A 72,089-nucleotide genomic window follows, 5' to 3' on the forward strand; every position below is an offset into this window, starting at 1 on the left:
AAACACTACCAATAAGCTTGAAGCACATGATTATCAAACTTGAAAGTGTAAAAGATAATCTATTATGTAGTTGATAATTTTCATGTTTCTCTTGTAGTCACTGGCAGAACATCTGGCAAAATATTAAATTGTACTTAGTCTTCATATTACTTTCAATAAGTTTGCTCTAACTGACATTCATGGAAGATGATACCCAACAACAACACAAATGATTGGGCTCACATTAAACATTTAGCAAGACTGACCAGATTCAGGCACACTAAGAAAGCCTTACCTAATCTAAAAGTAGAGACACCATTCAATAATGTCCTAGGTCTCAACAGTACTATAACAGAAATGAGACAGGAAGATAGCTAATTCCACATATTTGAAATTAGACAACCTACTTTTAAACAGCATTTGGATCACAACGGCTATCTCAAAAGAGGTTTAAGTACATGAATTAAATGAAAATGTAAATTCAACATATCAAAACCCATACAATGTAGTAAAACTGGGGCTGTGGAAAATGTACTGCATGAATACATGCATAAAATGAAATGTCTGAAACCACCTGCCGCAGCTTCAATTTAGGAAATGAAGTATTCTTAAATTATATCTATTTGCAATAGCATTGTAAAGTTGACATAGTTCGTCTATTTTTGTAGATTCTTTTAAATACTGTATGTGTGATTATAAATGCAATCAATCAAGACAAAGAGTCATACATTCTCTTAATGGTTCATCATTATGGATAGAAGATATAGATATAGATATAGATATAGATATAGATATAGATATAGATATAGATATAGATATTCATGTGGCTATGGTTAAGGGGAGATTTGCAGAAATTTCTTCTATCTTTCAAGTGGTATCATGGTTAAAACTCCATTGACTAGACAATAAGACATCATGCTTCATAACAAAGTACTATTCAGTGCAATGAATTTTCCCTTTGTGCTATCACGTTCACCTCAGATTCACCATCCTTCGGCCTCTACCTCCTAAGTCCTGGGATTGTATGAGTGCATTGCCACATCTAGAAGTTACCATGTACTTTGACTAAGAGCCTTTATACTCATGGCAAGTTTTCAGGTTTTACATGCTTGCTTACTTTGATGGTTGTGCATACCATTGTTGAATATCTGTATAGCTTTTGTGCCTGATATCAGAGACAACCTGTTGAAAGGTCTGGAGTTTGCCTCTCTTTAGCTTGGATTTGAAGACACCAAGAATGACGAGGACATTTTCACAACAACAGAAAGTACTGTGAAAGTTTGGTTCCATGTTTTCTACATGACAGCAAAAGGAGTTCTACCTGTGGATGTCACCAGCCAGTATCAAATTCTGTCTTCAGTATGATGACAGTTCTCCAGATGCTAGAAGTTTTACCTTAAAGTTTTCACAGCTTTATCCCTTCGATGAAGAGAGTTCCCTTGAGCAAGACACTAATCCTTTCCTCAGAGTGACTTACACATTGTCAGGTTGATGGGGCACCAAGGGTAAGTTTCTCTTCTACGTTCAAGTCACCCCTAAATATCTCTGAACTTCAAAGTTTCCTCACTTCTGCTGGGGCTCAGTGATGTCAATGGAATATGTATCTTCTGATATCATTTTCCTTGCTCCATAAGAAACGCTATTTCTAAACTTTCCCCGGGTGACCTCCTATCAGATAGTATTATCCCAGAGCCTGCTTCGTTGTGAACCCACCATCAATGATTCTACACCCACTTAAGAGTCCAAAGTATCAAGAAAAATATGAGACTAGAGATTCTCAGAATGGAACATTGTACAAACTGAGGAACTCTTCTAGGGAAGCATTATATGTTGGACACATTCAACAGTGTTTAAAATAACTTCACTTTGTAGGGTCCCTCTGATCAATCATCTGGAAATACAGAGAGAGTATAGGACAGAGGGTGCAGGGTTCCTTTAGCCTTCAAATTGACATAGCTGTGAATTCCTTATGCCATTGAAAACAGTTTTGCCTGACCACCCAAGTGTAAAGAATGATGCTTGATGTGAGGCAAACAATTTAAGGTATTCCAAATGAAGTTCTTCCATGTGTCTACATGCCTAAAACTTTATGAGTTAAGTATGATCTTGGAACTTGGTCTTAGAAACTGTGAGTTAGATGCAATTATGGTAATTATGTACTTTTTATTTTTATTGGTTATTTTGATAATTTACATTTCAAATGTTTTCCTCCTTCCCAGTTTCCCCTCAGCAAACACCCTATCCCATCCCATCTCTCCTCTCCTTCTATGAGGGTGCTCCTCCACCCACCCACTCCTGCCTCACCATCCTAACATTCCCTTATGTTGGGCCATCAAGCCTTCATAGGACCAAGGGCCTTCCTCCCATTGATGCCAGATTAGGCCATTCTCTGCTACATATGCGGCTGGAGCCATGGGTCACTCCGTGTGTACTCCTTGGTTGGTGGTTTTGTCCTTGAGAACTCTGGGGGTTGGTTCATATTATTGTTCTTCCTATGGAGTTGCAAACTCCTTCAGCTCCTTCAGTCCTTCCCTTAACTCCTCCATTGGGGTTCCCTGTGCTCAGTCCAATGGTTGGTTATGAGCATCCGTCTCTGTGTTGGTCAGGCTCTGGTACAGCCTCTCAAGAGGCAGCTATATCAGGATCCTGGCAGCAAGCACTTCCTGGCATCTGGGATAGCGTCTGGTTTTGATGTCTCCATATGGGATGGATTCCCAGGTGAGGAAGTCTCTGGATGGCCTTTTCTTCAGTCTCTGCTCCACTCTTTGTCCCTGTATTTCCTTTAGACAGGAGCAATTCCTGGTTAATATTTTTGAGTTGGGTGGCTGGCCCTATCTCAAAAAAAAAAAAAAACTGCATGGCAGGAAATATAACTTCCACAAAATGACATTTTAGATTTTTTTGTTTAAAATTACTAAGTAAAGAGGATGAGATATATGCTAAAGCCGGTAATAAATAAGCTAAACTTTAAAGACGTATTTTATTTTATTTTTAATTATTTGAATGTGAGTCTGTGAGGAGGTATGTGCATTTATAGGCAGGTATGGAGTCAGTGTGGAGTCTTGAAGACATTTCTTCCCTTTGAGCTGGGACTACAGATGGATCTGAACTGCCAGATGTGGATTCTGAGAACCAAGCAAGAATTCTCATAACTGCTGACTCTTATTTCCTGCCTCATTGAATTCTTGGCAAAATGGCAGTGGTGATAGAGAAGATGCAGGTTGGATATAGAGAGGTGGAAAGGAAGAACGGACAGAGATGTTTTACAGCATAGCTGACTGGGTCATTTAAGGGTCGTTCTGAGCAGTTGTGGATGCTGAAGACTCCGCTCTGGAATGTGACAGGAAAACCAGAGCTGAGATGTCCAAAATTAACACTCCAAAGCAACATTCAGCTTGGATCAAAGTTGAACTTGATGGTATGCCAATGGACCAGGCAGCTGCCTGTGAATACAGTCATTTAGAGGCTTGAAGGATAAAACATGGAAAACTCAAACGCCTTACTTTGGGTTTGCAAAAACTTAGGTCATACAGGGTAATAGGCAAGAAACATTTAATTTACTCAGTTCACTAGATGCCAATGCCTGGTAGAAAGGAAAGATACCATAAGCATCAAAAAGACAGTAGTCCACCTTTACAGAGAATGAATTCTCAGATGACCAGCCATAGCTAAGTTTGGGGTGAACTAACTTATGATTCTGAAAATGAGACTAATGAAGCTTTAAAGACGGATCACCAGTTAAGGGCACTTTCTGTCTTGGAGAGGACTAGAGTTAAGCTTCTAGCGTTTGCCTTGGATGGATCAAATCTTTTTCTGTATTCATTTAGAGAGGCTCCAAAGCCCTCTGCAGGAATCTGTGGGCACCTGGTATACATAACAAAACAGGCACACACAGATAAAAATAAAAAGTAAATGTTTACAATGAAACGAAAAGTAATTTGTTTTCTCCCAAAGCAATTTTGTCTGGCACTGGCTTTTATTCTAAGAAAGTTTATAAACTATATAAATTATTTCTTATTTAGAATTAAACATTTATGTGTTCTGTTTATGATTTCAATGTATTAAAAATTTTAAAGCCTTAACAGATGTTATTTTTTTTTTTAGGAAGACATAAGTCTGTATTGTTTTCATAAAATGGCTAATTTGTGAAAAAAAATTTCTAGTGAGGCTAAGATTAAAGCTTTTACTTTGTAATGTTTAGCTGTTCTGCATAGTCGTAAAAATACACTCTTACCCTCTTTAGCAGATCTGTTGAAACAAAACAGGTGTATTACTTAAGCTACCCATGTATCTCTGAAGTTCTGCTACCAGTATGGAAAGAACCCAGAGAGATTCAACCTGGAAGTGGAGTCAGAATGTCCACTGTATGCAGCAGCTGTCCCGTGATAGGCATTTTATAAACACATATTTGATGTCATTAAGTCTTTATTGAGGGGTTGTTTTCTACAGGAAATCTATGCATTGGGATTATTGCATTCGTTTTGGTATTTATTTTCATAAAGACTGATAAGCACTTCCAAATTCCATCTTTGGTGCGAGGACAGGAAGATCCGAGGTTTTCTGGTCCTTTGGGGTTTACTGGCTGACTTCAGGAATATTTTTTGAAAGCCCTGCACCGGAAACAGTAGAATGTGAACTCATTTCTTTTAGGACAGCATGTTCACGTTCCATCTTCTTCCTGTTAAATTTTGAGAAGAAAATCTAGCGTCTCCTTTAGAAAATTAAAAATGTCTATCCCCAGATTAAAATTTTTATCCCCAGATTAAAATTTGACTAGAATCTTGTTGCTTGCCCTTAAATAGGTGAATTCACCCAAACAGAAGTAGAATGGAGATTTCAAACATCTGGGAGAAGGAAATATGTTGGTGTGGTTCCCATTGGCAGAGGAGAGAGACCCGAAAACGTGTCTAGATACATAATGATAAATGATGCTGAAAATGTTTTTATCCTGCTGGTACAACCTCTTTAAGAGTAAAATGGGGGATATTTATGCTGTTCATCTTCTGCCACCATAAAAGGAACTCAACCAAAATGGAAAAGACAGCATAGTTTCAAAGGCACCGGATCTTCAATAATATCACTAAATGCTTGTGGACATACATAAGCCTATTTTAATCGGTAGCTGGTAACAGTAAAGATGTGAGATGACACAGAATGAAATTAAAGACAAAGTGATCTCAACGCCATTTCCTAAACTCTCTTAGCAGCATTCACTATGCGGCGAATAACATTCTTCTCTTCCAGACAATAAAAAAGTCACCGACTTGGAGAGTGTTTTGAGAGCACTTTGGGTTTTGGCCTGTGGGAAGAATTAAGCACTCTCTTTCTAGTCGGATTTTGTATTATCTAAGACCATTAGTGAAGCTAGAGAAGTGACTGAAACTGGCCTCCAGGAAGAAAGATGTTTCATGTGGAGCCAATCTTTTGATGAAGGAAGCACCAAAGAGATTTAGCACCGAAAAGCCACGCCAAATGTGATCATACTCCAAGTGTCTTTTGTTGTCCCCGTAGGCTCCTAATTGTAAAAGTAAGCTTGCTTGTTGGAGATTTAGTGCCTTTATAAATGATAAGTTCATACAGCCTTCTAAAAAATGGGCACGTCATTTCAAAGAGGTGATATTTGCTCAGGTATCTGGAACAGATGCAGAATTGTCACCAGACTAAAAACTCATATTGAATTCAAATGAAAAATTGTTTGGTGTTGTCGTGTTACTATCCATCTGTATCAAAATCTCATCTCATAAATTACTAAAACAAGCCTCTTGATAAAGCAAAGGAGTACATTATTGCCATTGACAGCACAAATTGATTCCAAGGGATAGCTCTCTCAAGGGGTTTCAGAGAAAGCTTCCAAATAAAATCATTATTTTACAGTACTGACTTTAGAATAAAAATTTTCATTCATTTGCTTTTGTAAACTCTGGAAGGCTGCTCTGACAGTGGGGCATTTACTTTTCCTAGGCTACATTGTGAAGTAAATGGAGAAGATTTACAGACCAAATAGGTGCCCTGAATGAAACACACACTGCAGACGCAACCTGCATCTGAATACTCCAATTCAACAGGATGTTAGCTTTCAGGGGAGGGTATGAAAGACTGGCTGGGAGCAGACAGCAAGTCCTTAAATCCTTGGTCCAATCAAAAACCAGTTATTTGACATGACTTTGCAGACTTGTCAACTCTTAAAGGGTTGTTTAGACCCGTTTAAAACTATTGACTCATTTTTATCCATACACGAAAGTGTGCATCTCAGTCATGGAGAAGATGCCTACAGTCAACCTGGCCCCAGAGTCTGAGTCATTACCCCCTACATGCTGCTAACTTTCTATAGCATAATTCAAAGAAGAAATATTTGTTAAAGGCATGTCCAAACACAATACGTTTGTTGATTTCCATAATTATATATTATAATTAAAAAAATTCAGTGATTAGGTTGGGCTTTGAACCCATGTTGTCTTGTATATACTAGGGAAGTACTCTGGCCCTGAGCACTGTCCCCAGGCCAGGTTTTATAGAGTCTTCTATTGCATATTTCCCATCCTTAGCCTCAAGATTAGTCTTTACATTAGACTAATCAATTTCTTTGAATGCTATCAAAGGAGCAGACCTTTGGAGGTAGGTCTTATTTCCAGAGCCCAGGTCAGTTCATCTATGAATAAGTATGATAGGGGCCCAGGATATTATCTTCTAGAGAATATCTGGCTTTTACCTCTTTCTGTTAAAGTTCATACTGATTTCTAATACTTGTAGTCACAAAAGCAGTTTCGTCTGTGAAATGTCTGCTTGTCCAAAAATCAGTAAGAGAAATCTTCATTCAAGTAAAGCCCCTTTCCAGAGATAGATTTAGTGGAGGGATGAAGATTCTATGTTAATCCTTTCTTCATCTTTCCTTCTGTTCTGTATCTCAGGCTAAATGATTGCCCCAATACTGCCTAACCAGTACCACTATTGAGACTACACATTATTTTTACTGCTCTATGAACTGAATTCATATAGATTGGTTAATTTCTTAGGATTTTTGCATGCATCAAGAGCTTTAGCCGACACACTCATTCTTTTCTGTTATTGTGGTTCTCCATCTAATGTTCCCATTCAAGACAACACAAGTACGGCAGTCACTCTTTGCAATCAACAGAATGGCGCAAACACTAGGAAAGATAAAGCACCTGAAGAATATGGACTCCTTACACATTTTACACATTAGCTTTTTACCTTTAAAACTCATCAACACAAGCTTCCATTGGGATTATTTTTATTATTATTATTTTCTATATTTAAAATCCAGCTGTTGCCTCCCCTCCTGGTCCTCTCCCTTAGTTCCTCATCCCATATCTCCTCCCTCTCGACACCCAGAGATGATCCTCTCCCTCTCCCCTCAACATCAGGCCTCCCTCCTCCTTGGGGCCTTCAGTCTCTTGAGGATTTAGTGCATTTTCTCCCACTGAGGACAGACCAAACAGTCCTCTGTTATATATGTGTCAGGGCCTCAGACTGGTCCACTTATACTGCCTGATCTCTCATTGTGTGAGAGATTTCAGGAGTCTGGGTTAGTTAAAGCTGCTGGTTTTCCTATGGGGTTGCCCTGCTCCTATAGAGATACTTTTTAAAATATGACTAGCATTTACAATCAGTTAATGTCAAGAAAAACAAGTCTCTGCAATGTGAGGGAAGTTTATCCAATAGGTGAAGAAATCAAAGCAAGGACAGACTTCTGAGACTAAGAATTTTGTCACTAGACTGTGATATCTCTGGAATATCCCAGGAATACAGGTTAGTTGAGACTGCTGGTCTTCCTATGGGGTCGCCCTTCTTCTCTGCTTCCTCCATCTTTCCCCTAACTCAACAATAGGGTTCCCCACTTCAGTCCTATGATTGGATACAAGTATTTAAAAAAACAAAACAAAACAAAAAAACATGCTAGCAAGGTCTGACAATGATAGTCCCTGCAAATACTCATCTTTACTATATAGTATCAGCTTCCTGAGAAGCAGCCTCATGTCTGGCCTGCTTATAATATTGCTAAGGTATTGCCAAGACTAAAAGCAAGGGCCTGCTATTGTAGTTCAAACTCAGCACTGTTTTCCTACACAGGACAATCTGGGTAGCTATGACCTGCTGAGATAGCTGGTCTTGTGGTATTACGTCCTTCATGTGCCTTTGACAAAAATCTAGCTTCTACACAGTAGCTGGAGGATGTTAATCGCTAACCGAATATTTGCTGAAGAAATGAATGACTACTTGGACAAGTGCGTCATGGGAGACTTTCAAGGTCCTTCTGGAGTGTGGCTCTGCCCTCACTTATCTCTTTAAGATTGTAAGCATTGAACATGCATGACAACTCTTGAGCATTCAAGGGATCATAAAAGAGCGCCAGCTTTTTAAAGAAAGCCTCTATTAAACTGCCATTCAATCACATATCATCTTTTGCTTTTCTGCATTTAAGGTTCAATTAGTGCTGCTCTGCCTGCCTCAATAAACCCCCTTCCTTTTCAGGATTCAGCTCAAATCTTACCCTTTCCTCCATAAACAGGTGTCTAACAACCCAAGTGTAAAATAATCTTTACTTTCTCCCCCCTCTGGCTTGCAAAGACGGTTATTGTTAACTGCATCATATTTTTACTTTTTTCCAGGAACTGTGCTTTATCTATAGGTCTTCTGGTTTGATATTACTAAGATGCTGTTATGTAAATAAGTAGTTGTCTCTTACTTCTTTATGCAGTATAAATCCTTTGATGCCATGACCATTGGGTTGTTCTTTGTATGTCTTGTGCCCCTCATGGGACTGAAATTGAAACCTTTTTCCTATGTCTGTCCCTTAGTCAATATTTACTCAATGATTGATAGATAGGTTACTAGACATTTCCTTCCCTATATTTCTATATATTGCCTAGATTTCTCCAGCTATTCAATAAATGTTGATTTGTTGTCCAAGTACAGACTGATTGATTAGTAGTGTAGAAAGAAAACTAAATATTTTGACAGAACCTGACAAAGGAGATGTTCTTAAACACTGATGAGTCATCCAGTTAAGTGATAGCATAAGGCACACTGAAAGGCTGTGTGTGTCTTTTTACCTTTTCTTATGCACTATTTACATTAGTCCCAGGCCACTCTGTATTGGTGTCATGGCTCAAAGAAAAGATTCTTTTTCTTTTTTTTTTAATTGGATATTTTATTTATTTACATTTCAAATGTTACCCCATTTTCCAGTTTCTAGTCCGGAAACCCTCTATCCCATCTCCCCTTCTCCTGATTCTATGAGGGTGCTGTCCTATCCATCACTCACTCAGTTCCACCTCTCTGCCCTGGCTCTTAACCAGCAGCATGTGAAGGTTTATAACATCGGTAAATGTATCTTAGCGTCTCCAAAAATCAAATCTAAGGCTTAAAGACAGCTATGTGATTAATAAAGCAAAGTAGAATATTCTATTCAACCCAGGCTTACCTAGCTGAAATCCTAAAGCAGAAATTCTTCCATCTGGAACATGATGTCAGTGCTGAGAGTTGTTAGTCCTGAAAGTTGTTGGGCTACAGAGTTACACAGTTTTCACTTTTGAACTTGAATATCTAAAGCAAAGCTTATAAGACAATGTCCAGAGGGCCACAAAAACAGAAGAAAGACCAAATATATATGTGCTGTTAGGGGAATGGTCAGACAGGGATCTTAGTACCTTATATTTGCCTTCACCCAGGAAGCAGCACAATGGCTTCCCGCATCTTAAATGTCGGATGTCTGTGGAACAAAGAGTGAAGCTAATCTTGTGTCAGGTGTGTCAGGAAGGCAATGCTTGTGGGTTGGAGACATAAAGGAAGAGATCTAAGTGACAAATCCCTGCACACATTGTTTTGTCTGTCACCTATCTCAAGCTTCCCTGGATCCTACTCTACCCATGATCCTTTGCTGAGAAATAATTCTGTCTTTGTTGCTGAGGTCTACAGCGACACAATCCCCTCAAATCTGACTTCCTTTTGGAGAATCAGTCTCAAAGTAAAATAGTCTCATCAGGTTTCTGAAGAGAATCACCTGCTTCCAAACCTCTTAGAAATTAAAGCACGTCTGGAGGCGTTTCTGGGCTCTGACACTTTTCACATCTGTAACGTTCAGAGTGTGACTTAACATACTTGTCTATGATTTTGGTGAGAAAAACTGAATAGACTTTGACAGCAGTGGGATTGTAGTTGTACTTGCTGGTGGGCTGTCAGTGGAGATCACAATGTGAGTGGCTTTTGCAACATCTGTGGTATTCACTCTGAACCGGAATACTTCACATATCTATATTCCCAGGGTTTCAAGAAATCCAACCCTCAAACATTGCAGGTGGGGGTGGGGGTAGGGGGTGAAGGGCTTAAGCTATCTCTACAAAGCACTGTCTCCAGCCTCTGAATCCCTCTTTATGTTACAATGCAGTCATATGAGACCCTTTGGTGGGGTCTTGATCTTGCTTTTACTTAGTGGCATATGTATGGTGATCTAGGTTCTTGCACCTAAAAAAAAAGAAAAGAAAAAGAAAAGAAAGGAAAAGAAGAAGAAAGAATAATATGTATGATATAACACTTATACCACAGCTGTTAGTAAATAAGATGGAGTTTGATAAATGTGTAGAAATTTAAAAGTTGTCACTAAATTTAAAAAAGCATGACATAATGAAAGCATTTGTTTCTACATATCTAAAAACAAGTTAATGAACTATTACAACTTTTTAAAACTTAAAAAAAATTTGGATGATGATAATGATGATTGAACTGTGTATGTGTGTGTGTGTGTGTGTGTGTATGCATGTGTGATGTGTATGTGTATGTGAGTGTGTGATGTGTAGTTGGGGCATTGACTCTTTGCTTCCGCCTTTACCTCGCTTCCAGAGGTTCAACAGAGATTGACAGGCTAGGAGGCGTAAGTACCTTTGTCTTCTAAGCTGTCTCTCGGGTCCCAGTATTGAACTTCAGCACAGTTTTGAAGGTGAGAAGGCATATTATCTTAGAGATTCAATAGTAACTCTCTGTGTGTTTATGTTTACCCTCCTTACGATGTAGCGCAGCTATGTAACCTGGATTCACAATGAGAATCCCTGGGGATGGCTTTTTGCTTTGCTTCTTACTAGCTGCATGGGCATGGACAGGTCACTGGTCCTCAATTTTTATATTTTCAAAATGGGAAGTGCAACTGTTCTCCTTGGCTGGCTCAATAGTAAACTATGTAACACACCAGGAAATGACAGAAAGTAATGTTTATAGAGAGCTTATACTGAAGGTAAGTTGAAATAATTTTTTTTTCTATGCATTGTCTTCTTTTGTGCTCCATCTAAGGCTAACCAGTGAGTTATGTTTTCTATGTATTCCACTGGTGCAGAAACTGAAGTTCAGGGAGGTTAGGGGAGTTGCTTCCATTCCTAAAACTGTCATCAAAGGGAGGAACCTGGATATGAACCTTAAACCTAATAGTCCCACTAGTAAAAATTCAAACGAATTTATAAATGTCTTTCTTTACCTCTTGCCAACTTTACTCTACTTTTCTTTCCAATCCTTTTCTTTCTTCTCCTGTCTTAGTGCATCAGGCAATGACTGCTGCCATAATTTGTCCTGATTTGCTAGAGCAAAGTTCATTGTTGCTAAGAAACAAATCAGCGATTAAGAAAGACAATGACCTTAGTGCAGTCCATTGTAACTATGCTAGAGGAACTCTGTACGTTCTTTGGGAATAAGACAAAATTACTGTAATATGAGCAAAGAGTCAGCACATGTCAGAAGAAACATATAAATACAAGAAACATTCAGGGGAGAAAGTAGATTTATGCCAGAAAAAGGGCATGCATGGTCTTTACACCAATGTCAAGGACACTTGGACTTGCCTCTTTCTAAACCACCAGAATAACCCAGTATGTTGTTACTGAGTGCAAGAAGGGGTTGTGTGGAATGAGGAGTTAAAAGACAGGCAGTTAGACTTGGAAAAGAAGTCAAAATAAGTTTAGCTACATCCTCCCCCTCCTTCAGATTTCCTCTCAAGTATTTAATTCCTTCCAGCTTCATAAAGCTAAAAAAAAAAAAAAAAATTTCCTGTCAAAGCACGCACTTAGATGGGTAGAGGAAGGATAAGAAGGATCTTCTCCTTTTCACAGATGGTAATTTCAAGTCCCCACCTGAGAAGAGCCTAGAGGCCTGAGCCTAAAAATGCAAGTCAGAACCTGGGAAGGCAAACAGAACAACCCACAGCATCCAGAGATGGAATTATAAAATCTCCAACAACTTTCTTCATTGCTTGAATAAACATCTCTTACTCTATTTGCACTTTCTTCTCCTTCTCTCTCTTTTTTTTCCTATTTACTGAAATTTAAAAAGAGCCACAGAAAGTCCTGATTACATAAAGGACCCATCTATAAAAATCATTTTTTTTAACCTACAAACTAAATTATATTGTAATCATCTTAAGCCGTGGGTAATGGTGGGTAATGAAAGTAATAAACAACATATTTTCCAGGTTAAATTCTGGCTTTGTCCCAGAATACCGGAGAAATGCATTCAAAATGCAGAGAACTGAACAGTGCGTGAGTTTCAGATGTCTACTCAGTCTTCTCTGCAGACCACATTGAAAACAGCTATAGGATTAATGTCACTCCATTTTCCAGACCCACACATCTCCAACCCAAGGGGGAAAAATGTCATTTCAGAAGGATAATAAATACTACTTACAAACAAGGCTGGAGAGAGTGGAAACTGGATTGGGCTTGGGGGTGGGGAGACAAACTCTTCAGTTACAGTCTTTTAGAAAAAAAAAAAAAAGACAAATTTCAAATCAAGTGGCTCCACTAGGCTACAAAAGCAGTTTGGAATGCTGGGCGGATGCAAAAGGGATAAAGCAAACGTGGAGGGGGAGAGAGAAAGGGGCCGATAAAGTTTCTGGCTACAATACAAGAGACGTATCATTACCATATGATCTAATGTGGGTGTCAGCTGGGTGTGCTCACTCGGTGAAACCTTAGTTCTTAACTGTGCTATGGAGTAGAAGCAGGAGGTTTTCAACCTAGTGACACTCACAGAGCAGCACCACCCCCCTCCTCCTTTCCACACCTGCAAACTCTTTTGCTTGGGCTGCATAGTTAGTGCTAATTACATCGCAGCTTTGAGGGCTCCTGTGGCAAATACCCGGATTAAAAGGTATGGCTTTCAATAATTGTCCTGAACTCTGCTACAGGCTAATAAAGTTTCTGTCAAGTGGAGGACAGAAGCAAATATCTGGTGAGGAAAAGGAAAGAGAAAGAAGTTGTGCTAAACTTTTAGTAATCTTTATACAACATTAGAAACGAACTGCTTGAAAGCAGAAGTTAAGTACTCGTTTAAAAAACAAACCGGTTGAAATGCATTGTTTTTGTGCTCTCTTCTTTTCTTGCAAATATGCTTATTAAAAACCTGTAACCTAACACCATGACTGTCTATATTGATATTTTTGCACTTGTACTGATGAAATGCTTTGCTCTTTATAAACTGTTAGCAGGAAAGCATTCGTAGCTAGCATATTGCCTGTGCCTAAATTAGGTATTTAAGGATTTCTTCTCAAGCTGGATTTCTGCATACTTCACAAATCTTTAAAACCTCAGCAGGTCAAGTCTCTGGTTATAGAAATACAATGTCTACTTCTGCAACATCAGAAGTGAATAGGAATTATTACCAGAAAGGTGAAAAGGAACACTGGAAATATTTCTTATGTTAAAGATCTAAGATAATACAGCTGCATACCTCTTTAGCTATAAATGTTCCTGTCAATATTTTCAATGCAAATTAACCTTTCTTAAGAGGTGCATTCACTATGAGGTGAGGGTGGGGGTTGATTCTCATTTTAACTTAAAGCAGAGTAAGCAGAGGACCACTGGTTAAGTGTGCCCCTGTGATCTCTGTGCCTGTGGCTTTTTCTTCCTGTAACTGTTTATTTTAGCAGACTTCCCAAAAGAAACATGGGTTTTATTGTAGCTCTTGTTTATGGAAAATGCATTTTTATTGCTTATATTTTAATTATTTCTGATGTTATTGAAGTTTTGAATTCACCTGATAATGAAGATTTAAATTTTGCTCTGTATTTACAGATTCTCTTGATACATACGTGTTAAGTTTTAACTCTGAAACACCTAACAATGATATAAATATGTGTATACAAAAGTTAACCTGGATGAAATAACTAATTAAATAAAGGAAGATTGTTTAGGGACCAGACGGATTAGTTTTAATGAGACATTTCTGAGCTAAAACAACTATTATTAATGTAAGAGTGGTTTTACAAATATTTGAGAGAAACAGTCTCCACGAGATATAAAAACTGTAACTTCAGTTATAGCCTCTTTTCTTAGTAAATCGTTTTTTGTTGTCCTGGTTGTTATTTATCACAAAACGAGAAAAAAAAAACAACACTGAAAAAATCTTGAGGATCATTGGCACTTAAGAGAATTCTTAAGTTAATTGTTCTAAATGTGCTGGGTCTTTGAGTATTATAAAAAAATGTTTTAATAGGAATTTCATGGGAGATTTGGAACAAAATTTCTAAGCATGATTTTTTAGGATGATAGAGTTCAAAAACATGCGTGCATACATGCACACACACACACATATGAGAGAGAGAGAGAGAGAGAGAGAGAGAGAGAGAGAGAGAGAGAGAGAATGTGTTACTGAAGTGGTATGCAGTCTGGCTGTATCAGGCTTTAATCTAAAGGTAGATTGAGCAGAGACTCTGTCCTATCTTAACAAGGTAAACAAATAGAAATAATGACGGTGTTCTTTGGAGCCTGTGCTCAACATTTCCTTTTCAGGGCTGATAGGGAAGCCACCAGGGACGTCTGCTCTGGAGAGTGGATTAAGAAGAGACATCTGCAGAAAAGCTCCTTATTCTTTATTAAATCTGAGATTACTTTGCTTCATTTTTTTCTTCTTCTAAAATTACAAGGCATTAAATATGCAAGGCCAGCAAACTTGTGGCGAGCCATAAACATTGTATTTTAATGTGAAACAGAGAGAAGGCTTCTCCTTTACTGCAATCCAAATAAACATCCCTAAACAATAACCTCCCTTTAAGAAAAACACAGTAACTGAGTGGGACTGAGTTTCTGGTGGACACTTGTCCTTGAACTTGGGGAAGTTGTGTGAATCACAATCTTTATGATCTTTTTAATTGAAAATCATAATTCTGTATGGAGTGTTCAGTTTTAAACATACTCCAGTATTAAATGTAAATTAAAAATGAAAAGGGAATTTGTTTTTTTTAAATCTCAAAGCATTTGTTTATTTCCTAGTGGATCAGGAAAAAACTTCAAGGATATACATTCGGTTATATGTTCAAAAATGTCATTTTCTTTTCTTTGTTTACTAGCTACTATGGAGAAATAGTAGCTAGTAAATCCAAATAGCATTGTATTGGCAGCGACACAGCTCTTCTTGAGGTCATGAGTCTGAATGTAATGCCTGCAATGTTTGAGGACTACTTCAAGAGCTTCAGAGGGATCTTAAGCCATGTCAGTTCAGAAATAGGTTGCTTGATCTCTCTTTAGACTGTTCATGTTGTGTTATTTAATTCATATCCAAATAACTAGAAATTTGCTGTGAATATACAATTTGGGCTTTAAGACATCAGACTTGTTTGGTTTCTTGGAGCAAACAGGATGCACCATGTTATTAATAAACTGATGGTAGCTGAGTCACTTGTGTTCAAAATATTGTGCAAGGCATGGGTGCAGAACAAGGAATAATAAGGCACGCCCTGAGGGAGAACATCCACTAATATTGGGGCAGAGTCAACACAAAAGACACATTAAAACATGTGATAAATTCATTAAAAGAGGTCAGGATATCGTGCTTCAGATCACAGAAGAGGCAACGGGCAGCATCCTGCTCGGAGGAGTGAGGAGATACAGGGGTGGAAACCCAGAATCTCACGTAATCTTTAAACTTCTTCAGAAGGTGGGTATTCAAAATGACAAAGATGTCTAAGTGTCGGGGTTGAAGGGAAGTCTTAGGAGAGAGAGAGAGAGAAAATGCAGAGAATTGTAGCTCTAAGTACCAATTGGTACCAAGTAATGACTGGCTTCTTATCCAACTCCGGAAACATGGTTATCATCAACAGGTCATAAGACGTCAACAAACGGTGTCAGTAGACCTGTACAAGACGAATCTTAAATTTTAGACAATGATTTGGGAAGCAAAATGGGAGATGATTTGGAATAGTAGAAATGTTCAGAGCAGAAAGAAACTGGAGTCTTTCACAATAGTTTATAGGGTGATGGATGAGACCAAACAGAACACAGGAGGATCTGGAGATGAACAGGGCTTGAGGAGGTGTTCCTGGTAGAAGTTTGGAGATTTCTTAGTACATAGGCATAGTTTTATTTGACTCTCATATAGTAGCTCCGAGTCAGAATGGTAAGTACAACCATGGTTTCTTATTCAAGGGCACCCGGCCAGTGTTCTGGTATATCATCTTAATCCAGATCCCAAGATGAAACACGCTATTTAATACTGTTTGAATTGCTACAAGGACATGGTTTGCTTATATCTGTAATCACCTTTACCGCCTTTCACAGAGGTTGTTTGAATGCCAGAGTCCTTCATAACAAATGGTATTTTCTATGCCTTTTCTCTGTACTTGTTGTGCTATGAGATATTATGTAACACAACACACATGAATTAAGTGGCATCCTTCAGAAACCCTTCTCTTTGTTTCCCTGGTTCCCAGGTGGTGAAAATACATGAGACAATCATGAAGGCAACTCTCATCTTCTTCCTTCTGGCACAAGTCTCTTGGGCTGGACCATTTGAACAGAGAGGCTTATTTGATTTCATGTTAGAAGACGAGGCTTCTGGCATAATCCCTTATGACACTGATCCTACCCTGATATCTATGTGCCCCTACCGATGCCAATGTCATCTTCGAGTGGTGCAGTGTTCTGATCTAGGTAAGTGAGTCTGGCAAAACTTATCCCTCTTCTTCATGAAACTGAGTTCTCTTAAGTTCTTGGCCTTTCAGGCCTCACTTCTGCAAATCCAGAAGTGAGAGAAGCACCCCCTAATGAGGAATAGGGGAAACTGTCAAGGAGAAAAAGACCAGGACACTTTAGGCTTTCCACACTACACTGCTCTACCTCCAATTCTTTTCAATCAACTCTACAAAGGTTTGGAGTGAGTCACTAAAAAAAAAAATCTTAATGACTTGAATAGACCCCCTTTTTGTAAAGTAAAATGTCTACCAATGCATCATCTATATTGTGTTTCCAGAGGGATGTGTTTTCTTTCTCATTTTCTTTTCTTTGTTTTAAATTATTGATTTGTTTTCCTAAGATGTTAGACACTATGAATACTAGGAAAGTCCCTTTATTCTTTACAGGGTCCAGGCAGCAGAGATTAAACATTACAAACTTGCAATATACATAGTTATCAGAAGCAAAATGAGTTGAATTGTGCAACAGAAAATTATCTTCAAGATGTATAAGCCTGCCCTTCCTTCTTTGGTCTGGGTTCCCACATAGCTTCAGCAGCTGATTCTGGTCTTTAGAACTTTTCAAAAGAAATATTTATAACTAAAGCACAATGTAAAATATCCGATATAATCCCCAACTCTGAAACTTCAGCCTGATACACTAAAGACAGCTGGCTTATCCTTTTGAAAGTAAAAATTGGCCTGGAATTCCAAGAGCCACATGATTAGAAGATAAATCTTCAGAAAGTTTGGAGGCCCAGCCTTTGAGCCAAAGATTAATGCATTTGGCTCTCATGGCCACTGCTTTCCCTCTTTCTCTTTTCTTGTATATTTTCTTACAGTAAAGGAAAACATGATCACAGGGCTAGTATTTTGCTGTGGGTCTTGCTTATAGAAGAAATACCATAACATAAGAAGATACTTCTCGGAGAAGCCCCATAGTTATGCAGGGCATTTGCTAGTCACAGTTTGCAGAGAAATGGTCAGTAATATTAACAAGGGAAATATGCTATACAGAGCAGCACAGACAAACATAGCAATAAACTGTTCAACATCAACAACCAAGAAACACTTATCTCAGTCTTCAATGCTGACACGTTAAAACTCCAGCAAGGGTATACATGGATGCTTTTAGGAGGCTGCAAGTAGTTTCTCTGATTGTTCTTTGATCCGGTAAATGTATTCTGCCCTGTGATGACCAGTAGCATTCTGGGCATGGGAATATACATAATTATTAGTTTCCTTAGAACTATCACTGTCAGAGGTTTTAATGAGACAAAAGAGATATGATGTTCAAACTTTTGTCAATACTGACTATATAGTATTCAATATAAGTAGAGATTTTCTATTTAAATGCTCGACTGTGTATTTTCCTCTAAGGCAGGAGTTCTCAACCTTCCAAATTCTGTGACCCTTTATTGTCGTTCCTCATGTTGTGGTGACCCCCGATGATAAAATTATTTCTTGGTGCCAATTCATAACTGTAATTTTGCTACTGTTATGAATTGTAACGTAAATACCTTTGGAGATAGAAGTGTGTCAAGAGGTCGGGACTCACAGGTTGAGAGCCACTGCTTTAAGGGTTATTTGTGCCATGTTAAACATTGATCCTTAAACTGTCTTTTCAAAGAGAATAAATGAAAACTGAGAACTGAAAGCTCTGTCATTTGTGAAATGTGAAAGCTTCTGGAAGATACATGGGATGTTTGACTCTAGTTATCTTCAGTGTAGCATCATTACCTACTTATCTAGAGCATGGAGGACTGAGGAAGTACACATCAATTTGCCATAGATCATGGCCAGCCAAATACTTCTGCATATTTTGTTAAAATTTGTGATTTAAACCAGAATTCAGTATGAGACCTGTAGTTTCTCTTCTATCTTTATCAGATAAAGAATTTTTTTTTGTTTGAAAAAACTTGATTCGCTTAACATAATTCTCTCATGTTGCAAAAGACAGGATTTAACAGTGTTAATGAACAGTAGTCACTTGCACATGTGTACTACAATTTCTCTAACCCTTCGTCAGTTAGCACACACTAGAACGTAGTATTGCATCAAATTACAAAATTTTCATCTAGAAAATGGAACAATAGAGGTGAGAGACAGACTATACGATGGGAGAACATACTTTTAACTATACAACTATGAGCATTTTCTTTTGTTCAGAACATATAAAAAACTCCAAAAATCCACTAGCAAAAAATAAACACAAACCAGGAAAAAAATATATATGTATGAATATGAGATAGAGACAGAGACAGAGAGACAAACACACAAAGAGACTGAGGCTGTGCCTAGAAAGGCAATCTCAGTTACTCCAGACAACTCTAGCTTAGAGGCCATAGCAGCGCAGAATGCTATTCACAAAAGTAAGTCTTGGGAGATCCAGCTCAGACTAGACTTCCATGACCTTTGGTCCTGATAATATTTGGCTACAAATGCATGAGAGACCCTAATTGAGAGCAAACTTTCCGATCCCTTACCAGACTCCTTGTTTTAGGTCATAAAATAAATGAAAATGTTTAAAAGCTCCCTTCTTCGACAGGCAGTCATTAATGGTAAGTTACATTTTTGAAATGAACAATAGACCTAAATGCACATTTCTCAGAACTGACCCATCAATGCACGAAAAAATTACACTAAAGATCACTAATCAGTTGGGAAATGCTTATTGAAACTATTTCACTACATAGCAGTAAAAATGACTTTATCAGGAATACTAAAGTAGCCAATTCTTAGAAGGGCGTGAAAAAATGGAGCCCTTGAACTCTGTGGGAAAGAATTACAATAACAATAGCCCTCATAGAAAATGGTATGGAGGGTCCTCAGAGTATTAAAAGTAGCACATTACCATCCAGATGTTTTTCTATTCCTGGGTGTATGACAGGGAGGTACCTTCATACCCATAGGGGTGAATATAGCTCATTCCTTTCCAGATGTTGTAAGTTGTGCTCAATTTTGATCAGATGTTCTGTTCTGTGTGCTTGGTATCTTGGAGGAAGATAATTTCTCTTGCTTATAGAGCTTGGCTCAGTTATTGGTGTTGGGATCATGGGTCACCAAGGAACATGGTTTGGTAATAACTTTTATCTTACTGCTAAAGTATATATGAGCCCTGAAAAGTCAAATACACACAATCATTGTCTTATGTCTAATTTTTAAAATTAAGCACATAATGACTGATGTTTGAAAGGTATCTCAATGCCTTTAAAGTAATTTAAAGGTGGTAAGAGCTTTGTCTATATAGATAAATACCCTAGAACAAAACCTACTTTGCCCTCTCCTATATGGAACCTGATATTTCAAGAAGCTTCTTTTCTCATTTAATGAATGGATATGTATTTTATATTGCTAGACAAGAACTAAAAATATACAGTAACATTGTTACAAGAGTAACTTTTATATTCAGGGTACTATTTCATAGATAAGCATTTAAATCCCAAGGCAATTAATGACATGTTCTTTCTTGAAAATGATTGTCTTATATGTATATGGCTCATGAACAATACAAAGCCAGGTATGGAGGCAAAATCTGATATTCTCAGCTACTCAGGAGACTGATGACAGAGAGTTGCAAGTTCAAGGCCTGTTTGGGTAAGAGAGAGAGAGAGAGAGACAGAGAGAGAGAGACAGAGAGAGAGAGACAGAGAGAGAGAAAGAGAGAGACAGAGAAAGAGAAAGACAGAGACACACAGAGAGGTAGAGAGATAGATGAAAAGGACAGAAGCAGAGTTCAAAGGTCATCCTAGGCAAATGAGATATTATCAAAATAAAAGGTCAAGACATGTTGCTGCCATAATCTATTACCTCCTTTTATAAACATTGACCATTAGCTTTAGTTTGAACTGACGATGTTTAGCCATCAAAATGATTCTTAGCTCTAAGGTATCAAGTGTTTTCAAATGAGAACAGAGAGTATCAAGTGTTTGAACTTGGCATTCTATCATCTCTAATTCATAGCTGGATTAATTTTAATCCAAGTCACTCTGAAGCTAAAAATGGTCTTAACATATCTGATATTTTATTGATTTACAACCCCCCCCCAAACTGGAGTCTCTGTCCTAATTAAATAGAATTAAGTTGATTGGGGCAGATTTGAGTATAATCATTTGTTGGCAAGCATCTGGTAACTGAATGAAGGCTTTCAATCCACAGATGGACCTTTGTAGATAAACTCTTGGGAAGTCCTGAACTTCATGGAACCAAGATGCACACAACACTAGACATTACACACAAGAAGAACCAACTCAAGAATAAGATGTTTACTTTAAAAAAAATCTGTGCTTGAGATACATCCAAAATAGATTTTAGTTTCCAGGGTAAGCTTAATTAATAATTGTAATGTAGAGAAGATGAAAACAAAGAGATGTAGGCTGTAATCATCAGCAAAAAAGTAGCTTAATTTTTCTCTATTGATACAAATCATAATAAGAATTGAGACCAGCTCTACCTGTGATAGACAATTCATTTGTAATACTATTTACTGAGTTCTCATCAAGGGCATCTTCTGAAAGGTACCATTTAAATGTGCTTTCAGGGACACTTAAGCTTTGTGACCATAATGAAAAAGACAAAAATTTATTATTAAAATTAAAATAATAAGAGAGAAATTATGTAAATATCCCAAACATGCACACAGTAGTTCACCACCGTCAGTAATTCTAGGTCTAAGAGATATTCAGTATTCACTGGATGAACCTTCATCATCACTAGGGAAACATGTGGCACAAAACCATACATGCAGGCAAAAATCCACATGCATACAAATAAAATCATTCTTAAAGTTACTTAGTAAGATGAATTTTTTAATTGACTGAAGAACTTCAACTAGTTTTATTGAACTACATTAATTACTATATTCCTCTGCTCTCAAATAGCTTTGAGATAAATTCCAGATATTTCATATAATGTAAAATATATAATGAAATCAATAATAAAAATTAAATTAAATATTCCTAATGAGTAAACATCTAAAAAGCAATAGCTCGATGTATATATTAATGATTCTGTAAATATTGAAGCTCATTTCATATCTAATTAATGTTTATTTTAATCCATGTAGTACATACATTGCACAGTTCCAGGGAGAGGATAGTATCACCACTGATTAAAGTTGGGGTCTTGCATGTTCACACTCTTGCAGTGAGCTGTGAACAGGGGCCACTCTCCAGTTTTAAGAATCTCTTCAGTCTTCTTTAAACTGCATTTTCACAAATTTCCCTTTGTGTTCCTTCCAAGTATTTTTTGAAAAAGTTGAGGTTCCAGCTCTATTATAATCTTGACTCATTTCAAGTGAAAGCATAGATCCATTAATCAAATTCAAGATTGTGTGTAGGTTTTGGTAAATATCTCTCCATAAATGTGCATCCGTTTGTTCACCTAGCAACTTATAGTTTATGCTTCTCCAAGATAAGTACATGCCATGAAAAGAAGTTATCAGCCCAGACCCCAGGACCATGTGAAACAGAACAAACTTTTTCAGTCACATGTATGATTAACAATGCCTTAAAAATATATCACAGTCAAAGTGGGAACAATTCACAGGTGAAGACAATGGACAGGACATAATTGATAGATTCATTTGATAACTGAAACTTAGGACTAAAATGAAGACACTTTTGTCATAATAATCGGAGGAAAAAGAAAACCTTAGTTAAAAAAATAGGATGCAGAGAGATTTTTATAACACAACATAGCAGAAAAAATATTTCAAGAGCGTGCTCATGAACTCTTCAGTGTAGGATTAGAAGGCAGCTTGATTTTTTTTAAAATGTAATTTATTTATTTTTCATTCACTTTACATTCCACTCACTGCCCCCTTCCTGTCACCCCTCTCCACGGTACTTCCTTCATCACCTTTCCTCTTCTCCTCTGAGGAGGTAGGGATCCCCCCTCCCCTCCCCACCCCTCACCCCCCCAACCCCCCTGTATCCCCTGATCCTGGCACTTCAAGTGTAGGCATTTCCTCTCCCACTGAGGCCAGACAAGGGAGCCCAGCTAGAAGAACATATCTCACAGACAGGCGAAAGCTTTTGGTATAGATTCCCCCACCACCACCAATTCCACTTGTTCAGGACCCATATGAAGACCAAGCAGTACATCTGCTACATATGTGTATGGAGGCCTCAGTCCACTCTGTGTATTTTCTTTGGTGGTTCAGAATCTGAGAGCCCCAAGGGTCCAGGTTAGTTGACTCTTCCTGTAGAGTTCCTATTCCCTTGGGGTTTGCAATCCATCCTCCTATTCTTCCTTAATAGTCTCCAAGCTCCGACCACTATTTGGCTCTGACTGTCTGCATCTATCTGAGTCAGCTGCTGGGTGGAGCACTTGCTCCTGACTGTAAGCATAACAGAGTATTATTAATAGTGTTAGAGACTGGTGCTTGTCCATGGGATGGGTCTCAAGCTGGGCTGGTTATTGGTTGTCCATTCCCTTAGCAGTCTCTGCTCCCTTGCCTGTACATGCATTTCTTGTAGACAGAGATAAAGTTGAGGTTGAAAGTTAGGCAGCTTAATGTTTTAACACTGATGTGCCAGAAAGAAACCTGTGCATGAAGCATCCCAAAAACCTTCACAATGGAAAGCAAAACAACAACACAAACCACGTTCCTGTTTATCCTGCCTTTGCAGGTGAACAAGCAAAGACTCTACAAAGATGACAATGCACATCATAAGCCTGTGGTCTCTAAGAAGTGTGGGCTTAAGGCACCACTTTTCCATGTAGGGTAGATGAATATTTAGAGGAAGAACCTTGAGTGAGCTCTAAAGGGTATTAGAGAGTAAGGTCAATGAGTAGATGTATTTTCTCACAAAACATCCATAGTATGAACCAAAATGGATCTCTAGGAATGAGCATGTATGTGCAAGATGAAGTGATGATAACATGCATATATAGAATACCCATATTTCTGAAGTGAGGACTCATACCATGTTGGTTATTGGTCTAGTTTAGCTAAAATCTATTATGGAAATTTTACTTCTCTTATCTTGTTTAGTCAGGGAAAAAAAAGACGATTGACTTAGATTACAAGTTACCTCCCTCCCCTCCTTCTTTATTTCTAGAACACATTTTCTTTTAGACAAGGACTCAGTATACAGCACTGGCTGAAAACAAATCCATCACAAGTACAGTCAAAATGAAGCTTAACAAAATAAGACAATCTTCCAGCAGCTATCAAGTCAGTTTTAAAAGAAGTTATATTTAAAAGTATATAAATAAATAAATAAATAAATGAATAAATAAAAGCAGAGAATGTGTGTGTGTGTGTGTGTGTGTGTGTGTGAGAGAGAGAGAGAGAGAGAGAGAGAGAGATCTTAATACATCAAAAGTATTCAGATTAATTTATCTACTTTTCTTATTTTAATTTAGTCTGCTAAACAACCTCATTATAGAGTTCACAGGAAACAACAGACTAGCTGACATTTAAAGGTCTTTTCCTTTGTGATGTTCTAAGAATTCATATTATGGATAATTTACCCATTATACTTTACCTAGATCTTTGAATTTGCTAATTTATAGTGGGACACTTTATCTAGACAAAATGCATAGAATTTTGGGGGAGGGGTCTGGTATGAGAACATATTTTTGTTGGGAGGCATACAGATAAACTTGACACACAAAATATCATGTTGGAAGTCTAGAGCTTTACCTTATAGCCATGTTCATTATTCTTAATGAGGATTTTGTTTATGTCATTAAAAGTCACCAGGTATAGGAAGTTACCACACTGCCTTAGATTTCTGCCTCAGTCAAGAGCTTTTACAGCAAGGTTTTATAAGTTATCATAGGACTGTTATGAAGAGAATGGCATAACATAACTTTAACTGAAAATAATCTCTGTAGCTATGTAGTTCAAAGTAGTCACGATGAACTTCAGTATATGAGGTTCGCCAAATGAGTATGAATCCATTAGTAATTCAGAGCAGATACATAAGCATTATAATTTTAGCATTCAAATGGACCTCCAAAGAGCTAATTTGCAAAAATCACAAGTCTGAGGGGGTATTTTTCTTTTATGCTACATCTCCAGATATAAAGCATGTAAGTTAGCTTAAGGAGTTTCTGTCATAAAGTCCAAGGGTTACAACATGAAGGGAAGGGTCAGCCTTCCAGAGACAGAGTACTTTCCTTACGCTTGTGAGACTTTACATCATCTTGTCATTGTTGGAATGTTAAGACAGCATCTAGAGTTTTATCTCATAATTATACAAAAGTAAGCATAAAATCTCTGAGAGAAACCAGAAAACAAGTACTAATGAGACACAGGACTACACGCCAGAGGGAAGGAAATCATGTCTTTTCCTGGTTGGATCACACTAATTATCACAGATTTGGCAAAAGGCTGCATCCTCTAATTGCATGCAATTAGCAAATTGACATTTTTGAAGATGACTGTGATTATGATTGTGGAGTACCGTCACGAACTCTCCCACAAGGTAGCTGTTCTATAGTCTACCTTCCAGTGCTGAACACATGTCAGTTTTTCATTTCTATGGTAACCTTGTCCGAAATGAATTCTGTGTTTATAGAGCATATGATGTCAGTTGAGTATCACCTGCGTTTGATACTGAACTTAACGATGACACTGATCATAGCTATGAACAATATTGCCGACTTCTACAGCTGGAGTGGCAGTCTCTGGACAAGACCAACAACTGTAGCAACAAAAATGAAATAAATGACTTTTAAACTTATGTAATTATCATGCAAGAAATGAAGAGATTTGAAATTTGATTGCCATGTGGTTTCTGAGCACATGCTCATTAAAGGCTGAGACCTGGAAAGCTATCTTCCCAACATAGTTGTTATTATACTTTGTTGGGATTTTAGTTTTAACGAAAAACTACAGTGAATTATATTTTTCATGAGTTATACTCCCAACTGGGTAAAGTCTGTTGGCTCCAATTGCACGTACAGCCTCTAGTCAATGAAACAAAGCAATTTCAAATGAGTCAGAACTCTTTAGTATTTCAAGATTTATAATGATGGAAAACTTGTTTCTATCCAAAATGTAAAAATTTAAATTCTTGTGATGATATATGAAAATATAGAGATTGACACACTATGTGAGAATTTTCAAGTCGTTTTTTTAAATGTGTGTGTGTGTGAGTGTATGTGTGTGTGTGTGTGTGTGTAAGCACAGGGTGTATATGTGCACACCTATCTATATACATCTGCATTGTGTGGATAGAAGTGCCCATGAAGCCAAAGAGGAACTTGGAGTCCCTGCAGCTGGATCTACAGAAAGACAACTGGATATTGTTGTAGGTCGTAGAAATCAAAGGCAGATTGCCTGCAGAAACAGCCCACACTTGTAAACACTGAACCACGTCTCTGAACTCAAAAATCCAGTTTTTATTTTACCTCCTACATTCCCCAAAATAAAAATGAAAATATGTAACATAATTGGTTAAATGAGTAGTGAAACATACTTTTGATGACCAAGGACCACTTGGTTGTTATACATCTATATTAATATACTGAAAATTTACATTCCAAAATTAAGGCTTCATAAAGTTAATTTCACAGAACTTATACCACCAAATTTATCCTACTCAACTGTGGACCTCCTGGTTATAAAATGGCCATTAAAACTGATATTGTCATGGCACTCTAAGGCAAATGAAAATAATTACTCCCTGAAAAGCTTAAACTTTCAATGTACAAACAAGAACCTGGTTACAAGTTCAAATAATTAAGCTTTAATGTAAATCCATGTTTGTGTTAGATTTATACTAGTTGATTAAAACCGGTTAGAGTCCTTTTATTTGTAAGGTACTTATAAGAGTAGTATAGCTTTATAATTCTAGCAAATATTTGCAAAATATTTGTTAAGATTCACTGTGTGGCAAATGATTAGAACCTCATCCTAAAAGGAACACAGATTTCCTCAGTGAGGACAAACAATTGTATAGGAAACATTTTCAGTTATAACTAAGGAAAAAATCCTTGACTTGGATGGGAAAGATGAAACAAACAATTTCAACTACACTTGATGTAAATCTTGGGGGAAAACATGTTTCAGACAAACTAAAACTTAATTTCCTTGTAAACACACACTTTTTATATGTTGGACATGGTTATAATCCCAGTAATTCGTAAACTTAGGCAGAAGGATTACAAATGGGAGGGTAGCCTATAAAGTTAAATATTGTCTTGAAAATTAAAAACTCAATCTTTTACGATGCTGTCGTTGGGAATTTATTTCAGAGACTATGCATTCTTGTTTCTCTTTTGGTAGGTTTGGACAAAGTGCCCCTTGACTTTCCACCTGACACAACATTGCTAGACCTGCAGAACAACAAAATAACAGAGATCAAGGAAGGGGCCTTCAAGAACCTGAAGGACCTGCATGTAAGAATCATTTTATCTTATTATTTGTTATAAGATCAGACTCTAAGGGTATTTTCAAAAAAAACATACAGTGAGATCAAAATGGGCTGTGGTAATAAAACAGCACATGGCTGTGTGCTTATCAGATTCTCTTCCTGGCAACAACATGTAAGGTAAGCAGAGCAACATATCAAGTTACCACTAACAAAGAAGCATCATCAATATTTCTACATTCAATCTATGTGTCTTCACTATTTGCTTAAAACATCTTTCTACCTTAATTTTTGTCAGTGTTTTCCTGAGTAAATATATGCACTGTGACAAATAGATGGCATTTCGATTATAGAATAAACACAGAACTACTTAATTCTAGTGTTATGTTATGCTTTTGTTTCTTTTGTTGTCATTTATTCTCTAAGAGAGGTGTGCGAATGGCCTTGGAAAATCTCTTGGTATCAACAGAACAAGGAATAGCCATCCACATGTTGTTTAGTAAATATAATTCTACACAAACATATATTTATTACTTTGCGCTTTAGATTATTCGTGTGCGTGTGTGTATGTGTGTTTTTCATTTATGTCTACTTTCTAACTTTATGTTCAATATGATGTTCAAGAGTCCATCAATAAAGGGAAGATACTTTCATATGGGTTTCATGAGTGTTTCATAAAGGCCCTGATCATAAAGCACCACTGCGAGATATTCAAATCCAAAGGTAGTGGGAGGTGGGAGAACTATGGAGCACAACACTAGTAGGTCTTACTCCCATTGTTGATATTGCTGAATCTTCAAAGAGGATTGTAAAGGCACTGGGTTGAGGTAGAGTTCAGCTTATTCAAACATAGAATATTAAGTACCCCAAACAGCAAGGAATGAACATCATTGTCTTGGGAAGTGTGTCATAACCAAGTCAAATCGTGTCAAGCTTTCTGAGACAAATCTTTGAAATCTGACTACAGAGTGCACTGGAATCTCGATGAAGTGTATTGTTTTTTCAGCTTGATTCCTATGGCAGAAATATGATACCTCTCAGAATATCAGCAAACATTTAATATAGGCAAGTCAGGCATCAATCTCTAAAGTACATTACACTATGAAAATCTCAAACTCTGTACTCTACTGCGGGACCACTCTTGAAGTATTGGGTATAATCACTGACAAAGCCTTTCGAGATGGCCTTAAAGAACACTCAGAGTGAAAAGGTCATGGGGAATAAGGAACTGAGTGTCATGTGTTCTGGACATAATCAATAGAGATATCAAAGCCTACACTGAATGAAAGGTGACATCTTAGAAAGGCCACAATGAGGAAGAATGACTAATTCTTTCAACAATGGGACAACACAATTCTCCTAGTGGGGAGAAACACCAGGGAAGCACATCTGCATTCCATATTAAAACCCAATTTAAAGAGAATTTCCAGAAAATTAAACTTCTAGTGATATGGGCCCAACTGTGGTGATAATGGTTCATAAACATTTTATTTTAATGATGAGTGTCATAGTAATATAATTCTGAGGCCTAGGGCATTTAAGTCTCATTTATTTATTATACTCATTGTTGAAATAATTGAGGAAATGCATAATAAAACCAGCAATATATGATAAAATACATCTATAAAATGTACCAGCCTGCTGCTATATATTAAATTAGAAAATGTAGATATAAAAGCAATAATGAAATGCAAAATGGAATAAGCTGGTCTGAAACCATTATAAAGTTAATATAGTCAAGATCAAGATGAGATTTCGTAGTGAATTTCTTGACAGCTGAGATGACAGTAGTGATGCATACCCATGAGACAGTATACTGGATTTGTACAAGAAATCAACTGTTTTCTTTAATCTATAGATTCTATATTGATGATGCTAACTAACGTGTAACTTGAAAGACTTAAAAAATAACATTGCAAGCATTCAAAAAAAATCCACTCTGTATCAGTCAGTTAAAGTAGAAGTATATATGAAAAAGGTGAGGTCAATTTGTCAATATGTCCCAACATAAACAACACGTAAGTTGTGAGTGTTGAGAGAAAAATCGGATGCCAGTGTATACTCAGTTAACAGGTAGGGGTTTTTTTTGTGGAAAAGCATGACAAAGCACTTTAAAGGATTAGCACAGTATTGAAAGGTAAAAAGGAAAGGGGTTTCACTGTAAGAGAAAAGAAATTCAGTAAAGAAAATGAAAATAAAATGTTACAAAGACTGAGTGAAAGTTACAGGTTTGGCTGAATGAAGAAATGACCTGAGCTGGATCCAGGAGCTCTTTGGAGTGCTCTGCACTGCTTCTCCTAAGGTGCCTGAGTCCCACACCCTCTGCAGAGCTTCCCCTAGGATGTCTGAGTCCCACACCCTCTGCAGAGCTTCCCCTAGGATGTCTGAGTCCCACACCCACCCAGCTCATGGCTTTCATCTTAAGGCTTCGTGGCAGACTTGATGGCAAAATCAGCAATATTTGTCTCTGACTGCCTAACTCGCTGCTAAAACAATTTTAGAAAAGTGAAAATAAAAGAACGAGCATCATTTAAAAGAACAGCTTAGAATCTGAAATTACTTTTCCTACGTTTTATTCCAAATCTGCCGTTTTAGGGAAGGAACGTTCCATTGCAACAAGTTATAAGTTTTAGACATACAAGTGTAATCTGAGTCTGTTTTGAAAGATCCTCATAGAAAGACATCCAGTTTCTGCAAAAGCTCTCCTTAAATCTGCCATAGATGACAGGCATTCTCTCCATAAGTAAATTTCCTTCTGGAAGGTTTGTGAAGCCTTCTTCATCTTGGCAAGCCTATGTTTCTACTTCAAAGTATCCTTCAGAAGAAGAGGAAAGTTCATTAGAACCTGTGATCATGCAGGGGACACCAAACAGCTATTTATCTCTCAGTCTTTCATTCCTATTCCTTCCTTCCTTGTTATTATGCAAAAAGACATTATAATTTTGGTTAGGAAAACTGTGCTGGAATGACAAGGGAGGAAAGAAACAAAAATTTCGTGAGGATTAAAATAGAAAAGGTTTAAGTGGGGAGAAATTCCTTATGCCCCAATTGTTATCTTCACTTACAACTCTGTGGGTTATTTCTTGAGTAGTTTTACAGACCATATATACATTTAGATATATATGTATTGATAACTTTTATGTAATAATAGAGCCATGTTTGATATGCTGGTTTTAAACTATGGCATTGTAAATATAGCAAGGAATGGGTTTTAATATAAAAGTCAAAAAAATAGTCAGCCACTGAAAACTAATAAATATCTGTGTGGCTCTCAAATTTTTCCAGGTGTAGGTTTCCATCCCAGGAGACATTGACTTAATTCTCCTGGCTATTGTTATTTTACTGTCCCTCTCTATGGATAAAGAAACCCAGGCAGAGATAGATGGGTTGCTGTTTCATGGCCACACAACACAGAAGAGCCAGACCGTGAGTATAGAAGGGCAAGATCATAGATATGAGATGAAGTCCAATTAGACTCTTAGACTCTTACTATTTGGGATAGTAGAAGCCATACATAGAAGTCTTTTGAGAAAAACATATACAATGTTAAAAGTCATATTTCAACATTCAATAGAGTAAACCAGGTCTTTTAAACTGGCTTTCAGACATTAAACAATGTCATGATCTCATTACTATCTTCTGTGGCTGGCACTTAAGGCTGCAGAAACTGGATGTCTAAATTTAAGGGTTTCATCTAAAATTAAGGTTCTACAATCTCTAGTATCAGAAGATATCACAGTTTGCATTTCTGTGCTCTTCTGGCTCATTTAAAATAATTTTCAATTAAAAATATACGATATTTTGTGATAATCTCTCTCTCTCTCTCTCTCTCTCTCTCTCTCTCTATCTATCTATCTCTCTATCTCTCTCTCTCCCTCTTCTCATGAAAATAAAAACAATCAGATATCAAAATATATAAATAGCAAAAGTAGCAATATGACAAATAGTTCCAAAGTAAAATAAAAGATAGAAAATCCAACCCCCTCCCCATCCCCAAAAAACCAAAAAAACCAAAGAACAAAAAAGACCCCAAAAGATAGGGAATCTGTTTTGTGGTAGCCAGGTACTCATGGGTATGAGACCTCTCTGGAGTATAATTGTTATACCTAGTGACCCTCCATTGGAGGAAACTGACTTTCCCTCTCCCATCAGGTATCAATATCCCTCTCCCATCAGGTATCAATAACTTCTTAGTCAGGGTGCAAGATTTCTTCACCCCATTTTCTCAGTGCTGTTTCTTTGTCTGATTTGAATGTGTGCACCCATTGTGAGTACCATCACAGTCTCTCTGAGTTCATTTGTCTATCAGTCCTGCTGTGTCTAGAAGATGCTGTTCCTTAGAGTCATTCACCACCTCTGGCTCTTGCAATTTCTCCCTCCTTTTTTAAAACATAGATCCCTGAGTACTGAGGAGGGCTGTGGTTGATAAAGACATCCCAATTAGGGCTGAATGCTTCAAAATCTCTTCCTCCCTACACATTATTTAGTTGTTGGTAACTCTGTTAATCACCATCTAGTGCAAATGGAAGTTTCTCTGGATAAGGTTGAACAATGCTCTGGTCTTTGGGTATAGCAATACACCATTAAGTCTCATTTTATTCCTATTATATTTTAGCAGATAAATAGTAGTTGATTTTCGCATAGGTTCATGACTTCTCTAGTCTCATGTTCTTAGAGATGTTAATGAAGTCAGGAATGGATTCTATCTTATGGAAGGGGACTTAAATACAATTAAAATATGACTGGCTAGTCTCATATCATATATGATTATAGCACCAACAGCTCTTTTAGGCAGGCCCTTGGAGGTCACAGGTTTGGTGACACTGATGATTACATTTCTCTTCAGTCTAGACATTAGAGGAAAAACATCTAGTTGGGCACCAGTACTTATCCATGTTTGATGGCATAGTAAGTGGTGTCTTCAGGAATAAGGACTTACCATTGTGGAAGGTGTCCAATGACCTTGGCGATACTCTTTGACAGATATTTGATGTGTGTGGGGGCAGCTATAAGACCCCTTTGGCCAATTATTCCATACAATCCCTGACACAGAGTGTTTTACCTAGTAACATAAGATACTTAGTTAGGACATTCTCTCCAAGATTACATGGTGAGTTGACTTAAATTCCTTTCTTATTAGTATGTGTTTTAGGAAGCTTCTCCTGTAGTAGGTTTCCACAAAGCTGTTCAAAAAGTCTTTTTTATTATTGACTTATTGTTATATTTATTTACATCCCAAGTGGTGCCCTCCTTCCAGTTACACCTTGCAGAGTCTCTTCTCCCATCAACACTACCCTTAGCCTGTAAGAGGGTAGCAACCCCCCGGAGTAACTTCCCATTCCCCAGGCATCAAGTCTCTGTAGAATTATGTGCATCCTCTCCCACTGAGGCCAGACAAGGCAGCCCTCTGCTACGTATGTGCCTGGGGCCTTGGATCAGCTTGTGTATGCTCTTTGGTTGTTAGCTCAGTCTCTGAGTGCTCTGCGACACTGTTGGTCTTCCTGTGAGTTTGCCATCTCCTTCAGGGCCTTCAATCTTTCCCCTAACTCTTCTATATGGGTCCCTGCCCTGCATTCAATGTGTGGCAGTGGGTATCTGAATCTATCTCAGTCAGCTGCTGGGTAGAGCTTCTTAGAGTGCAGCTATGCTAGGCTTCTCTGTCTGCAAGCACAACATAGCATCACTAATAGTTCCTGGGATTGGTGCCTGCCTGTGGGATGGGTCTCAAGTTAGGCTGGTCATTGGTCAGCCATTCCTTCAGAAACTTTTCCGTGTGTGTGTGTGTGTGTGTGTTTGTGTGTGTGTGGTGTGTATAAGCTTACTCTAAAATTATATATATATTGTGAAAGGTATTGTTTCCATGATTTCTTTCTTAGTATGTTTGTCATTTGTACACAGAAAGGCTATTGATGTTTTGAGTTAATGTTATGCTCTGCTAAAACTGCTTTTGCTGAAAGTATTTATCAGGTGTAGAAGTTTTTTGGTGGTTTTTTTTTAATCGATAAAACCTTATCTGCTGCTCATAAAGGTCCTTCTCTTTCTATTTGAAGCCTCTAAATCTTCTTCCATTGTATTATTGTTATAGCTAAGACTTCAAGTTCTGTGTTTCATAGATATGGGGAGAGTGGATATCTTTGTTTTGTTCCTGATTTTAGTAAAAATGTTTTAGATTTCTTTCTATGTATAAAGATGTTGGTTAGCTATGAGCTTACTCTAAATTGACTTTATTTCTTTGAATACAGGTCAATTCTAAAATGATTTTTAATTTTTTTACATTATGATTTTGTCTAGCAAAAGCAGTTCATGTTTTTATGAACACCTAATAATCTTAACTATCTTTACTTTCCTAAATTTTGTCTTCATATTTTTTCTTAACTAGTTTCAATAATTAATATATGAAATCACAAGACTCTCAAGTCATTTTAAAGATAAACTTAAAATTAATATTTCAATAAGCCTGTCAAGGATAGTCTTGGGTCAGGTTTATTTTTTTCTTTAAATAATATGAATCACTGGACAAAGAAGTGAATGCTCTTATGTAGTCTAACATGTCCCTAAACACATATGTACACACAAGCGTGTATATATGTTTCTGAAAGGGACACCTTTCGTGATTAATGACACGCAGCCAGTTTAAAACAGAAAAGTAAAACTGAGGTGTCCAGTTCTCTCTTAGAGAATCCAAAAGTAAGCTGGTTTTGCTTCATTACTATCTAAGAAATCATCCCAAGTTTTTAGAGCATTAGTACCAAATTCACGAACTTTTACATTTTCAACATTACAGAAATCATTACATGTGTCAACACTGTTGTCTTTCTGAAATGGTTTTACAGAACTTCAATGGCTCAAGAGAGCCCGAAACCATTTTTGTCCCATGGCAGATGTCCCAAATAGTTCAACAGTACTCCAAACCTACTCACTACATTGTCCAGATTGGCAAAGCCTGTCTTACAGGTGGTGTCATTGTCATATTATGGACACTTTCCTTTACTATGCTTGTCACTCCGTTTTCATCCTGTATTTCAAGACCCCTCCAGGATCAAATGACCCTTTCCCAGGGGTCACATATCAGATATTCTGCATATCAGATATTTGCATTACAGTTCATAACAGTAGCAAAGTAAGAGTTATGAAGTAGCAATAAAAATACATTTATGGTTGGGAGTCACTACAACATGATGATTCTGTATTAAAGGATCACAGCATGAGCTATGTTGAGAACCACTGCTCTAGAAAGTCAAGTCAACTGTCCTCATAGATCTGATAGACCCTTTTCTACACAGAACACAGCAGGAAATAAAAGAAAAAAAGACTAGGGCAAAGGAGATAAAACCATGATGTCTCTCTGAAGCCACTTACTGTCAAAAGACAGCAGAGTCTCCCTCTCTGTACAGTCAGCATCTCCAGTTACGTTCAAGTTCTCTGACTTGGGTCCCATTTTCCAAGCACTGAGGCTGAGCCTTAGGGAGACAGGATGATGTGGAAATGAGATCTCTGACATTGATGGTGTCTAAGGATTTGGTGTCAATCACTTACAGCCTTTTTTTAAAAAATTGAAATATGTGTACACACATATCCACATGAGAGAAGCATATTTCTATATCTTTTCAGATGTCTTCTGTTTTTTTCCCAAAACTTTCTACTATTTTCACCCAAAGAATAAATTGGCTACATATATGTCATGGGTAAATGTGTGGAAGCCTTTGGATTTCAGGTATTATTTTCTTCAATTCTACAGACCTTGATCCTTGTCAACAACAAGATCAGCAAGATCAGCCCAGATGCATTCAAACCTCTAGTGAAGTTGGAAAGGCTTTATCTATCTAAGAACCAACTAAAGGAACTGCCCGAAAAAATGCCCAAAACACTCCAGGAGCTTCGTGCCCACGAGAACGAGATCACCAAACTGCGGAAATCCGTGTTCAATGGACTGAACCGTATGATCGTCATAGGTACAGACTTAATTATAGCTCGGGGATCAGGACCTAGGGGACATGAAGATATTTCAAGGAGTCCTTAACTGCAGGAAAGGGATGAGCCCAAGTGAGACCTGTGTGTCAGAAGGTTGTGTGACTATCTGTCTCGGGGTCCATAGAAAGGAGACAAGGCGTCTGTACTAGACTATTTCTTCTTTGACCTTGATGATCTAGAGTGGAGGGAAGACTGAGCCTGATCAGATGAGCAGGATATAGAGTAGACAGTGCTTCATAAAAGAAAGGAGATTTGGAGAAACCTTTCCATAGCAGAGTTTTATTGTGTTCTGAACACAATGCATCTGTAGATTATTTCTCTTCTAAAATTAAGGATTTGGTGTGTGTGTGTGTGTGTGTGTGTGTGTTGAGAGAGAGAGAGAGAGAGAGAGAGAGAGAGAGAGAGAGAGAGAGAGAGAGAGAGAAAGAGAGGAGAGAGAGAGAGGAATGGAGGGAGGGAGAGAGGGAGTGAAAAGGAGAGAGAGACAGAGAGGTTGAGAGCAAGATATTATTTAACGTAATTTTATAATTGTTTAGCAAAATGATAGCTTCAAATTCTCTAGAAACATTTAAAATTGCTTAAGAAATCTCTAGCATAAATTTGTTTAATTAGTTAGTTAATTAATTAACTAATTTATACACGGTCTCATTGCACAGAAGGAGATTCAATCTTCCCTTGAATGGTGAACTTCCTGTCAGGTTTCTAGTGTTGGGGTTATGGGCCTATTGTCTGTTCCATAATACCAAGCTTTGTTTCAGTAGGATTAAGTTTCATTTTATTTTAATGGTTCTCTGAAAGCACCTGGTTTCTCAATCAAGAAATTATAAGTTCTGAAGCTAAGGTTGTTTTTTTTTTTCCTAGAATCCTCAAGGAAGCAGGCAGACATCGTACATTCCCTCTAAAAGCCTTGTACCTTTTGTCTTTGTAGAGCTGGGCGGCAACCCACTGAAAAACTCTGGGATTGAAAACGGAGCCTTGCAGGGAATGAAGGGCCTCTCCTACATTCGCATCTCAGACACCAACATAACTGCTATTCCTCAAGGTGACAGGAATTTCTCCAAAAGGTTTTGAAAAAATCAGTCTCCAACAGCTTTGAGATAATTATTAAATAAATGATTGTGGAAGTTTAAATGGGGACACATATGACAAAACTTAGCCTCAGCAAAATCTCAATTCCTGGCATTTTGTCTCTAGACCCTGGTTGACTATTGGGTCAAGCAGGAACACATGGACTCAGTCTAAAATCACTTTTAAGATGGAACCTAAGGCACAATAAATTTCTATCCTGCCTTTATGATTTCCTAAAGAAGAAAACACTGTTCATGAAAGTACATTAGTATTATATTTTTAAAAAGAATAAGAAAAAAATCATATTCCTGATAGTGTTTCTGAAATTGAGCCAAGTGTGACCTTAATTTTCCAATCTTGTAGGATATTCTTGTCACTGCCAAACTTTCCACCCATCAGCATCTCATTAACGAGATCTAACTGCTTAATCTTGGTGATCAGAAAGAATGTAGATATCAGAATCTTGTACTTAAGTTGTCACTTGAATTTGAGAGTTCAAGGCTCTCAAATTCTCAGGATTAGGGTCTCAAAAGTGAGTAGCAAAACATGTGGGTTATAGATAAGTAGGGAACTGATAATGCCTCCATTTTCATTTCAAAATATATCGAAAATTAAAGCTTAACCAATGCACACTGGAGATATATGAGTGGGTAGAAGATGCTGTTTCTATGTCAACCAGAGCCAGACCATTTAAGAGCAATCAAATTCGTCAGTTCCAAATCTGCTTTTGCTGTCCTGTGAAAGCCTGTCCTGGTGAACCATAAAAGATGAAAAAACACATTTTAAATAGTGCCTTGAATTTCACTTTCCTTTTACCTCAAAGTACAGTCTCACAAAAGTCTCTCCACATTTGTACCTATTCCTCATCCTGGACCTTCTAAGCACAGGTGTCTTGTTCTGGAACTGGGACTGGATGCATATTCTTGTCTACAAGAATTATTGGTAGTTTTTTTGTTACTGTGCTTTTAGTCAATTAACTCATAAATGTAGTTAGATCATAGAAACCCTTCTTCAAACCCCCACGTACTCCACAGTCTTTTTATACAGAAGGTGCTTTTGTTGCCGTGGGGATAGGTGTATATATATATATATATATATATATATATATATATATATATATTCATACGTACATAAATATGTAGGCATGTTATATGCTAGATTAAAGAATAAGATAACTAGCTAGGAAAGTAGATATTTATTCATAACTTAAAAGATGTTTATTTTGAATATCTAACTTTTTTAATGGAACTAATGCTCTTTTTATATGAATAAATGGGAAAATCAATATATTCACATATATTCAATTAACTATGAATCAAAAATACTCAAATGTTTTATATGTGTATCAAATGTATAGTAGTGAGATAATTTAGAAAGTAAAGACACACGTACATAGGTTTGATGTAAACATATCATTTATCTGACAAAATTGAACATCAGCAGATTTTGGCACATGGAGTTTCTGCACAAGTTCTTCAGATACTGAGGGGCCTCTGCATATATGTGTACCTAAACACATAGAGAAGTGTATGTCCATGTATACTATCTACTATATATGCATACTGTAAACTATACCTAATATATTCATAACATTTTAAAGTTTTGGAAGTGAAGCAGTTGAAATTTTCTCAGTGCTTGGTGCTGTCATATGACTTGTATTAGTCATAAATTTTGGCTTTGACTTTGCAGTCCTCCAAAATGTCTCACAGTCACAAATTTCATTATGCGGTGTCAACACTCCTTGACTTTTTTATGTGTTCTCTTTATCCTGGGAACTAAGGATAGAGAGATAACTATCAGGCTTGCTTTCATTGAGTTCCTTTTAATCACCTGGAACATACAAGCACAATTAATTAAGCACCCATAAGTGCAGATTTGTGTCAAACACATTTTATTGATTTAAGTGTCCCTAACTAAAAGTATTGTCCCTGTTTTATAAGAAAATCAGGGCTTAGACAGTTGAAGTCGATAGAAGGATCTTAGCGATAAGAATTGACGGGGCTGAGATTTTGATGGGACACATCAGAGTTCATAGGATCAACTATTTGACGGAAGTTCTTTTCCTTATGCATAAGTGTATTCTCCAGTTTGTTCTTACCAGGCTTAGAACCTTATACCTGAACATCAGTAGGCACCTGGTTATATTTTCTCCCATAACTCATGGAAAAGCAAATTCAGTGTAGTAGATATTATAATATTTTAGTTAAACCAGTCCAGCAAGGGGTGTAACATAGTCATGTAGTTATTCCTTGACCTTAGATTAAATATTTACATCATTAATAGTTAACTGCAAATGGAATTTTTAATGTCATGTATATTCTACCATTACCTTGTGGCTTAATAGATAGAATAAGGCTTGTACTATTTAGGCAAAATACCTATACCAAGCTGATCTTCTTTTATTCTGTCCCCAAAATGACAAGGTGAAAAAATAAACACATCACTAGAGAACAGATTCCTCGGCCAGATGTCACTATGGGGAAAGATGATGAGGATCATTTAAAGTTCACTTCCCTAAAACAGTGCAATTTTTTTCCATAGTCAAAATTCTTCCAGGCCTTTACTTTTGGGAAACTGAGTTCCGGAGTCTTTTTCTGCATTTACTAGCCAGGAAACAGTAATAGAGGAACTGCATATAGGTGTTTTAGCAGCCCTGCTTTAAACAACAACAGCGAGAATAACATTTCGTTGAGTTAGAGAAGAATTTCTGTCTCTTGAATTTGCTTTATTCAATGAACCCTTGATGCTCTTACAGGATAACTTTTAAATTTCTATTTATTTATGTCCAGAAGAAGCCAGTGGCTGAACCATCTTATTACAAAAGTCATGATTTCCCAATATTTATTCATGAGTAAAATTCAATTATTTAATTTTCTCTGGTTTAGAGAATGCTATTTTATAATCTCCTCTCCTGATGGGAGCATAGGAGAGGAGATTATAAAACTTCCTGTTTAAAACTTACAAGTTTATAACTTTGAGTCTGTTTCCTTACCAAGAAAGGGAATTGATTTTTATCATTTTACGCATTGAAAAAATTTAAATTAGTTGAGAAAAGTTACTCCCTCAATGTTTGGTGCTTACTAGAGACAGGGCAAATAGAAGATTATTCATTTGCTTGTTTGTTTATTTATTGTATATCTGTTTTCACAGAACAAGCTATTCAAAAACATACTTCCCTCAAAAAAAGCATGATAATTTTAAAACAAACACAAAAAAATTGTAATGCAAACTTCATAGTCATGTTATCTGTTATTTCTCAATTCTGTGTCTTTATAATAAATAAATAAATAAGTAAATAAATAAATAAATAAATAAAAAGACTTGCTTTCACCAGGTACTAGATCTATAGATATTAATTCACTATTTTGTTGTGGGTTGTTGCTACTCATTAAAGCAGAACACTGCATTATTAACAGCCATAGAAACACACGGTGCTTTAGGAGGCAGGAAAAAATGAGAAATTCAAATATTGCTTACTATTTACTAAACCTTTAGAATTCACAACCATTTAAGAAGTATTGTTGAGAGTTTAGTGGCCCCTTTAAATCTCACATGATTTGCCCAGGTGTTCTACATATGTCAGGTTGCTTGATTATAGGGCTCTGTACCCCCTCTTATGAGAAAAGAGTCTGGATTAAATAGGTTCACATAAGTTTTAGCTATTGCTGCACAGCCATGGTGCAGAGGCATCAAGCACTCTCACAAAGGTGTCCTGTCTAAGGGCCAGCACCAGCACAATACACTGAGTACTCATTATGAATGGTTCTTGTAAATAACATACCTGCTTACACTAATACATGAACTTAACTGATCCACTGATACATCATAATCCCTGCACTGGAGTTTCAATGTCAATCTACTCATTTCACGTCTTTACACCATGAATTTTTAATATAATAACAGCAGTGTGAGCTCACTGACACAGGTGGAGAGAGCAATGAGGGTCCGTATTTGACTTCAGTACTACAGTTGCCAGCACAAAAATCTGTCACATAGTGCAAACTGTCCTTAACCTTATCAATGTCTCTCTAAGATAAAAGCAGTAAAGTATCACATTACTTTAAAATGTGCATTGTTCTTATAAAAAAATAAAATAAGGAAAGAAAAAGATGAAGACCAAAATTATTTAAAATGATATTTAGGAATGTACAGCATGGACACACATTGCAGTATATTCTGTATTTATGATATTTGAGTAGGCCAATTCAGTATCTTTTTCTGCTTATTCCAGGTCTGCCTACTTCTCTCACGGAATTGCATCTGGATGGCAACAAAATCACCAAGGTTGATGCACCCAGCCTGAAAGGAATGATTAATTTGTCTAAGTAAGAAATGCATTACTTTCTATCAAAGGATGCCAAGGGGAGGATGCTATTCCTCTACTTAGAAACACAGTGCTCTATCAACATTTTTAAACTATCATACTTTATTATTGTCTTTCAGTAAAACTCCAGCTTAGCAGATGATTTCTTGACAAAAGTCAATGAGCTATTATAATTAATGTAGACAACAAAATAGGTCACATGTTTTGTATACTTTGTGAATATTGTATTACTTAGAATTCTTTTATACAGGTGCTCAGTTAAAACAGGTTTTAAATGTCCATTTAATATATTCTAATTCAATGTGATCAAAAAGAAAGTTAAGAAAGACTGTCAACAGTTTGACCCAAATTTGAGAATGTTTTCAAACAGGAATTATATGGGCATTGAAATAGTACTTTGAGAATAGCTGCAACAAAATTATCTAACCCATATTCTCTTAATGGCTTAAAAGAAAATGTCATTGCACATTTACTTTAGGCTCACAGAAGGAAGAAAAAAAATATCTTTATGACCCTGTCTGTCTGTATATTTTCTTTGTATATCACCATGTGTCTGCTTTCTAACTTGGTTTCAATCTCTTTGCATGTACAACTTGATTATCACGTAAGACAAAGCAGGCGCATGAGATGAGCTTGTTTAGTAGTCTTCAAGGAATCCCCTGTCCTTGAAAAGCATATAGATGAATATTCTTACAGGAAATGTTTCTACTGTAACATTATGCCAATCAACATGGCCGATGAATGAATACACAAAGCACATCTCTTTATCTTAGAGAGATATCAGTGACCAAGTTAATACACAAGGTACCATTCCCTGTTTCTGTGTGCAACTTCCAATGACACAGTAGATGATGAAGAGAAAATATAGATATACCATTGTGACTATAGCTAAAATTGTTTCCCCAGTAATACAAGTAATATAAAAGGTTCCATGTAAAAAAAATTAACCATAATCTCTATATAAAATCTTCTTCACAGTAGTATTACTTCATACATTACCTGTTTTTCTTCATTAAACAATTCCCTCCAGCTACAGCTACAGACGAGAAGAGACAGATAAATTGCATTATTTGTTACACACATTTGAGATTAGGATCTTATTTTCAGGTTATTATTATGATGATAATTAATAGCAGTAGTATAAAAGAGGGATATTTTAAAGTCCCAAGAATGGCACTATTCATAATATTTGTTTCTTTAGAAAATAAGTTTGTCTTATATTAAAAGCAACAAAGAGATCCTGGCACTCTAAACTGTAATACTGATGACATGTGCTTATAAACAGGAGCTTAAAATTCCAATAAATTATGAAAAGGGTAATAAAAATCCAGGTTTCTTGGTAAGTATATTTTAAATTCCATATAACTACTGTATTTGTAGAGTCAAATTACTAATACTTGAGTTCATCAAATACATTTATTTCATAATAAAATCTAGGAAAAAACTTTTTATTGAACTATCAAACCACTATATTCCTTATTATTCAGTGGTTTGAATACAGCTGTATTGGTGTTAAATTTTTTTTAAAAAACCCAAACCTGTGAAAAGAAAACAAGAACATATTTTTCATGTCAAATTTCCAGTTCATTATCAGGACGGTGCTGGTAAAATACCGCTCATTCCTTTTCTGAAGTAAAATAGAAATGATTGTTATACACAGAGATACAAATAAACACACATGTCCACATAGTCATTGGTACATATACACATGACATACAGATATGTGTGTGTCATCGTGTCCTTTATTAGGTGACATATTTTGCAATAGTAAACATGGTTTTCGAGTTTTGTTGATGGATCTTTTAATCCATGGAGAAATATAGAAACCCCAAAACACTGGATGATTGAATATATAAATAAATACTTTAAAATAACATTAATCTTGAAAGTGTTGTTAGGGATTCTATAATTTAAAAACAAATATTCCAATGCTAAATTGAAAGAAAGGACTTGGAATATCACAAGGTATAGGAGACACAATTCTGAAGGCTCATAAATAATAGACAGTCATCTAGTAGGAAGGGAAAAAATATAGTTTTCCCAGCAAGATATCAATAGTTAATTCGTGATGCTACCTATGCCCCTAAATCTGCACATTTTAATCATTATTTCAAAATAAAGGCAGAACCATATATAAGGGGCTTTACTTATGTAAGGCCAATATCTAAGTTCTAAGGGGCTCAAGCCTGGACCTACCAGAAGCGTACAGAAAGCACTCTGCACGCTCCAGACCACATTTTTGCATGTGAAGATGCTTGATAAACATTCTGCCTCCTTGCAGCTGTTTGGTCTCTTTCACTATTCTGTGGCCTCCTGCTCTCTGTGGATGGATTAACATCTTTCTGCTTTGGGTGATTTTTATCCCTAGAATGTTTAATGGACTAGTTATGCCTCCAAGCCAACTTCTTCTGGCTTGGAATCATATTAATATCCTAGAATCCTCATTCATTATGCTTTTAATTTAAAAATATAAACTAAGACCTCACCCAAATTAAACTTATGTAACATAGAGAAATGAGTTAGATTTCCTAAGTGAGAAGAAGTAAAACCCACACCAGGCTGATCCAGAGTTCAATTAAAGAGCCACTGGGAAAGTTCTATCTAATACAACACACTGATTCCAGTACTTGTTCTAGAAAACAGGTTTATTAATATTTTAGAATGTTATCCCTTTAATTTTCTATGAATAGATGTGTATGACAAGTGGATAGTTGCTTCAGTTCCAAAATGACTAAAGGGATCCTATTTCTTTTTGCCCTTTACCAAGTTAATCTGTGTGTTTATTACATATAGAAATCAATTCATGGTTGTTTGTTGACTATGTTCGATTCTACATTGATTCTATGATAGGACTGGCTATGCTACAAGACAATTGCTATTTCAAAGGAAAGGCATACAAGTAGCCAAGTAACAACACTACATTTTATATTTTCTAAGGTCTTCTCAGAAGAGTATTTACTGAGAGTTAAGAACAGACTTTGGGGTATGGGGCAGTGGAGACGTTTCTGTTGGTAAAGTAATTGCTGTGTAGTTATGACTGAGTTCAGATTCCCTATGCAAAATCCTAGGCATGGCAGCACTTACTCTGGAAGAAAGAGACAAGAGAATCCCTGGAGCTTAGTGACTAGCTAGTTTTGACAAATCAATGGGCCCAGGGTTTAGTAAACACTGTCTCAAACCTAAAGTGGAAAATTATGAAGGAGGGTATCCAGTGTTGACATCAGTTTTTTGAACATATGCACATACAATATATCTGCCATGAACCCTCACACAGATCTGCACTTAAATATGTACACACACAAACACACACACACACACACACACACACCTATGTGCACACACAAACACCCTCACGCGCAAACAAAGAGCACAGATTTTGCATAGACTCAGAAAGGTTGAAAGAAAAACACTCTGACAGCAACAGTTGATGCAGAACCAAATGAATGTGTTGCTAGTTGCTCAATTACCTACTGACTAGAAGAAATGGATTCCTGACTACTGTGCACACTGATTTCTGCTCTCCTCTGCAGGCTGGGGTTGAGTTTTAACAGCATCTCTGTTGTGGAGAATGGCAGTCTGGCCAACGTTCCTCATCTGAGGGAGCTCCATTTGGACAACAACAAACTCCTCAGGGTGCCTGCTGGGCTGGCAGAGCATAAGTATGTCCAGGTAAAGCAAATCAATTTCTACTTATGAGGACTATCTGGAGAGGAATCTTCCCGGATTCTGGGAGGAAGGGAACTCTCCACAGAAAGTTTTTCCCGTCATGGCTTTCTACAATAACAAAAACCTAGGAAAGAGCATTCATGGCCGGAGATCAGAGTGCCAATATGGCTAGGTTCTGGTGAGGGCCTCACCCAAATATTGAGCTCCTGAAGTCACCCCTTATTGTCACATGGTGGAAAGTACCTTCCTGTAAGGGCAGCAATCTTATTTGTGACTGGTCCCTTTCCATAGGCCCATCCTGCACCCGACCTTATTGAAAGTTTTAAAACATGAACTTGAGAGGATACAAAACTCAAACCATTGCATAGAAAAGAACTTTAGATATTGTCGCATGTACATTCTTTTTCAGGAAACATGTTCAATTTATTAATTTTTAAGATAAATATACCTTGTATATTTCATAAAACTTACTGCTAATATAAATATTTCTTATCGGTTAGCCTGATCTGAAATCATCGATCAGTGTAACATATAAGTATGTGTTGTAAAGGCACTGACCAATGACAGTGTGATTAGTGATGTAGAATAAACAAGGTTTAACTGTAAGCTAAAAGTATATTTATGGCTGAAAAATGCAATGCACTGAGTTAATTTTATATAAATTATTAAATTACATAGCTTGATAATGATAGAAATACTGGGACCAGTAGTCCCTTGGGTTGATATTCTTTGTGTCTATAAATGTACAAATAAAAATTGTACTTACTAAGTAGTGACAAAAATAATTATGCATAATGACAGACTTCCAGTGCTACTTTGAGAAACTAAAATTATAAAAAAGCAATGTTCATTCAAGTTACTCACTTAAGAAAAAAAATAAAACCAAAATAAAGCCCTAGTACTTTTTAAAATGGGTTTACACCATTGTTTTTCAGTGAGGGGTGTGTGTGTATGTGTGTGTGTGTGTGTGTGTGTGTGTGTGGTGTGTGTTAGTTGGAATTTTTTTTCTATTTTGATTTGTTTTGTTTTGATTGTTTGTTTGAGATGAATCTTACTTTGTAGCCCTGGCTATCTTGGAGCTCACTATGTAGACCAGGCAGACCTCAAACAACCAAAGATCCGTCTGCCTCAACATCTCAATCACTAAAACTTAAAGACATGTGCCATTACACTATTTAAAAAGCTCTTTTCATTTAAATAGTTGTAAGTTCAATCACTGTGTCTCAGAAAGAATATTTTGACACATTTTATAAGTAAAATAACATAATATCTATGTGTTGCTGGTGACTCAAGACAGACTGATCTTCTGTTTTGCTCTCAGTAATGTTAAAAGGAAAGGACTCATCTCACTTTCACTGTTGCTTAGCTGTGGCATAAACTCAAAGTTCCATTGATAGAAAATGTGACATTAACTGAGTTTAATTAGTGTTTGACATGAAAATGAGCCAAGAACTTCACATGTTTTCTTGGGTGTTGATTATTTTCAGTTGGTGTGCTTAACAGAGTTAGTGGATTGATAGAATTTGTTTGTTTTTTAAATGAATGACTAGAAGACTTGACAACACTAGCTGTCCTTTTGAACTGTTAGGGTTTCCGTCAAGCTTAGTTTTGTGTTTTGGTTCTGCTCTCACCTTTTTTATTCCTGTTTTTCTTTTTTCCTCATCAGCTTAGGACACACTATGGAGAGCATGGGATTGCTTTAAAGGCACATTAAAGAAGGACACACAGTAGAAAACAACTGTCCCTTTTGATGCCACTTCATGCAATTTTGCTTCATATATTTCAGCTCTAAGCTTCAAGTGGTAGCACACTTTATCTTGTCAGACACAGAGGAAGATGATTAAGTGCAATGCTTTGAAATCTGTTGAATTTAAAGAAATGATTTGCACAGCAACAGATATTTGAAAAGAGACATTCTGAGCTCTGTATCTCTAATTTTTAGAACCTGCATCCTATTTTCTTCTTTCCTTTATGATAAGGATTTCCTATTTCATACTTCTTTTTGAATTATTTTATGAAACGTATAAATATTTATTTTTATTTTCATTATATAGTTTTAATTCTTTGAGAATTTAATGCACTAAGGCAAAGTGATTTGTCTAAATGTATTATATTTGCATGTTGTCCCTCCTCCCTCTAACTCCTTTGTGTCCATGTCTCAACCCTCAACCCTTTAAATATCACATGCCATTTGCTTCTCTCTCTCTCTCTCTCTCTCTCTCTCTCTCTCTCTCTCTCTCTCTGTGTGTGTGTGTGTGTGTGTGTACCTGTGTGTAAAGCACAAAGTTCAAGTTGTGCTGCTCAGACATTCATGGGCCATTCACTGGAAGATTTACTGGGAACCATCCACTGTTGGTTGGAATGTGGTTGCATTTTAAAATCTATAAGCTAAGGGAGAGACAAGAATGTGATAAGACATGGAGGAGAATGATTAAGTGCGATTCTTTGAAGTCTGTTAAATTTAAAGAAATTATTTCCACAGCAACACATATTTGAAGAGTCATTCTGAGCTCTGTCTCTCTAATTTTTAGAACCTGCATCCTATTTCCTTGTTTCCTTCATGTTGTCCTTCATGTTCAGACAAGATATATTGTCTGAAAAAAATCAAATAAATGCATAATCTATTGTATGGTGGTAACTGCTATGAGTATAGATAGAGATATATAACTCTGAATTAAGAGTGTCAGAAATGGAAAACAAGAGAAGGCTTGTCTGTCATGAAGAAACAATGCAACAGGCCTTCAGGTGTTCTGGGGAAGTTTCTGCAGGACAGGAAGCCTGCGAGTGACAATAGACAGGGCGTGGATGGTAACAATGCAGGCTCAGAGCATAGTGGCATCAGAGTGTGAGATGGGAAGGCCCTGGGTTCGGATTCTGCTTCTATCTTTGTGACATGCATAATCGTCTTTACAATTTAGTTTTGTCATGGCCTTTATTGTTATTATTTTCTCAGAATTTCTCTGGAATGTAAAATGATACAATGGGTTTTTGAAAACCAAAGGAGAAAGTAGGAAGAGCTGGTAGCCATGTCAATAATTGAAGATGAGACCCCAGAAGCTTAGGCTGGGTTGAGGGAGCAGATGTGAGGGGGTCTGCACTATGTGTGCACTTTGATGATAAGGTGGTAGAACTGGGTGGCGGGACGTGGAATGCAAGCATCATGTCTCTAGCCTGAACAGCCAGAGTGATTGACGTGCAACTTCCGGAGACAGGGCAAACGGAGGAAGGAAAAGCACCTTTTGAAAGGAAGGTAGGAAATGATATTTGGCTTGCGGAATTGTTACGCATGCGTACCAAAATGTCCAAATTAAAAATAGTATTTACATACTCAATACTTGATTACCTCAATACCCAAATGGAGAATAATCATTCTGCCCTATTTCACGTTGCAGGTCGTCTACCTTCATAACAACAACATCTCTGAAGTTGGGCAGAATGACTTCTGCCCACCTGGATACAGCTCCAGAAAGGCTTCCTACTCTGCTCTGAGTCTTTACAGCAACCCTGTCCGGTACTGGCAAATCTTTCCAAGCACCTTCAGATGTGTCTATGTGCGCGGTGCCATTCAACTTGGAAACTATAAGTAACTCCCAAACAGCCCCATTCGTATAATTTGGAAAAAAAAAACCCAACCAATCTATCAATATCATTGCCAAAAAGAAAAAAAATATTTAAAAAAGAAAGAAAGAATGTTAGATTCTGGAAACTCAAGCATACTGTGGATGCCTTTTCCACATGAGTTATTATGCATCAAGCCAAATATGCAGATTGAATAATTGCCTACAATAAAAATATTTTACCTGTAGTATTCAGAATCACTTTTAAAGTTTTCTGTAGTTGTGAACTGAGGTATCAAAGTCTGATGTAATCATAGATGCCAACCATTTATTAAAGCTTTAAAAGGAACAGAATTCAAAGTCTTCTGTAATTCATAGAGCTAAATTAACTCTTTTGACATAAAGTCAAATGCCGAACCTCTAGCAATGTATTAATCTCCTTTACTATTGGCAAAGCCTTATTTGAATATGTAAGTTCAATATGGGCTATGTGAATTTTTCACTGTCATATTGAAAAAAATAAAATTTTAAAAATGCATTCAAAATGGATATTTTGTAAATGTTTAATTCTAAAGATTTTGGAAATTTTTTGCACAGCTGGCGGTAATAGTATCTAGTTTTCGAATTCTTCGTATCACTTCTACTATTTTTATTTACATTTGAGAATGACAGTGTGTGTTATCTACATCCAGTATTAGTGTATAAAGCACAAAGCAGATTCTCTCTTATTAGTGTAAAGAATTCATATTCCAGACTAATATGACGTGAGCTTTACCATTACTCTAGATACAATGAAGCTGGTTATCTAGACATTTCACCATTTACTGATATATTAGGAATAGATGTTTCCATTAGTTAGCCATTGGCTTTTGGAGAAAAAATTGAGTTGGATTTCGAAACTACTGTCAAGTCAGGCTTAAGTATGTGTCAGGAGTGGGCAGGAGAGCTCAGAGGATTTATGACTTGGAATGTTTGTGACATACCTACTGGGAAAGTATGTGAGAAAAGCCTGTTTCTGCTGCAGAGTTGGATGCATTCTGGTCAGCAATCATAAGACAGAAAATGAATCATGACTTTAACCAAAAGAGGTGTGCCCATTATTTGGGACGAGCCTTCAGGTTCAGTTTACTCTCAGAAATCTCTCCAGCTTTCTCTGCCTGCTCTATTAACACTAACTGCCCCTGCCCTCAGTTCCTTACTTTCAAACCCAGGCTGGCTTCTCTTATGACTGTAAAATGTGAACCCCACACCCTGCTATTTTCCCTTCTCTGAACAGACAAGCATTTTATCTCAGAGTGTCTAGACGGCACTGTGAGTTTCTTTCTAATTCTTTCATGTCATTTCCAAATCTCTGTAGTGTGAATGTTATTAAAACCAGCTTTCACAGAAGGAATGTCAGGCTGAAACGTAACAGCTTCCTTATCCAAGCAAACAAACAAACAAACAAATAAACAAGCGAACAAAAAGACAATGACTCCCTTTGTTCTTTCAGAGATTCTGATGGTTATTTTCTCTCTTCCTTTCCTCTCCTTCTGTATTCCTATCTTTCCCTGATGACCACACCCCTACAATTTTTCAGTTTCCTCTTTCAATTCATTTGTGCCCAGTTAGTGCCCTTTTCAAATGCTCTTCCCAATGCTTGGCATGGTATCCATTTACTTTCCTGGATTTGTGGGCTTCCTCTTCACCCAACTGATGTTTCTATAGATGCATAAAACCCTTTTTATTTTGATGAGGTACCACTTGTCATTTGCTAGCCTTAATTCCATGGCAAATGGAGTCCTATCCAGATACTCTTTCCTATACTTATATCTTCTAGGGTCCTCCCTTTGTTTTCTCCTACTTGTTTCTGTTTCAAGTTTCACATTGCTGTTTTTGATTCATTTAGAATGAGTTTTTGGGTGAAATACATAAGTGCATATGGAGATCTCTACCTCTATATCTATCTGTCTATCTATCTATCTATCTATCTATCTATCTATCTACCTACCTATCTACCTACCTATCTATGGAGTTGAACCTCTTGGACACTGATAATTCTCTCCTCTGGAGCCATAAACTCTCTAATATAAATCTCAGTACCAGCCATAAGAAACTCCTTAAAGTTGTTGGTCGGGATAATACATGAGTCTCCCCAAACAAGTCATTGCCCTCAGTTGCCTCCCCTACTTTAAAAGTAAACCCCTAATGTTGAAAACTCCATTTATTCAGGCACAAGACTTGGAGGCCCAGATCTGTGTCAGACCTTAATACCTATTCCCTGAATACTAATTTTCATAGTCCTAGAAGATGTTTGGATGTTCCCAGGAGAGGGAAATAATCAAAAATCCTACCCAGCTGTGAAATTCATTAACCACAACAACAAGGATCCCAAGATGTCCCTGAAAAGTACAATGCCTGTATTCATATCTTAGTGGTAACCAACATCTGATTGGAGCTAACAAACACATCACAGGAGGGAATCATGATGGACACTGGAAACCTAGTCAAGTACATATGAGTCAAGGATATGTGACATCACAGATCTCCGAAGAGAATCCATTATCACTACTTTAATAAAACAGCAAAATTCCTCACTTCATTCTAAACATTTATTCTTATACTTACACAGAAGTGTAGTTCCAAATCCTTGCTGAAAAAGCTTCTCTTTGCAACAGTAAAAGACCAATACAGAAAACCAGGACTAGTCACAATGCAGAGATCAACTGATTTTGAGTATCATAGCACCAGTGGATATCTCTATAATACAATTCCTGCTTCTAATTTAAAGAGAACATTAAAAAAGAGGAGCCAGAAAGAGTGTTAAGGCTAGAGACACAGGAAATATTCTGTGAGATTGTGTCTACTAGAAATAAAAGGAGGATTTTACCATTGATACTTCGATCTAAGCAAGAAGACCTGGACAATGTCACCAATAGACATGGTGAAACAGAAGTGGGGAAATCTCATGGACTCCATCCCTAAACGAAGAACTATTTTGTGTATTGTTGGGAGTCAACACCTAGCCGAAAGCGGGTATCATCTTTGCAGCCATCTTGAGCCATATACCCTGACAAGAGACTTGTTTTCAACAGCCCACAACAGCTGAGCACATTCTGATAAACATCTTGTTTTTCTCACATATCTTGTTTTGTTGTTTAGTGCCGCCTACTACAAGGCGCACGTGGTCTCCAAGCTGCTGGGCACACATGGTCTCCTCACTGCTAGCTAGGCGCACGTGATATCCATGCTGCAAGGCACATGATGTAGTGCCTTCAGCTGTGCTTGTCCACGAGGGCAAGGCATGTGGTAAAGGGTATAAATACCCAGGATTTCCTTCCAATAAAAGAAACTTTATCAGACTCACTGTCTTGTCTCCATTCTTCGAGTGTCCATCCCCACTCTCTCTCTTGTTAGGCCCTGACCCACAGACCAGAACAGCAGAACGGGCCGTTACAAAGTGCCCCCCCCGAATGTGAGGCAGCTGGGGCAGCTACAGTGTATAACATGTATGCTTGCATATTTAATGTGTGTGTGTTGTGGAAGGGTGGAACAGAGTTTCTATGGTGCACATGTGAAGACCAGAAGACAACTTTGTGCAGTCTGTTTCCTTTTTCCACATTTACTTGGGCTCTGAGAATTGAACTAAGGTCACCAGGCTTGAGTAACATGTGTCTTTTCCTCCTTAATCATCTTGCAAATCTGATACTTCTTCATCATTTAATAACCATGATAAAATCATACTCTAAAAGCAAAAGGGCTATAATGGTAAAGTTATTTACTGTATATCACATCTTAAATATTTACTACCAGTGCCATAGTCAATACTTACAATAGCTTATATGGACTACATATTAGGATTTATCATTCCTTTTGTCTATGGAAGTTCCAATAACATCAAGCAATAGGCCCATAGGGTACAGCTATAAACACAGAAGATAAACTTCCCATGGTGTTTCTTTCTGGTACTTTAGCAATGTGCTTATTCTAAAATAACCTCAAAATAGCATTAGCCTTTGCTGCAGGCCAATAGACCACACCTTGAAATGGCATTACTTTACAGCAGAATAAAATGGATTTGTTGACAATTTTTAATGACATCATTCAGTTTTGAAATGTCCTATATTTTACTACCCTCTCTACTATCTTATAACTACATATAGCTATAGAATGTTAGGCATGTTATAACATGCCTATCGTTAAATGACAGAATTAAATATAATTCATCTACTCATTTATTTACTTTCTGCGTTGTGTGTTCAAGTGTGCACTTGTATGCTCATGTGCACTTTCCCTTGTGTATACACATATGGAGAACAAGAAATAACAATGGGCTTCTTTTTTATTGATCACTGACTATCTTATTCATTTATTTGTGGGCCTGTGTATCGGAAGCTTTCCACAGAGATCTCTGGCCAGGCCAGGTGCAAGGGTTCAGGTGAAGTGGGGAGAATGTGAGCAGGGAGGGGGACTTTCCTCGACCACCTCTGCTGCTGCAGCTACCTCCACCTCTGTGTCTGCCCTGTAGTTGCCTCTGTCCTCCAAGAATCTGCACCGGTCACTTTGTGCTGAGTCAGGGCCAGGCTGAGCCAAGATGAAGCTTACTATCCAGTGATGGGTGTAAGGGAACTACTGGTGGTGTTTAGGAAGAGCAGATCTCTTCTCTGGCAGTGGTCTTACAGCTCTGGTGACAGAAGCTCTCAGATGACAGAATAATGCTCACACACCTTTATTCCTTCTGGATACGATCTTTATCTGTAGTTTTGGGGTGGTTTGGGATCTGACAGTAGGTGTTTCCTATTGGCTTGGTCTGAGAGGTTGGGGATACCTTATCTACATGTGGGAAGACTTGGGGTGCTGCCCCTATGTGATGGCCACAAACCTATGGGGGCTGCTGGGGGCTGCAGCTGTGTGACAGGGCCCTGGTTCTGGGAGCAGGCAAAGCTCCTACAGTCCCTTCAGGATCTCCGGGGGTTCTAACCTTAGCGCAACTTTACCAGGCTTCCTCTCACAGCCCACCACCCCACATTTATTTATTCATGCATTTATTTATTTATTTGTTCGTTTATTTATTTAAAGATAGAATGTCTCAGGAACCTTGGAGTTTACAGTGTAGAATGGACTGCCTATTCAGTGAGTGTCCATGATTGCACTTGTACCAGCATTTTAGCCTTAGGCTTACAGGTCCTTGCCACCACTCCTGGCTTTTTATTTGGTGCTGAGGATCTGAACTCAGGTCTTTATGTTTTCATGGCAGGGACTTTCACTACTGAGCTGTCTCCTCAGCCCTAAATTTAAGTTTAAATAAGCAGAATTAACTGCCACCATATTGCTTTGCGTAAATATAGTCAGTCATTCTTAGTGAGTTTAAATCATTCGTTCACGGTGTGGATCTTGAGCCAGACCAAAAAAAAAAAAAAAAACATTCACAAGGCTTATGCCAGACATGCAATCCAAAAGGAAATTATATGAGACACTGGATTTAAGGTCTGGAATTTAAGATCATAATAGAAGATGCCATAATTTAAATTGATCTGGATGAATGTTGGGAATTTATTAACTATTTGACAATTTGACATACAGAAAGTAATTGAAATGCATCAGAAAACATTTCAGCATAGCGTTCTAGTCACTCACAGTTGTGATCTAGGGGAGCAGCTGCATTCTGTCATCATAGCCGAAATGCAAAGCAGCATGGGAGATAATCATGGAACAATCAGCAGTTAGCAAGAATGATTGGCAGATGAAGATGACAGTGGTTCATCATGGAGACTGGCTCATCATGGGAAGGAGCCATCCAGAGCTCAAAATAACCATAAAGAGGACGTGTTACATCATAACAATTCCTCCTGACAGATGATCCTAAAGGAGAGATGTTATGATTGGGTATAAAATGTTCCCTACCAGCTCACGTACTAAGCACTTGCCAACTAGTAGCTGCTTGGTAAGATCCTGTAGTCTTATCAAGGTGGGTACAGATAGAGAAGAAATCTTTAAGTTTAGAGTCTGGCTCTGTCCCTGTGCACTATGATTCCTTGATCTTCCCTGATGTGCACAGGTAGAATCATGCCTCTGCCTCACAACAGCCTGGAATTGTTTCCCACCGCCATCCTATCCCAGCCAAAATGGTCTGAACCTTCCAACTCTGAGCCAGATTACCCTTCCATGTCAGGCATTTGGTCACAGTTATGAACATAGCAACTGATACAGAAGTCATACTCAACTTCACCACCATCTGAAGGAGCTTTAACAACATGCATTCGAGTTTGCCATAGATGGCATCATGGCAACCCAGCACTTTCCTTCTTTCTCTGAATGTTCCAATATAATCAAGAGAAGGGAATAGAGAAGAGGTTTCATTTTCAAAGCCATATCTGTCTCAGGATTTTTTTCCATCCAAGAACCGGACCCTGAATGACATGCTTTCTGTTCTGTTAGAGTTGAATGGTATTCTTTATACTATAATATGTCCCTTATAATGGGAAAGTCTAGGGTTCCTCTGTTGCTTAACTGACATGTAGGTGAGGTATGTGTCAGACAGAAAGAAGGGAAGAGGATTTTGGATTGGTTAGATTCTCTCACCATCAGATTCTCTAACATACCTTGCCTATGATTATAGCTATTTTTAATTTTATTACTTAAAAGGGGGAGCTGACTCTCAGAACTCATCCTTCACATACCAACACAACTTTCTTTTCTTATTCCTTCAGATGAAGTCCCTTGCCATACTGTCCTAAGTCACCTAAGTCACAGTTAAGAGAAGCAGATGTTTTTGCATTTCATTTTCCAGTTGTTTATAGTGTGATTTATGTTGCAACTGAGTTAATGGAGTGTTTAAAAAAGTTTCAGAGCCCACAGATGAAGAAAATTGAGATAAGTTTGCCAAGATTGTGACTCTCATTCTCCAGACACACACCTTGGGCTTTAGTCTCTAAGGAAATGCCTCTTTCCAGGCCTTGGTTGGAGTCTGAGATTCTGCCCTCCCGATAAGAACAGAAATGTTGATGCTCTAGGCCAGTAGTTCTTAACCTTTGGTTGTGACCCCTTTGGGCATTGAATGTTCCTTTCACAGAGGTCACCGAAGACCATCAGAGATACAAGATATATACATCATAATGCATATCGATAGCAATACTAGTTGTGAAGTAGGAAGAACAATTTTATGGTTGATGTTGCTACACATGGAGAACTGTATTAAATAGTCACAGCATTAGAACTGTTTAGAGTCACTGCTCCATTCCTAACCTTCTTCCCAGAAGGCAATGGGAAGTTTGGTTCCCATTGGACCATTCTTTTTTACATCTGCTATTGCAAAGCCACCACTGAATGAAGTTTCTAAGCCTTTTAGGACAAAGCAATGTAAGCTACATAGCTTTGAATAATAGCTCTCTTCTATAGGAGGAGCTAAGGTGGGAGGAGTAAGGAGAGGAAGAAGAGGAGTAAGGATAGGAAGAGGAGAAGGAAGAGGAGGAGCTAGGATAGAGGAATGAGAGAAATGGAGACATTCACGTGTCTATAGCAGTCAAAGGTAGTGGGTATATCTAGGTTGGCTATTGGGTTACACTTCTGATTGTATGGGTATCTTGTTACTGATCATTACCAAATATATAAGCTTCTGGATAACTTAAGCATTAGAGTCTCATTTTCCTACTGGGCCTTCGTGGATGGTGGGATGGTCTGGGCAATGTCAGCCTTGCGGAGACAGCATGGAAGATTGACAGAGCCATCTCCCATACTGACATCTCATGGGTGGCAGGGCTGGTGTTTCTGGCTGGCCGATTCTAGCTGCGGTGCACGTGGCCTCTTGCCAAGAAACATGGCAGCTGAGCTAGGCAGAGCCACAGCTTAGATAGTCAGCTTGACTGATGGCTGATTTTAAATATTTACTTCAACACTATTCTATTAGGATTTCAAAGGACAAAGTTTGAAACAAAAGGTTGGCTCAGCCATTGCTATAACTGAAATCTAGAATGTCCTCTCCCACTTTGGGATCTAGACTCAGCTTTGCCCTTTTACCAGACACTGGAAGTTTTGAGAGCTGAGGCCTGGTGGAATGTTCTAAAGTCTGTTCCTTAAAAGGAATTGTAGAAACCCATCTCTTTCAGGTTACCTTCCATGTTTCAATCTGGAGAAAAATGGTTTGGTTAAAACATTTTACCATCATGATTTTCTGGATGTTCTCTACCATGCCTGTAAGAATACATTTTTCTTTCTTTGTAGACTGATTATGTCAGGCACTAAAGCCCCTTGATGACCCATACTTCTTTCTTCCAGTTCCAGGACTTGTGGGACACCTCACTTGTAATCTCTGCCCACCCCGTCCCTGTCTTCATATGGCTTCCAGCAACTGACTTTGTCACTGGCTCACATAGAGCTATGAATAGTATTGGACTACAGGTCACTCTGATTCATTATGCGTTCAGAGTAACTTGATTTCATCTGCACACACTGCCTTCTAATGATGTCATATTTACAGGCACTGCTGCTTAATTTTTAAATAGTTTTAGCAGGACAGACAAACCCACAATTAACCAAGATTTTAATTTCATAAAATAATTATTTTTGTTTTATATTTAACATAAAAATGGAATTTGATTTACATGTGGTTTATATAAATGCTGAAAATCATTTGACTCTGGTCTCTTTTGGATCCCACACAGATTCTACGCTTTCCTGAACTACCTCCTGTCCTTTTCAAATGATCCAGACTTTCCAGAACACAGCTCACATAATCTTTTAATACATTTCTTATCTATGACCTTGAACCAGAAATGGATGCTGCTGTACCATCTTCATTACATAAGTCAGTATAACCCAGGTCTCCGTGTTCCACCTAGAAATGTTCATTTTGAGTTTTCATTATCATCTTTCATTTTTCATCATTCCTTTCTCCATAACGCTGTGCCAAGGAACTCCTTCCTTCAGTAAAGTTTTACAGCTGCTGCAGACTCAGGACATAACTATCTTATCTTCCTGTAAACTGAGAAACACCTAATCCCTCAAGGAAACTAAAAGCATTCTATCCAGATGTTTCTCATCCATCTCCAACTCCAGGAGTTCCTGTTCCTAGGCTGCCACGCTGGACACTTGTAAGACCTCTGTATCCTTCAGATGCTATTCTCCATAGCACTAGGATTATAGGATGCTGGGAAGCCACTGCAGTCATTTTGAGTTTCCCACACTTACTTGCTAAAACACTTTTTAGTGTATCTATTCTCGTATGCAAGCAGACTATCTGTCATAAATACATCACATGCCAAAGAAGAGAGCTGGTTTCAAGCTACCATGTGTAACAATGGAAAACAAAGTATAACCAAGGGAGAAAAGACATATGATTCTTAGAAAATTCACATCCAGTCATAAATATTTTGTTTAAGTTAAACAAACTTCAGTGACATAAAATGCTCTCAAGGAAAAGGAAAAACTATATTATATCTCTGACCCCAATAATAAAGAATCAGAATATGACTGGGTAAGAACTCATCTGAGTATATGAAGACTCAAGCTATGCTACCAGATGATCTCCTCAGACCCTTCAATAAGGACTGTAAGGGCTTAGTTATTGTTCCCAGGTCACCAACAACAAGCCCAGGAGAAAAAATCAATTTAAAACATACACAAACTATTAAAATTATTCTATCTACCTGGACTTTTAAAGTGTCTATCAATGATGTTACTGCTTTAATTTAACAATATTTCTTACAAATCTGCTATGTTCTTGACACCATTCCCCTGGATGTTATGCTTCAGTGACAAATACATCATCCTTTTGCAAGGTACAAGGCAATAGGAAGAGACATTGCTGAGCCTGACATAGGAAATTGAGGGAAGTAAGGCAGAATTGAGGCATGAAAAATGAGAGAAGCTGGACTGGCTGTTTTACATATTCATGCATGGCTGAAGGACTGCCTTTTTGTTGGAAGTAACATTTGAGGAAGAGTGTGAAGGATGAAGGAAGCAAATGGAGACAGTGAGACCCAGTTTAGCAGGATGCATGTCAAAGCTCAGGACTAACAGAGAAAGAAATTCTGCTGCCAGCAAAGCAAGCAAGAGAGAGAAGACACAAGGTCAGAGAGAACACAGTTGCCATTTCTGTAGATCCAAGCTTCTTTGGCTTTCCCATGCATCAGGTTTTTTCACCAGAGATATTTTGATGGAACACTTGGTATAGAGGTCCATAACATAAATATACAAATCTAACATTCAGTGATAAGTCAAGAAGAAATACAAAACAATGCTTCGGTATATATACATATACACTTGTATATAGTTTTACCACTTATTAAAGACTAAAGTAAATTTACATACTAATGAGGTAGGTATGTTTAGTTTTACAAGAGTCATGAAATCTTTCTGTGTTTGGTGGCTTATACAGAGGTTAGAGGGTCAAGAGTTCAAGACCATCTTTGGCTGTATAACTAATGTGAGGCAAATCTGTGATACATAGAACCTTGTCTCAAAAGAAACAGTTTCGAGTTGCTGCATGTCTATGTGCATAAGATTATCTGGAGATGTCAGATAGTTGTGAACTACTGGCTTGCAGCTACAAGAGCAGCAAACGTGTTTAACAGCCAAGCCATCTCTCTAGCCCCAAGATTCACATTGACTTTGGACAAGATAGCAAGCTATTAATGTGGTCTCCAGAGGGATGACTTGATTAAACTGTGTTTGCTAGAATACTTTAGCTTTACAGACACATGGTTACAGAGGTGGGCAGAGCAAGAATATGCAGATGGTTGTTTACGTTGCCAAGCAAGAAAGGATGCAGGCTTTGGCCTGGGTCTACACAGAAACAATGCTGAAGGAGGTTAGCACAAAGATCTGTTTGGAAGATGAACGCAGGTTTGGCTGACCTTCGAGAAGGGGCACGAGAAAAGAGATGAGTCTATGCTTTGGCCTGAGCCGCTGGAAGGATGGAGTCACCATGGGCAGAGACAGAAAAGAATGAGAAGGTTTTGTTGGAAGGACTGAAAATAGAATGTTTGGTTTGGAATCTATACTTTTAGGGACATGGCTTCATTACATGTGAATCTATCAAGTAGAAACTTAGATGCTGGACTTTTGCCATAGATACAAATCCCGGAGAAGACAAAACAGAAAGCATGGTTATTTTTTTATCAGTACAGAAACAACTTGACATTATCCGAACTAAGCTATCATTCTGTACACTTTAGCAGCACATTGTGCAGGGTGAGTTCTGGCTGTCTGCAATGTTCCTGTGGTTGCTAAGATAAATAAACAGGATATGCATCCCTCTGGATGCCTTTGCTCTCGCCCTGTCAGCATATTTCAAACTGGCCTTTCTGGACCACACCAAGAACGAAAAAACCTCCTGATTAAGGATTTCATTGTTTGTATTAACATCCAGTTGTTTTCTCTTGTGAATTTAAGATTGTGTAAAAGTACTCCAGTCTCTGGACCCTTGAGGGTTCACATCAACAAAAGCATTGCTCGAGCCGCCTTGAAGCCTGCTTGATAACTTACTGATGGTTCCACAGTCACGAACAAACAGTACTAAAAGATAAAATAGCATATTCCTGAAACTGCAGGTGGTCTTAGTGGGGTTCAAGTATTAACTGCATAAGCATGTGGAACTGCACAACCAGAAAAATGTGTGAATTTCATAGCTGAAGCCATTTCTCAAGGGAAACTAAGAGGTACTTTTAGACAATTCTTTTATAAGCTACATTAGTTATATAAAGCACACATATGATCACTTGATTTGGTAACAAGAATAAGTAAAAGAAAGTCTTGAAGTAATTTACTTTTCTTTCTCTTTTCATACAGTGTGTAGGTGAGGGGTATGCTCTTCCCATCTGAACATGTTTTTATGAAAGAAAATGGAAAGAAAGTCTCTGTCTGACAACTTAGTCGTTTGTTTAACGAATCCACATATTTGGCGAGGAGCTAGAATGTTCCAGAAACTATGCTAGATTTGAAGAAAACAAAGTAAAATGTCTTTTGTCCTGATTTAATAGATACATTTGAAATGTTACTTCTATATTTTTTCTCTCTTCCCTCCCTCCCTCCCTCCCTCCCTCCCTCCCTTCCTTTCTTCTTTTCTTTTTTCTTTTCCTTTCTCTTTTCAGACAGGGATTTCATCATGTAGCAGAGGCTGTTTTTGAACTTATGACCCTCCTACATTAGCTTCCCTAGTGCTTAAATTGCATGCAGGGAGCACCACATCTGGCTACAACAATTTTTTTATAAGAGTAAGTTAAATAACAATATCTAAGAAGGTCCTAAGAGGAAATTAAAGTAAAAATAATATTGCATCATCACTGGTGATTAAAATGTTTCATGCTGTACAAATTTCCTGTGGCTGATCCCACTTCAGGGAAGTCATCTGGAACACTGTAACAAATGCCAGGCCACCTACAAGTCAAAGAACAGCTTTCACTTGGAACCAGGAAATGACAAAAAAAAGGCAGGACTCTAGATGTTTCCTGATGCTGCCTTTGTTTTAAAAAGTAAAACTTCTCCAACATCTGGATTGATAGGTAACTTTGAAAGTTATTCCTTCCTGGAGTCAACACTTCTGATTGGTGAGAGCTTTATTTTGCAAAGATGGATGCTAATGAAGGAGTGGTTCTCTGAAGAGGAAATTAATGATTTCTCCCATAAGTATCTGAGTCAGATCAAGCGTACAGGCTGCTGTCATTTTTACAGAGCAGACATTTTCTCCAGATGTTAGTGTCTATTTCTAAATGTCTTTCACAGGAACTGCTTGAGACCCTGGTCAGACTTCAGTGGTAGAAATGTGAAGAGCAGTGCTTTTGTGAGTTGCTGGTGCCTTTTAGTTTATTTCTTCCATTTGTGTACATTTTATATTTTGGCGGATGTATCAAAACACGAGAGAGTTCATATCAAGGAGATGCCATGTGCTCTTCCATTTCATGCACGAAGTGTAATTTGTAAATCAAGTTGGTTGAATGCATACTCGCTACTCTAACCATTAGGAGGAAGTTGGTGAAGGAGAGCAGTAAGCTTGAGGGCAGCCTGGTTTCCAAGGTGAGGTCTGGTCCACCTGACGGCATAGCGAGACCCCATCTGAGGAAAACAAAATAAGCAAATGTGTAGACAACAACAACATCAAAATCCCTTTAAGCATCGCTAACTCCTCAAATATTAGTCATTTATTCATGGGCAAAGACATTCACAATCCTCCCAGTTTTATTTCTTAAGATTCTGTTCATTGTCAGTCTTTGAGGGCATCATTCTTGCAATAACATACCAGAACTTTCTATTTTCATCTCTTAGTGCATACTGTTCAATCTCTCCTCATCCTTTCTCCAGCCCTGGCAGGCCCTTTCTGTTCTCAGCTTCTGTGAGATCAGATCAGCTTTGTAGATTATGCTTGTGAGTCAAACCATGAACCTCTGTTCCCTCTGTGTCTGGTTTATCTCACCTAATCTTCCTACTGCATTCCTTCACTTGTATACAGTGGGATACTAGGTTTTTGTTTGTTTTAGACAGTATTGCAGTGGAACACAGCTTGGCCTGGAGGTTACAGCAATCCTGCTGTGACAGTCTCACAAATGTTGGAATTGCAGGCGTGAATTAACATACCTGAATAAGAAGACTAGTGGAGGAAAAAATACAAAGAATGGAACTCTCATTTGCAACAATATGGTTGGAACTGATTCTGTTAACTCTTGAGAACAGCAAACTGCTGTTGGGATATGTCTACTCTACGGTGTCAGAGTAACTTCCAAATGAATTGAGTGCTACACTCTGCATTTTGCATAGTTGTGTTTGGTTTACAGGTGTGTTACATGGATCTATTCTCATTTCTGTTTGTCAATTGATAATGAATTATACTGTGATAAGATGAGCCAATAGGGGCTGAGAGATTCACAAGGCCATTGGTATATCTATGAATGTGGCTTCGTGATCAAATATAGGCATCTCCTTTTATCCACAGGGAAAGGAGCCGATGGCCTAAATGTGTTGGTGATGGAAATGGATGTTTTGTAGGCTCCATCCTCACTGGGTCCTATTTATTTTTCTCTTCCTTTACTTTCCATTCTTCCATTTGTGCATTTCACCCTACACATGACACAAAGGCACACTCTTATTACAAATAATAAAGAGGATAGAGCCTATCTGTGTGGCTACTGCAGAATCATGTCTCAGAGTACAGAGAGAGTGGGCAGGCAGTCCAAGATCAAAGAGCCCGTGTGGAAGCTTGAACTGTCCCTGCAAGATATGATCCAGCTTCTGCCAGAATGATGCAGAGGAGTCAAAAGGACTAAATGTTTGTGCCCAAGTTCATTCTAAACACCTTTTACATCTGCACATACAACTCTTGTGCCCTCAATTTCACAGCCTTAAGCCTGAAATTGCAACAAAAGTGCCTACCACAGACATTAGAGACAAATTTGCAGATGCGCTGTTAAAAATGGAAGACAGAATGATATTTTAAGATGAGAAAATTACAAAACAACTATTGTGATTTTTATTAAATATTGACTCAAAAGTCCTCAACTGTACACTATGCAATAAATAGATAAATAAATAAATAAATAAATAAATAAATAAAGTGTATAAGTACCAAGTTAGAAAATGTGAATCTGTGTTCCTTAGATGAAGACATCAATATGTACACACACACACACACACACACAAAACATTACAGCAGCAAAAATCTGCTGGAACCCATGAACTTCAACAGAATATATAACATTTTTATTTTACTCATTAATTGCAAAAAGGAATAAAGAAAAAAAGAAAAAGAAGAAAGAAAAGTTAAGCAATTTTAAAAAGAAAATTTTATTTATCATCAAATACATTAAAATGTACTGAAATTAGCAAACAATATATCAGTCATATACACACAACTATTAGGTATAGAGGGACCAAGGTCCTTGTGATAACACATAAGGGTCAGGGAAACCAGGAATGTTAGGCTCTCAAGGGTGTTTCTTCAGAACGATGTATGTATAACCTGTTTGCTGCCCAGGACCATGGGAAGGGTATGGTTTATAGCCTGCTGACCTCTGTGGTATCTGTAGGGCCAGGGCACACCTGGCTCCTCCAAATTCTTACAAACAGGACTGGAGGTGGTTAATAGTCTCGGTGACCTCTGCACTGTATGTATGGCTGAGACCACACCAGATCCTCCCCTAGGCCCTTAAGATAACACATGTAGGCTATCTATAGACTCTTTATGCAAGTGCTGATGTGTATTTGAAAAGAATTTCTACTGAATTATTCTCTATTGTGCACATGGAATTGTGTTACACCAGGAAACTTTTTTCCAAATTGTACTGTACTTAAATATGCCTAAAATAAACTGCCCAGTGTCATGCTGTTAAGTTTGACACAACATGATATGTCAGACTTCCTACTTCACTCACAGTTACTGACACTCGGCTGGCTGTGGTATTTCCAGAAGTGCTCCACAATTAAGTATTTACAATGTAACTTAGGGATATTGAATAACAGAAGTATGAAAATGATGTTAACTATTTTAAGATCTAACATTATTTAAGGTAATTAAATAATGAGGTATTAAAATTTCAAAATAAAATTTGAATAAATCTTTATCTAGAAATTAGCAGTTCCCAAAGACAAGATGGAAACAGAAAAGGAAAAAGGAAAAGGAAGAGGAAGAGAAAGAGGAGGAGGAAGAGGAAGAGGAATAGGAAGAAAATTCGGAGACCTCCCAATAAAGAGAAATCCTTATATAGGAAAAACAAAAAACTTGAGGACCTACCTCTTACATTTTTCTTCAAAGCTATACTGATATTGCCGAAAGACAGATATAAAGATTGATTGCACACAGGAAGGACTTTAAAATTGAGCATAGAATGACAGCAATGTTTCAGTTGTTTTCAGCACTGATTGTTCTACCAGAGGACCTGAGTTTGTTTTACAGCACCCACATGGTAGTACACAACCTTTTGTAATTTCACTCCCATAGATTCCGAAATCTTTATCTGGGCTCTCTTGGTGCCTATGCATGCAAGAAGTATACATACATACATATGGGGTAAAACATTTATATTCATAAAATAAAAATAAAATTTAAAAACATGAAATAAAACAAAGGGCAAGCATAGTGAAATGCTTTTCAAGATAAGTGAGAAGGAAATACAAATGGATAAGAAAATACCTTCAACAAGTAGAGCTGGTAGTACCCCCCATTAATGTGCTATTCCCAGTCAGAGAGCTACCTGATATTCTACATATAACTGAATTGAACATCATCACAATTATAAATAAAAGTTAAAACCAGAAGGTCATAGAAGGAAAAAGTGGGGTGAATTCGAAATAGGTAAATGTGGTTGGATAACATTCAAAAAAGCATGAACCATAACAGAGAAGGTTGATAATGATATATTCTCAAAATTAAACCTCTTGCTGTTTGAAAGGTATGTTATTACAAAAAATTAGAAAATGATGGACTGAGCAAAATACTAACAAATCACATATCTAACAAAGAACATAAGAGTCTCTGTGTGAGCATAAAGAAGTCCTTTAAAAATGTTTTCATGTGATATACAAAATTCTGAGAACAACAAATAACCTTTAAATTTGAGAATATTGTAGAATAACCATATGTATCACATGTGTGTGTTGTTTTACATGTACATAAATACTAAATAAAAACAGAAAATGGACAACATAGTCATCAGATTCTGTGTACTTGTAGACTTGGTTAACATTTCCAAGGTCTCTATTTTTAGGACTGAAAATCAAGTGAAACAGATTGAACACATATGCTGCTGATGACGAGGACAGTGTCTTTCATTTATGCTGTTGTGACAAAATCCTGAGGAAAGCTAATTATAGAAGAGAGGTATTACTTGGTTCATACCTCCAGTTTATAGTCCATTAGCTTGGAGAAGTCAAGGCAGGAGCATAAAACATCATATCTATAATCAGGAAGAGAGGAAGAATAAATACATGGGATTCTTGTGTGTTGGCTTGCTTGTTTACAGATTGTGGTTGTTTAAATATGTTTGGCCTAGAGAGTGGCACTACTAGCAGGCATGGCCTTGTTGGAGTAGGTGTGGTCTTGTTGAGGGAAGTGTGTCACTGTGGAAGTGGGCTTTGAGATCCTCCTCCTAGCTGCTCTGGCTAGCTAGATGTGCAGGCCCTGGCACTGACGAGATGCCAGCATGGGGGATGGCTCTGCCAATCCACCACACTGCATCCACAAAGCTCAGCTGAACTCCAGACAATATCTGCCATCCTTGCAGTACATGGTAGAAATGAGACTCTTAAAGCTTAATGACTATCTAAAGGATTTATATATTTAGAAATGCTTAAGCAACAAGATGCCCACACAATTAGAGTTGTTACCCAATATCTAACCTTTTGATAGAAGTTGTTACCCAGGACAGCTTTCGACCCATCCGTGGTTCTCCATGACTGACAGCCTCCTTCTTCTACTCCCCTTTCTCTATTTTTTCCCTCCCCTTCCTCTGTTTCTCTCCCAGCTCCACCTCCTCTTCTACTGCCTAATCACCTAGCTCCACTGCTAATACAATGTAGCAGAATTAGTTATCCTGCTTTAGCATCTTCTTTGTTGAAGGCACGACTACAAAAGGAATTAAAGACAGAATCATGAAATTTGGTGCATTTTTACCAGAAAATGCAAGTTTCTAAGAACATCATACATTATGCTGTTGATTAACAGCCTGTCAGATTCTAGAATGTTTGCCCCAAACCAGGGTTATATTCCTAGAGATGATTGAGAAAGGCTATTGAGAAGCATGTTGTAGAATCAGAGGGAGAAATGGACCATAATTTAAGGGTACATAACAACAACTGGGTTATTCTACCATCACTATACTAGTTATGGAAACAAAATAAAGTTAATTTCTAGGATAACAAAACCTTTTTGACTGTCTAATCATGTCTCAATTTACGTTTTTCTTTAGCAATAATTTTGATATCAGAGGACTATAAGAATGAGAGGCTCCAGGAGTTTGCTCTGAAGATGTTTGTGTCTCATAGTAATGTCAGAAGATACACCCATAAATTTCATTAATAAGACAGTCTAAACATGACCTGAACAGGCTTGACAGCAAAACATACCAAAGGGCATGAAGAAAGCCCAAGAGGCTTAAATACTATCCAAATAACTATAGGCCACTAAGGAATGGTTATAGTGGGGGAAATAATCTTCCACAGAGAAGAACACATTCCTTGGATATATAACAACTGGTCACCTCTGAGAACACATGCATGAGTAACAGAATACAGACTGAACAAGACATGTTTAGAAATATATATGTATAGACATATATGTATGCAACAGTAATTATGACAAAGGAGAACACAAGCTCACAAAAAGAGCTAGGAGGGGTATTTGGGAGGGTTTAGAGGAAAGAAAGGGAAGAGAGGGGTGATGTAATTACATTATAAACTCAAAAATAAAAGAAAATTCAAAAAGGTGTGTAGCAATTAAGAGGATGTCATTTCATGTTCAGCAATGTCAAGTTGGATACAGAGATGCAATCCATCACAGCATGCATGTATATGGCTTGGTTTTATGTTGTCTGGGAGACAAACAATTTTGTTGTTTGAGTCTTTAAGTTACTAAATTTCACATGCATGTGTTGGTAAGAAAAATAACGAGGTAATGGAATCAAAAATTTCATCTTATCAGACATGCCTTCAAGAAAAGATTCTAATATTACAAACTGTCAAGCTCCATATTATCTTGTCTTCCCTTTATAGAGGAGTTGGTGTCTAACAACCTGAAAGAAACAAACAAAACAACAACAAACAAAATAAAAACCAAGATCGATAATTTTCAATTTCTCCTTCCAGGTACTTGCTTGAGTTCATGTCCTGATTTCTCTTATTGATGGATGATGAAGGGAAGGGAGTATTTAAGCCAAACAATCCCTTTCTCCAAATGTGTTATTTTCAGTGTTTTATCACAGCAACAGAAAAGCAATCTGGGATTATAGCTTTTGGTTAATTGCTATTGTTAAATAGCTCTTATATGTCTTTAGGTTGCATTAATGTGCTTGTGCTTGTGTATGTACACATATAGATACACACAGATTCCCATACACATATACATACAAAGACACACACACACACACACATACACACACACACACACCAAAGAAAAAGAAGTTACCTATTGAGAATAGGGGGAGAAATGGGAAGGACTAGAGAGAAGAACAAGAAATGTGGGAGTGATGCGGTAATACTTAATTAAAAATATAAAAAATTAAATTAATTAGTAAAACAAAGAAAGTATACCCCAGAAATAGTCATTCTTTATTTTTAAAAAAAATGTCTTAGGGAATACTCTCTAAATTGAGAGTTTTGAATCAAAATCTGAGAGTGCAGTAATAAAGTATCAAAAACTGAATGAAATGCAGCAAAAGTCCTTGAAGTAAAAAAAATCAACAGCAATATAAAATATACATAAAAATGGGACATACCTCAAATGAGACAAAATTTCTCTTCAGTATAGGACATTGTGCTCATTTAATATTTGTACCAACAACTAAATTTTGGAATAAAATTGAAAAAAAACTAAATTAATTTTAGTAGAACATAAAACTACCTTGTAGAGGAATTTTGAGCCAGCAAAATGGTTCCTTTGATCACATCCAAAAACCTTAGAGGTCTGTGTAATCCAGTTGGAATACAGGCATGCCTTTAGTACACACATTTAATACTGATGTGTAATTGAGAGGCAAAGTGATAAATCAGAGAAAGATTTGACAGAGTGAGTCAAAGACAGATTCACCCAGCTCTCAGAAGAAAAGCTTTTTAAGAGATGCAGAGCAAGAATTCAGTCAATTCAGTTAAGTTGTGTGAGTTGAGTTCAGTTAGTCGGGAGTTGAATCGTCAGTTCAGCTGTCAGTTTGGAGTCAATGGAATGAGCGCAGTGCAGTGAAGTTTATTTCATTAGTGAGTACAGTGGAGGTCGGAATGGTAGATGAATCCAGAGAACAGGAAGGAACCAGAAGATTAGAAAAGATAGCCAAAGTTAGTTTGAGGCCAAGCAGGCCAGTTCAGTGAGAAGCCAAGAGAAGCCAGATTGAATCAGTCAGCTTTGAGAGGCTTTTGAGCCAGAACAGCTGAGTTGAACCAGCCAGCAAGAAGATAAAACTAGAAAGGGTGAGCTCATTCAGCAGTAAGCCTCTGAGATGATAAGTTACATCAGGTGAATAAAAGGTACTCTGACACTATCATAGCTCTGTGCACCTTTGTTTTCTTTCCTAGAAGTGTCAAATGTGAAGAGAGTACATTGTTTTAATCATTTGTAATTTGTAGATTGATAACAAATTTCTTTCTTTCTTTCTTTCCTTCTTTCTTTTCTTCTTTCTTTTTTTTTGGTTTTTCGAGACAAATTTCTTGAAACAGAAAGGATGGATACTTCTGTTCTTATAGGTCTTTAAATGCTGGAGTGTGCCTGGTATTCAACTCTACTGGCAGCTAATCATGATCAATATTCTTAGCTTTGTTTGACAAGGAAAACATAATAGTACTTTTTTAAAAAATCCCAGTTTATATTTTATACCTTTTCTTTTATTTTTGAGATCATGATATAATCACATCTTTTCTCCATTTCCCTTTCTTCTTTCCAGGCTTCTCCATAAACCCTTTTTTATTCTTTTTAAAACTCACAACCTCTTTTTTCATTAATTGTTGTAATTTGCATATATGCATAGATATATACATATTTTTTCCTAAATAGGTATGTATGTTTTCAGGGCTGACCATTTGGTAAAACATACACAATAGTACCTTACATTATCTTACAATTATAGAAATAAACAACATTCTTGCTTTTCTATGGAATATAGCATCACTTATTTATTTACTTGTAACATGGAAAGCTTTTTGCAACAGCCCATTAGTAAGTAGAATTCATATAGATTCAAACACATCTTTAGCAGGTTTTATTTTTCTTTATTATATCTACCACCATTTTTTTTCTATAATTATGATTTCTCAACTGGGATAGGAAGAATTTGGAGTTGTCTTAGTTAGGGTTTTACTGCTTTAAACAGACACCACTACCAAGGAACCTCTTAAAAGGACAACATTTAATTGGGGCTAGCTTGCAGGTTCAGAAGTTCAGTCCATTATCATCAAGGTGTGACGATGGCAGCATCCAGGCAGGCATGGTGCAGGAGGAGCTGAGAGTTCAACATCTTCATCTGAAGGCTGCTAGGAGAAGACTGGCCTCCAGGCAGCCAGGACTAGGGTGTTAAAGCCCACCCCCCACAGTGACACACTTCCTCCAACAAGGTCACACTTAATCCAACAAGGCCACACCTCATTCAACAAGGCCACACCTACTCCAACAAGGCCACACCTCCTATCAGTGCCACTCACTAGGCCAAGCAAATTTAACCCATCACAGAAGTCATTTTTCTGCTTCCATTTTCTAACTTCTCCGCTACTAATTTCTGCTAATTTCTTCAGTGTTCAACCAAGTAGTTTTAGTTCCATTACAAATGATAAATTAGATACCACCACCCTATCATCTCATTGTATTTTATTTTTATAGTATCATATTATTTTTTCAAGATATATTGTTTACTGGCTATTTATCTTTCTTCCCAATACACAATCATTTTAGAGCAAAGATCTTTTCTATTTTGGTAGTTCTGTTGGCAAAAGAAGGGGAATTCTAGACAAGCATTCAATGATGCTTAATAAGTAAATGAATATTAAAATAAAGGAATGACTGAACGATACATGCTTTATTTTTTTTAGTTGATATACTTATTGTGACAACAACTCAACATATTTAAAATAAGTACTCAGAACTGTGTGAAACATTTGTCTTTATCTCCATCATGCCATTTTAGAATAATGGAGTTTTGAAAGTTGGCTTAACTAGCTAAGCCAACGTTCTGATGACTTGTTACTGAAAGGGGAAGCATTTGGAATACCAGGGAGTAAAGCAAGCACAAAGAAACACAGCACCAGTACATGTGGTATGTTCTACCATTATTTCCTGATGGAAACTTGCACTTTCAAGATCATCACTTCTGTTTTTCTGAGCATGTTCAAAGTGTAGTCACAGGAAAGAGAAGGGAAAGATATAGAAGTGAAGGGAGATGTGAAGGGAAAGAGGTACCAGAAAAGGGGAGAGAGAGAGAGAGAGAAATTGATTCTCTGGCTTGGTTCTGGACACCCCTTCAGTTGTGGTGAAGAACTCTGTCCTGTCAGCAGTGAGCAAACTGAGTATGCTAGTGAGTTATTTGATATATGGAAAAGGCCTAATGGGATTTCTGGTGACGTGGGGAATGAATGAGTTTAAAAGAAGCTACAGCAAAGATCTCTTTCTGCAGATCTTGCTTGTGTTCAGCATGGAGGACATATTTGGAATACTTTCTAGGTCACAGGATTTCATATCTACTTAAAACAGTAAATTTTGAAAGTGAGATAAGGAGTCTGAAGCAACCCAGATAATGTCTTTAAAATAAACACAGACACACACATTTGGGAAACTATGGCCAGTGTGTACCACAGTACTTAACACACTGTATGAAAATACCATTGAAATTTTTAGAGTATACACTTACAACTTTCCACTAAGATGTTCTCATATTTGAATGAGAAAATGTATTTGCATTTTATCAAACTACTATAATGATACATGTATAAAAGAAGGTTTCAGGGATTTATAAAAAATGCTCATATGAATTGGAGAGATAAAACTTTCACTCTCAGGCCGGGCGGTGGTGGCGCACGCAGGTGGATTTCTGAGTTCGAGGCCAGCCTGGTCTACAGAGTGAGTTCCAGGACAGCCCGGGCTATACAGAAAAACCCTGTCTCAAAAAACCAAAAAAAAAAAAAAAAGAAAAGAAAAAAAAACCTTTCACTCTCTAGTTTGACTAGGAATACATGAACAGAATGAATTAGTGAAACCACAATTAAAAAATAGCCTGCAAGATGAATCCTGAACCTACATGTAGAAATATTTATTGATCATCCTTAGATGCTTCACTTGGGTTCAGGCTGTGTAGAATCATGTTGCTAAACTAATCTTCAGTTCAAGGAAATCACGATGTTTTTGGTTTCATTTCAGCTTATTTTGTACCATTATTAAATGTGTATCCTCTAAGGACTCAGCCCCTTATTGCTGACTCATATCTCCTAGTTCTTTCTAAACATCCCTTTTATCTTTTCTTTCTAGCCCATCTCCATTTCTCTGAGTTTCCCGCTGATTTCTAGAACTACTGTCTACTACTCCATACTAGGCTGAGACTCAGGAAGGCAACTTTTATTATCCTTCCTGACCTCCATTCCAATGTCCTCAGACTTAATAGTAATCTTACTGCAACCTGCCATCAGGATCCCTTCCTCCTATCCTACGTCCATTTGCTATGGTTTTCGACTTGTGGGTTGCAACCTGTTTGCGGGTTGAATGATCCTTTCATGAGGACCACCTAAGACCATCACAAATATCAGCTATTTACACATTCCAATACCTAACAGTAGCAAAATTACAGTTGTAAGGTAGCAATGAAAGGTTTTGTGATTTGGGGGATCACTATAACATGAGGAACTATAGGAAGAGTGAGAACCACTGTAATAGAGACTGTCTCTTTCTGTGGACAGAGGCTCCCCCTAGCTCTTTTTCTATTACCCTTCAGCTTTTCCTTCTAGCCCAACTCCATTCCTATGTGTCCCAGGCTGACCAGGAACCCCAAGGCCACTATACTAGGCAAGGATACAGATTGAACAACAGCAGTTAAAGAATAGAACATCCACTCAACAAGGACATAATCAGATATCTACATTAGGAAACACCTCAAACATCAAACTCCATGTATGTATACCTCAAAGTAAAAACACTAATGTGAAGATATTAAGACAATATGCTTCCTCCAGAAGCTAAAACCCTAATTGCAATAGGCTCTGAGTAAAATGATTTAGCTGAGTCACAAGACAAGGACTTCAAAATAGCAATTATGAATGCGTTCAAGGACTGTTAAAAGGATATGAATAAATGCCTTAATGAAGACTACAAGAATACAAACAACAGTTGAATGAAATAATGAACAAGGGAAGGCATGTAGAGTAGAATTTAACAAAGAAATAGAATCACAAAGTAAAACCCAGACTGAAATAAACCAGAAATGATAAACTCAGGATATCACTCATGTGTTGAACTGTTCACGTACTTATGCTAAATTATTTTGAATTAGTTACTTTTTGAATGACATATTTGCTGATCTTTATTTATTGAGTAATAAAGACATAGTTTTAATCATGTTTCAAACAAATAATTACCTCTGGCATCGTTTACACATGCTTTTATTCCTCTA

The 72,089-nt window shown here is 37.4% G+C and overlaps 1 protein-coding gene across 2 annotated transcripts; it reads left to right on the top strand.

The window, feature by feature from the left end:
• The first annotated feature begins 12,845 nt into the window (after positions 1-12,845).
• On the top strand, positions 12,846-48,387 carry Dcn (decorin). Of its 2 annotated transcripts, none has more exons than XM_028783042.1 (8): positions 12,846-13,128; positions 16,685-16,904; positions 27,168-27,280; positions 34,991-35,204; positions 36,152-36,265; positions 40,523-40,616; positions 44,146-44,284; positions 47,674-48,387. In XM_028783042.1, the coding sequence occupies exons 2-8, from the start codon at positions 16,709-16,711 to the stop codon at positions 47,866-47,868; spliced, it is 1,065 nt and encodes a 354-aa protein (XP_028638875.1). In that variant the 5' UTR covers positions 12,846-13,128; positions 16,685-16,708; the 3' UTR covers positions 47,869-48,387. The 2 variants fall into 2 exon arrangements, with proteins under 2 accessions (XP_028638875.1, XP_028638876.1); XM_028783043.1 differs by lacking the exon at positions 12,846-13,128 and adding an exon at positions 15,699-15,912.
• The last annotated feature ends 23,702 nt before the right edge of the window (positions 48,388-72,089 follow it).

This window comes from Grammomys surdaster, unplaced genomic scaffold (assembly GCF_004785775.1).
Source record: "Grammomys surdaster isolate TR1022 unplaced genomic scaffold, NIH_TR_1.0 958, whole genome shotgun sequence".
Lineage (NCBI taxonomy): Eukaryota > Metazoa > Chordata > Mammalia > Rodentia > Muridae > Grammomys > Grammomys surdaster.

Excerpts from the sequence above, each read along its gene's own strand:
- Dcn (XM_028783042.1), top strand. The coding sequence starts at position 16,709 with ATGAAGGCAACTCTCATCTTCTTCCTTCTGGCACAAGTCTCTTGGGCT. Across the intron at positions 16,905-27,167 it reads GGTGCAGTGTTCTGATCTAG|GTTTGGACAAAGTGCCCCTT; the intron begins GTAAGTGAGTCT and ends CTCTTTTGGTAG. Across the intron at positions 44,285-47,673 it reads CAGAGCATAAGTATGTCCAG|GTCGTCTACCTTCATAACAA; the intron begins GTAAAGCAAATC and ends TTCACGTTGCAG.